The sequence below is a fragment of the Eurytemora carolleeae genome, unplaced genomic scaffold, assembly GCF_000591075.1.
Source record: "Eurytemora carolleeae unplaced genomic scaffold, Eaff_2.0 scaffold282, whole genome shotgun sequence".
Lineage (NCBI taxonomy): Eukaryota > Metazoa > Arthropoda > Copepoda > Calanoida > Temoridae > Eurytemora > Eurytemora carolleeae.
Window position 1 is genome coordinate 303,855 of NW_019396282.1, and position 72,089 is coordinate 375,943.

Here is a 72,089-nt window from a genome sequence, read left to right on the forward strand (position 1 = left end):
AAAGAAACATCAGTTTGATAGCTGTCTAAAAGTGCAGAGCTTAGATCTAACGTCTATCCTATTCAAGGTTCCCGGTTGCACTGATCAATCTCCAGGTTCTATATGCTGCCATAACTTAGAGAAAGGGTTGAAGAGTTTAGTAGGAGTAACCATACCTTAAATACTACAACATCATCAAATACAATTGAGCATTGTTAAAATATCGTCTTCATATTCCATTGTTTTCTGGTTCTCACTGTATCAAGATTGACCGATGACAATTCAAGCTATGATATTGGCTAACATTGATATCTCCTCATTGACCGGATATATTACTTCTTCTTTCTGATTGGGTTAAATTGGAAAAATTTGATTTCAAAAATGTTTTACAAAATTTGAGAAGAGTTAAAAATTTCAAAATTGATTCTTAACATTTGCTTACATTAAACACTAATAACGGTTGGGGGAGGGAGGAGGGTTCTACCCCCTCCCCTGTAGTTTTTCTCCATAACTTTAAAAAACGATATAAAATTTACGCTAGAAAGCTAAAATTGCTTGAACAATTTTAGCCAAAAATAGAATCATCCCTCTCTCATCTGCATAAGAAAAAAATCGCCCAATCGAAACAAAGTTAAAAGTATAAAAAGCTCATATTTGGCTCAAAATGTGTTCTTTAAGGGTTTCCCATTTTAAGTTTTTTTTAATGTATTTTTATTTTGATTCAGTGAGAACCAGAAATATATGGAATGAATGCTGGCTTTGTTCTTTCTTTTACTTTTCTCTAATAATTTTCTAAATTGTATTTTGTAAATGTTGCCACTGATTTAAGTATGTTCTGTGAATTTAATCAAAATTAGTCCAGCTGCAAATAACAAAGTTGTCAGATAAATTTCCTAGTTAAAAGGAAAAACGTGGAGAATTTCTCTTTTTTCTAGTTCAGCTAAATTTTTAGCAATTTAAAAATTAAATTAAAAATTAAAATATTTCTAGGGGGCATCATTTTTTTCAGTGAAAATGAAATATTATATTCTATTATTTTTTGCTGTTCCAGTTCTATCACAAGTAAGAATTTTAAAAAAAACTTTTTTTACTTAAAAATATTGTTTGATATTTCTTTTTTTTAAATGTTAGATTTTCAGTCTTAATCTGTCATAACATTGGAAATATATCATCGAAAAGAAATTGAAAATTTATATTACCTTTATATTTATAGTTTTTGTTTATAGTTTTAAAAAGCGACAATATTTGGAGACCCTGTCATTTACCGTTCAAACATTCTGTTTATTTAATATACTAGAATTAACATATGCAATAATCAAGGTGACTGGTTCCAAAATTAACAGAATTCTGTTAAATCATAGAGTATTAATATTAATTTTAATGTTTGAACAGGAGCCAGGGCGGAAAAGTATCAATTTCAGGGTTTTGAGGGTGTCCAGGGCCAAAAATAAGCAACTTTATGTTATTTAGGAACCAGGGCCCAAAGACACTGCTCATCAGAAAGATACTTTTATAAGAATAGAACAGTTATATGAGAACAGAAAGGTAAAATTAAATTTTTTTTAAAGTTCTGTTTTAACTTTAAAATACAAAGCTCAAATAAGCATTGCTTGTTTGGGCAAATAAATTACAAAAAAGGTTTAAAAGAATAGTTTAAATATACCACGGCAATTATTTGGTAATTTTAAAAATGAATCCAAACTGGACTTTTCACAAAGAATTTGATTTAATGTAACAGTGAGAACCAAAAAACTGTGGAATAGGAAGACGACATTAATGCAAAAAATAACTGTATTTGATGTTGTTACAAAGCAAACAGTTTTACTGGTAACCTAATAAATTACTTATTAAGCGAAATGGCTCAGTTTGCATTGGACAAATGCTGTGTTTTTGACTTTTTTAAGTCATAACTTGAGTTTAAAAATCGTTTTCCAATTCTTCAGTTACATTTCTTTTAAAAGATTGAACCAAAATATACAAAATGTAAAGAATATGATTGTGTTAGGAACAGAAAGTACTGAATATAGTTGTTAAGAGTGCATTAAATATGATTTTATTATGTACAGAGTGTACTGTTGGGAGATCCTACACATCTTGTACAACTACTACTGGAGCAGGATGGTCGTATTGTGGACTGTACTGCAAGGAAATAACAACACAACATTTACTCACATGCAGTGTCCCAAAAAAAATTTCTTATCTCATTGAACATGTTTTCTTGTAAAAAAAGTAAGTAAGATGTAGACTTTTAGCAAAATTATTTTAAACTCTTAAGTGCATTTTATAAGTATTATAAGGATGGTTTGAAATGATAGTGTTTATTTAGACACACTGTAAACACAGTGAAATATTATATTTCGCTTCTATTCGCGCCCATCTTCTATTTCAGCTTTTAATTGTTGCTCAATCTTTCAGCACTTTCTATACGATAAAAGAATAGACAAAATTGCGGATTTACAACTTTTTTTTCGTGGATTTTCAAAACTTTACAAAAATCTAAATTTGTTGAATTCCATTTTTTGTAATTTTGAGCATACTACATCCTAAAACATTTTCTATTTTTCTTCTTATTAGGGTTTTACTAATTACACTGATCGTTATCAGTTGTTTTCTTCAAATTCTGAACATTTTAAACACATTCTTTCACAGATTTTGTTATACTTTCATATGTATGCATGTTGCTTAATATACAGAAGAAGAAGTAGTTTTGCCATGGGAAATATAGTAGAGGAGGTAAATATTGTACTGTAATGTTCGAAAACAAAATAAATAATTCGAAAGATATCCCGATGTTCTCCAGATTTACAAATTGAGCAATATAACTTTAAGAATGTTTAGTAATGCTTTGCGAAATATTACTGCCACGCCGCGCCAGGTCCCACACAAAAAAACAGCAGTATAAGCCAGAAAAATATGAAAAAAGAATATAAAATTAAGAGTCTTAAAAGTTATCTTTATTTAGGCATCGATCGCCGAAGAGACGTTAACTATGCCACCTGGCGTTGAGTATTTAGGTGATTTAACAATAAAAAACAAACAAAAAGCAGATGTCATTTCTTTTGTGTTGTAAATTGCAGGATCAAATATTGATCTCCACATTATTTAGACTTTCATTGTACAGTGGTGTATTCAGACCTATTTCAAACAATAAGTCTATTTTCAAGCTACTGGGTTTGCTTTAACATTTACTCTAACCTTTCTCTGTTAGTAAAATCAGTTCATGACATTGCTTGAATTGTCGTCTTTTAATTCCACAGGTTTATGCAGGGTTCAATGTATAATTCATCAATAATATCTAGAGATGATTGTTGATGTAAGCTGGTATGCACGGTACTGTAGACGTCATGTCAGAAATACGGTAAAAACAGAAAACTTTTTATCTTGTAAAATTCACCCTGCATTTATAGAGCGGCATGTCAGATTGTCAAGGGCACCCTGTAAACCTTTTTTAGATTATAAAGATATCTTAATTTGATCGTCAAAATTTTAATATTTGTAATTGTGGTTTTTCTATAAAAGTGACTAAAGGATTAATTTATGCTACAGAATTAAGGAAGGAAAATGTCGTAATTAATCCCGTTTTAGGAGGATTTGAACATTGGGCATGTCAGGTCACTTGAATGAAAACTCGAGTTTACCATCTCTTTAATTTTATAATTGAATCTGCACCCGGTGAGGCGTTCAGAAATGACTGTGCGTGAGATAATGCCCGGGTAATGGAGCATTTCTTGATGATTTGGACACTATAAATGGACAATATAAAGTTATGGATGCATTGAAAAACATCTTCTGAACGTAACATGTAGTTAAGTTATGCAGCAATACAAGAAAATATGTTAAAAAACTGTTTTTCATTTTTAACGTCGTCTTCTTTTTAAAGAATTAAAAGACATGATTAAATTACCTGCTATCCCTTGCACATCCAACTGATTCAAATTTCTCACTCACTTAAATATTTTTAATTTCTGTCTAAGATGCGTCAAGGAGAATATGGTGAAATAGCTGCACCAGCAAAACAACTCTATGAAGAGCTTAAAGACAGGAAATGGCTGGACCGAGGTAAATTTTATATTGAAAGGCTTTTATCAAGTATTTCATCAAGTATTTTATCAAGTATTTTATCAGTATGTAATCAAGTATTTCATCAAGTTTTGCACAAGAGTGACAATAAAAATGTCTTAGGCAGAATCATTGCGTTCAATTTTCAATCAAAATTTATAGAACTTTTACAAAATTACAAAAAAATTTCTATTTTTTATATATCAAAAAACTAAAAATATCAGAATTATTAAAAAAGGATAAATTATAACAAAAAACTCTTAATAGACCAAAAATTACTAGGAGTTGAAGGAACAAACTTCTGCAGAACTAGTCCTACAAAGATTAAAACTTCATTGGAGAATTTAGGAACACAGATTTGTATCAGCTGTTCTCAGAACACGTAACTAATCTTCATTTTTATCAGCTTTTCTCAGAACACGTAACTAATCTCCATTTTTATCAGTTGTTAACAAAACACGTAACTAATATCCATTTTTATCAGCTGTTCTCAAAACACGTAACTAATATCCATTTGTATCAGCTGTTATCAGAAAATATTGCGATACTTGTCACCTTTTTTATAAACAGTTCATAGAAATTGTGACTAGCCCATTTTTAACAGCATTTCTCAGAACATTAACATGTGACCTACAGCAGCCAATTTTTATCAACTTTTTTCAAAACGCATAACGCAGCCATTTTCATCCGCTGTTTTTAGAACGCATGAGTCATGACTGGTTGCCTTTATATCCGCTAATTTCAGAACGCATGCCTAACTGCCATTTAAGCAACTTATTTCAGTACAAATGAGTCGATCTTAGCTGCTATTTTAGCAGATGATTTCAGAACGCATGCCTAGCAAGCAGGGGAAAGGCAGGAGGCCATAACCCACAACATTTTCCCCTTCCATGCCACATATTATCTCCCGGCAGCCATGAGCCAAAACGTTTTTAGATGATAAATTTAGGGCATTGAAATTGCAATTTTTAAAAATACTGCCACATTATGCGAAAGATGATACATTAAAGAAAAAATTACATCATTTAACGCATTGTGGGCACCGAGACTAATTGTTTGAGATAGTCTAAAAAATAAGAAAAGTTGATAAAAAGCACAACAATGACTGTCATTACCTGAGCGATACAGATTTCTACAAAAAAATTTATTATGCAATTTTCTCGTTAAATTGTGCAAATTTTTGGTTATAGGCGTCCTTTGAACTTTAAGAGTATGTTATATGGAACATTATTTTTATTGTTCATAATGTTTTCAGAAATAAGATATTTTATAGGAAAGATTGAATTTGTTTTTGAGAAAAATAAGTTTAGCAATTTACATTAAAAGGAATCGTCATTATTTCAATTTAAAACTTAAATGTAATTATTTTTAAAACATCTTTTGCATGTTGTCGCTGGATTTTTTAAATTAAAATTTCAATGCACTAAATTTATCATTTAATAACGTAATAATTGCCGGAAGACTCAAATTCTGTGGCATGGAAGTTGTGGCACATGGCTGCCGGAACACAAAAAAAGCTAATGTGGCATTAAAGATAGAAATGTTGTGGCTTATGGCCGGCTGCCTTCCCCCGCTTGCCTAGCTGCCATTTTAGCAGCTGTTCCTAGAACGCTTGGCTAACTGACATTTGTTCATAACACCTGAATGTATCTCTAAATATTTTTAAATAAAAACTTACGGTTTTCTATTGATTTCCATCAGGTAAATCAAATTCCCAACAATAAATAAGTTTTGCATAATAACAAGTATTTTACAATTATTTACAATTATTCATGTTCTTCAGCAAGTTTTAATTTAGCTATTTATCGAAATTAAAAATAATTCTTTTACAAATAAAAAAAAATGTGTAGGGGATAAAAAAGAATTGGATAAGGTAAGACAAAAAATGAATTATTTTTTAGGAAGCATAAATTTATTTGCTGCCACTTCATTTGATTCATGGTAAGAAATTCAATCATCCATTGTATAAAAGTCCCTAAAATTTGTTAAAAGAACAAAATGCAAAATTTGTTTACTGAAAATCTGCTTTTTTCAATTTGCCCTCGTACTCACTTTATTTAATTTTTCAAATCTTGATCCTATACATGTTAAGTGTTGTTTAACCCTACAGACTTGTGAGGACTCAATAACTCCACTGGATTATCTTAACAATACTCTAAATGCAGGTATTACATTACCAGCGCCCAGATTGGCAAATTGGTTAGAAAGCGTCTAAAGCGCGCTAATATAGGAGAATTTCCGCAGATAAAGTTTCTAGATTTATTTTAGCATAAGTTTGCACTTTTGATGTTTAAACATTTTCTTGTTTATTGAAGTAATTAATTATATTGAAATATACTTATGTTTACTAAGAGAGAACAAACCAAATTAAGTAACAATTTGTAATGTTTCTCTCAATATACAGGGTGTCCCAATAAACATCCATTTTAATATCTGATATTTATGCATTGCAAAGAAAGTTTTTGATATTAGATGTTTAAGCTGGAATACTGCAATAATTGTGTTCATGAAAAAGTGCCACATGGGTCGAAGACGATGTAAAAGTCATCACTAAATTCTCATATTTATTGGGACACCTTATATCTACGTCATAACATCTTAATAAATGTTAAAAATTTTCTTTGCTGCTAGCATAAAACTTTTTAAGAACTAACCTTTTAAAATAATTCAAACGGTGGCAAATACTCTATATTTAATTTGTTTTCTATTATGCTCTTTTTAAATAATTTAATTTTATAAGAGAGATTTGAAAATTATGATTATTTAATGTCGTCTTCTTTATATTTAGATCTGACTACTATATTTTCCTGCGAGTGTACAGTACAATTTAAACAATGTCTGGAATCAACTCCCTCTCTAGTAAGTAAAACTGATTTACATTAACTAGCTAGCTATGCTATTGAAATTGTTTGCTTTACTTAGTACGTTTTAGCTTTCCCTAAAGAAATTTTTAGCAAATTTATATTGATAGCTTTCTAGAACAAGTTCTTACATATTTTTAGAGAAATTGTTCGCTTTCCACAACAGTACTTAGAAGTAGGACTGGGCAAAGTTCCGTAAACAAAATGGAGGTTTTTCGAAAATTAACGAAAAAGACCATTATCGAATGTCAAAAACTGTTAATTTTTAAGTCCTTAATGAAACTGATTAGCCATTTTTGAAGAAAAAAATTAGCAGTTGAAAATGAAAACAAAACGGATGGGTTTTTACACACGGGCAACTTTTGTTCTTTTTTTCTGCATAAAACTTGCAAAATAAAATGTTATGTATTTTGCTTTTTTTTAATGTCGTCTTTTGCAATTTGGTGACACCTTGTGCCGTAAATCCATTTTGATAAACCGTTATCAATTTTTTAATGAAAATTTTGGAATTTTGGCAAACCGTTAACACTGTTAATACTCATGCAAAGTGAATGAATACTAAAGTGGAACAGACGTTGGGCCATACCGAAATATTTGGTTTAGTAAAGTTTTCATATTTTTGTTTCGGTGCCCAAATTCCTATGTAAGGACTAGAAATAGTTTACAACTATTAATATGATATGCAAACTGTTGTTTTTAGCTACGAATATAACCATGTTACTCATTAGACATCTTTTAACTCTCTTCAACAGCTTCCAACTAAAAGAAATCTGTAAAAGTAGAAAAATTACTAAAAGTTAATAGCAATAGTCTGGTAATGTAGAAATTCATTACATAAAATGTTATTTTCTTCTTCTAATTTAGCTCTTATTAAGAAAAATGTTGTTAATGGCCAGTCACAAAAATCACATTTATATCACAGATATAATCATCTAAGCGTTTTTTTTTCTGTACAGCTTTCCTTATTCTTCGATTAACAATTATGCATAATGCATATATACACTATTCTGTATTGGGCACTGTTCATTAAAATTTGTGTAAATTCGTGTTTTAACATTCATTAACTTTGTGTTTTGTAATTTCACGTAAGTGCTAGAATAAAGTTGCTCTCTCCGTTTGGAGACTAGGGTGCTCTACGTGAAAAATTATGATTCCAAGTTCCGAGCAAGAAAAAAACAACACAGGACCCTGAGATTAAAAAAAAATAGAACTGTTAAATACAATACGAACAACTTCAGAGAGAGTATTACTCTAAAATTTGGAATCCATCCTGATTGACCTTGAAAACGTGGTTTTGACCTGAAATTATTTGGTTTGGTAATCCATTCAATATATCGGTTCCCAGACATGTCATCTTCACATTAACTTTTGTTCTCTTCTCCATAACATATATCCGTATCTCCGTCCTCAACTCTTGGAATTACAATATTGTGTAAGCATATGAAGTCCAGTTATTAGTACGGTACACACAATATATTTCTAAAAAACTTGGGACATCAAATGTCGTCGTCCAACTATAAGATTGGCCCTCTTAAGTATCTGTTCACTTTGGTTAACACAACCTCAGAAAGGGCAACAAAACCATTAATATATTGGTTGATCAATAAATATATTTCTGTTTTAAATTTTACTGTTCAGGACTCCGAGCGTATTCTAGGAATTTGGGAGAAAATAACCAGATGCTACATATTAGAAACTAGGAAAATATATTTATATTAGTTTCTGTCATCATATTCATTTTATAAGATTTTTAAAATTGTAATTGTGTTGTATACAGGGTGTCCCAATAAACATGGGAATTCAGTGACAAGTTGGATATCGTCTTTTCAAATAATTCTTTGAATTAATACAGTGATACCTACTGAGAAAGCTGTAATCTGTAAGAGTTTCGTCTGCTATGTTCACATTTTGTTTGTTTATGTTTTGACTGCATAAAGGTGTACTTAGTAAAACGAAAAAATTACAGTATACAAACAGTGTAAACTTGTCCGTCTTCACTGTTCATCTTGCGGATACATTATTGACACATCTTTACAGCCATTTACCGTTTTCATAAATTAAACTCTAGCAGACATAATTATATTATGGCTTTTGAAATTAGGTATTACAATGCTAATTCAAACAAAGACGATATCGAATTCGTCACTGAATTCAATTGGTTTTTTGGAACACCCTGTACAATGATGCTGTTAAAACTTTTTAGAACTCTTCTGGCCCTGATTTAATCATCATGCAAAGTTCGTTTGTAAAAACCCTAGGCTAGCCCAAGTTCTTTTGTCTCATCCTTTTTACAACTTTTTTCAAAATGGCACAATTTGCATAACACTGAAGGAGGAATGACTACTCCATTTGATAACATCTGTTAACAAACATGTTCAGACAACTGTTCAAAATGAATCTTGCATTGACATTTTTGAACAAGTTTGACATTTTTGAACAAGTTTGACATTTTTGAACAAGTTTGACATTTTTACACAAATTTGATATTTTTACACAAATTTTACATTTTAACACAAATTTGACATTTTTACACAAATTTGACATTTTTCAACAAATTTGATATTTTTACACAAATTTGACATTTTTACACAAATTTGACATTTTTACACAAATTTTACATTTTAACACAAATTTGACATTTTTACACAAATTTGACATTTTTCAACAAATTTGATATTTTTACACAAATTTTACATTTTTAAACATTTTGACATTAATAAACAAATTTGACATGCGAAAAATTTAAGTTTCAACACAGTAAATACAAATTAAAGAAAAGAAACGATTCTTGAGACAAATCTTAACTGTAAACTTTAATCAATCATGAAAAAAAATTATATTTTCCAGAAAACAGTGCTTTGAGTACAGTCCTTGGTTTGACACCTGTGTAAATGGAACAACATTTGACAAAGCAGTGGTACAAAATATGCAGTAGTACAGATACCACTACAATTCTAAATAAATTGTGTAATGGCCCTAATAAATTGGCGGTATTTACAACTATAAACGCTTGTTAGAGAGTGTCAAAGAAGATTATAAAAGTATTATTGAGGGAGTTTAAGATTAATTTTGAGTGTATACCATACCCTCCATGCAAAGATGTCAACGTAACCCTTAAAACCTTAGACTCATAAAGGTTGTCTGACTTATCATCATCCATCTACGAAAAGTTTTCGTCTAAAAAGCTTTCAATAGTTAAACTTTGTTTGCAAGCTGCTTTAACTGTTGACTTGATGTTCACTTTCTAGTATTGGCAGAAAATATATACATTAACTGATATTTAAGATATTTAACAAACGAAAAAAAGGTTTAAAGGATACAAATGTAAAAAGGGAATGGCCTCTTTGCATGGAGGTCACTTGAAATTAGAGATGGGCAGCGTTTTTTTTAACGAACAACATTAAAAAGGTCTCATTGAGATAAAAACAAAGGATGGACAATCAAACTGGATCGATCAGAGAAATTAAAATTATTGTTCTTAAAAACTAATGAAAAAAAGAATGATTTAAAATCGTTCAAACTAAATTGAAAAAACGATCGTTATTTTACTGAAAGAAAGATTTTTGGATCAACATTTAAAAAAACGATAGTTTTTCTGAATAAACAATTTTTTCGTACAATTTTTAAAATTGTTTTCGTTTTCTTACTGAACAAACTATTTTATTGAAAGTACGATTTTACTGAATGAACAATTTTACAAAACGAACGATTTAACTGGACCATCGTTCAGTGAGAAAACAAACGATATAGATGGAAAATGAACGATCATTTTAAGAAGGAACGAAATTAATTTTTTTGAACGATTGAAAAAAAGAAAACAAAATTGGTTGTTCACTATGAATGAATGAACAAACTAAATAAAAAAAGCCGAACGTGCCCATCTCTGCTTGAAATTAGAGTCCTTTTAATAAAACAACATAAACATTCTGGTTGCTCTGTTTATGTGGACAGTATTTATCCTGGTAGCCTAGCAACAGGGATAATCCTACAGAGACAAATTAAGAGACTGTAATTACTTTCCAGATAGCAGGACGGCAACATGTATTCTTAGTTAACCAAGTTACAACAAGTACAGGCAAACATTTTGCCAGGTTGACTAATAAAAAGTGCTTATGTTGGGAAAGAAAGAAATACTTTCAACAATACTTTTGAGGAGACATTTATTTTGTTTTCATACCAGAAAGGAAACAGCCCAATTTTCCAAAACATAAATCAGAAAGAGAGCACAATCCACACCAGAATGTTAGCTGGGACGGGTTTGATGTATATATGATCAGACTGAAATAGACAGAAATAAATTCCAAAGATATTCATGGAGAGAAAAACATCAGTAAAATGTCTTTGTACATTTATATACTTCTGCCTTATAGTGTTTGTCCCTGGGATGCCAAGTTACTACACCTTTTGCATCAATGCACTGGCATTTATATTCACATCCCTGGCTTGTGTGTTCTTTTTCAAATTCTTAAACTCCAGACCTTCTCAGCAAAAGAACATACTCAACAGGATACTTGCTCTTATTATGATCATTCTTCTTGTTGGAATCAGTCAAGACTTTGCTATGTCATTTACCGCATGCTTCTTCCGGCCTAAACTGACTTATCTTGTGGACACCTATCCAGGTCTTACTCTGTTCTTACTCTCTTCAAGAAACTTAAACATTGTGGGACTTACTGCATTGCTTTGCCTGTCTGCTGGTCGACTTTTGCTTTTTGCAAAACCAGTTATATTTATAAATCTAAAATCCTACACTGGAGTTATAATGACGGTTTGCATTAGTATAATCTTGGTCATTGTTGACAATGCCTACAGAATAGTAGATTGCAAGCAGGAAGAATACAAATTGAATATGTTGATGAAATTGTTTAGAGCTAAACTTGGAATCTCAAAAAACATACTTGCAAACCACACTGCGAACCAACAAAACCACACTTTAGACATGATTGAAGAAGAAAATGGCAAGTGTTCCAATTTGCCGGTATTAAAAATAGAAGTGGCATGTTTCCTCATCTTGGAAGCAGCTAAGTTTGTGTATTTGCTTGCTAAAGAGATAATCAAAAGCAGAAACAAATCAAAAGTTAGTCCTACCCTAGTACTTTTTTCCACCATTGAGCTGCCAAAAAGGGTTGCACACCCCATTATTCAAAGATCAGAATCACTCCCAATGACTCCTGTTCTTTTTCTTCAGAATCAACGAAGAAGTTCTTTACCCTCTGAATTACAAGATCAAAGAAAACCCAAGACAATCCTGAAAAAGAACTTGACAGCAGTGAATAAGCTCGACATACACAAAACTGATGAAGAAAACTGGAAGAAAAATTTGGGGAAGATAACAAACCAAATATGCTTGAGAACCTCCAGTGTTTTCACCATGTTTGCAATCATTTGTCTTCTTGTGTTGATCAATGATTCGATCACCAATGATGGAACATCAGAGTTAAGTGTAAAAGCACATATTCTGACTGAAAGATTACTCCTCTATCTTGTTGTAATCCTAGTATCAGTTTTTGACAAAGATATAATCTCATATTTTAAAGAGAAGTTCAATCTTCCAAACCTTTGAACTTTTTTAACTCGCAGGGCAGAATGGTTTACTGAAGAAGCGTATAAAAGGAAGACGACAAAAGAAAACATTGAAAATCTGCGAAAATCCGCGTGGAAATTCTGGAAGACGAACACAACCATTTTATTTAAAGAACTATTGCTGAAATTGATATTCTGTTATTTAAAAAACTAGATATATTGTATTGTGTGCTACGAGTATAAAATATATTGTTATATTTCTAAATGAATTTTTTTTTTGAAAAAATTCTTGTTATATACTGAGTGTTTGAATCTAGTCAATCTTTGGTTCTTTTATAATTCAAAAAGCATGGATACACATAAACATGGAAACAAAGAGAAGCTGCCAAATAACATCTTGTCTTTAAAACATGTAATTTGAAAAATCTGATGCTGGTTACAAATCAAAACTTAAATAGAAAAGTGCATTGTATTGATATAAACGACAACTATTGTCTATTTTTAAGGGCTTTTCCAAACTGTAAAGTTTAGGCTCCAAGCTCAATAAAGACCTATAAAGGGCTATATTTTTTTTCTGTCCATATGCTAACATTTTATCAGCCCTTTTACCTTACCTTAAAAACTTTAACTTCTATTGTTTATATTGTTTGTATTTTCTGGGATATGCCAGAAGATATCTATTTGGTAGATTTTCCTTCAGAAAAGACGACTTTTTCAATCATCACGTGTAACAGACAGCCCTTTCTCTCTCTCTCTTTCTTTAAACTTATAACAAATCTTGAAAAGAGTGTATATATATAACTTTAATAAAGCAGAACACGCCCAAGGGTAACCATATTATATAATAATCGAGTCCTAGGGTTATAAAATTATACAATATTCAAGGGCAAGGATAACAATATTTTACAATAATCGAGTCCTAGGGTTATGAAATTATACAATATTCGAGGGCAAGGATAACAATATTTTACAATAATCGAGTCCTAGGGTTATAAAATTATACAATATTCAAGGGCAAGGATAACAATATTATACAATAATCGAGTCCTAGGGTTATAAGATTATACAATATTCGAGGGCAAGGATAACAATATTTTACAATAATCGAGTCCTAGGGTTATAAAATTATACAATATTCAAGGGCAAGGATAACAATATTATACAATAATCGAGTCCTAGGGTTATAAGATTATACAATATTCGAGGGCAAGGATAACATTATTTTACAATAATCGAGTTTAAGTTTGACAAAATATGAGAAGTATGAAATATTACCAAAGGAATTGAGTCTTTGCCAAAAACTTAAATTGTGTCCTCATGGTGTAAACCTTATAATAACAACTTAAAATATTTGATCTCACAGGATTAATTGTTTGAAATATCTAAAGTCTACCACATTGCAATGATAAAGAGACAAAACTTTCTGAACAAATTGAGCAGCGTGCTTACACCTTGAAGAAATGAATTAAACTGGCTAAGATTTGACAAATGAGCGCGCTTTTCAGCGGGCCCTCGTTTTTTATCATCCTTTTTGATTTCATATCGGAAGAAACAGTTTGTCTTTTCATCCTCAAAGTTCTTCAGACGGACTGATAAATTAGTTTTGATCCGCGACGATGGAGTCAAACTCCGACAGCAAACAATTGCGGACTAAAAAAAGACAGCTTTTAATCATCCGATGCCGGAGCTCCACAAAAAGACATTTCAGGATGAAAAAAAGAGTTCCGATCACAGTAGAAAATAAGAAAACGGTGGAAAGAAAAATAATTTTCCAGCTGGGTAGAATCCTAGTTTGATTTTTTATTGGGTTTATTGTAAATCTTTCACTTACATTTCTCAGATGTTCGTGTTTTGCTTCTTAACACTTCAAAGACGACATTTTTATAACAGAGTTAACTTTTCTTTCGATTAATTAAAATTCTGCTTTTATAGTCTAACACCCTGTTAAACCACTCAATCTACATTCTACACACACTATATAAATTTTGTCGAATACATTACCTACAGTTACTTATAAAAATTGATTTAGGTTAAAACTATGAGTCTACTTCGAATTTTTATGGGGGGGGTGGCGTTCCTGCATCTCTCTCTCTCTTCCGAGCCGCAGGACCAAAACTACTTCACTCAGGACTCTCCAGTGATTACAGACAACAAGGCGACAACATTCTCCTTCCCACCCCAAGACCTCTGTACAATATCAATTGATGAAGAAACATTAGTCCAAACTACAACACATTCATCAACACCCAGCTATCCAAATTGCGTAAGCATCGTAAACGCATAATATTTTGGCTTCAATTACGCAATTAAAATGCAAATTTGCGTAAGTCTAGATTTCAAAGTAGTGTAAATATCTAATTTTTCTAAAGTAAATATTTTATAACCCAGCTTTAAGTAAAAATATCATGAATTTGTGGAGATGTGTATCATTTTATTTCAGGTATACAAATTGCGTAAAAATACGCTCAATTTGCGTAATTACCTAAAACTCTAAATCTAAATTATTTGTGAAATATTTAAATTTCCGATACAGCACATATTGCATTTTCCAAAATAAATTGAAAAAATAAACTTTTTAAAAGAATTTAAATGGTCTTTGTTAGCATTAAAATTGCGTAAAAATTGCGCTCTTTTTACGCATATGTTTTGAGTGTTTTAAATATTGAAGAATTGAGTGGCCTAGGTGTGTGTGCACTGCAGTGAAGAGTGCAGCAATATATAATTTTGTATTAAATAGAAAGCCGTGTGATTTGTAGATAAGAGTGGGAAGGGGGGGCCGGGGTAATTGGGCAGAGAATTTAAAGCGCTACATAGCACACTGGTTTTTAGTACCAAATTTTACCGCTAGGTGTCTCTGTTTGTTTTACGTAAAATTTAAAAAAAGTAAAAAGGTACAGATTAAATTTTTTACTAAAAGTATATCATTTAGAAGTCAAGATTTAGGTTTTAAATTATTTTTAGTTAAAAAAAAAAAAATTTTTTAATTAGGAAAATGCACTGAATTTTTTATCAGAAAAATTTATATAACTTTTATAACTCCATACTAATTATAAAGCTAGAAGCAGTAATCTCTATGTTAAATTGTATTCCCTGATGAATGGAATCAGTTTAGAGAGAGATACTTATACTGCATCCATCCATCCAACTGCAGGGATGATGACATAGCTGCATGCATCAAATTTGCATAGATTTAGCATATTTTTTGGTGAAAGAGAGCCGACATGTTTATTGAGAAAATAATAATGCGCATTTTCGATGTAAATTTGTATAATATTATTACGTAAATTTTATGTATACTAAAACCAATAAATTTGCGTAGCTAAGTGTGCGATTTTACGTCTTTCATGACGTAAAAAGAACCAAAATCTCTACGTAAAATTTACGTAAAAATGCAAAAAGTGACGTTTAATTTGCGCTCTTTTTGCGCAATTTGGCTATCTGGGCATCATAGAACAACTCTCCAAGATAGAGATCTTTGAACATGAAGATGACCTGCTCTACCAGGAAGAAGATGTAATATTCCAACAACAACCCACAGCACCTGATACCTGTCAAATATGCATCAAACCACTTAAGCTCACCAACCTAAACTCCAACTCCATCTATCTGAAGTTAAGACTTTACTTCGGGACATTTGGAGGATCTGCTACTGTCTCCATTAAAAGCAAAGACAACAAACCTGTCGGGGAGGATGACCTCCCAATCCTAGCCCTTGGAAAATTTGTCCCAGATAACCCTGGTGTTGTTTTCAGCAAAGACAAGCTCCAATATAAGACACAGAATCAGGAAGTAAAAAACTGCCTGTGTTTAAAGCCCAGAACAACATTGGCCCCCAGCCTACAGAGGTTCCAGGATCAACTCCGAGCCCAAGTACTCAAACTCTCTGCATTTGAACCAGACCTCAAGATTATCATTACCAACCTTATTATATTAGAACCCTTACCAACAAAACGATAACCTATAGTCCCAATGGAGAAGCAACACTAACCGAGAACACTGACAGAGAACCTGGATGTTACGTCATAAAAATAAGAGTTAGCAGCACAATCCAACCAACTCAACTACCCTTCCGAGTAACACCCAACTCTATAGGGGACATTTCAAAAACATTGAGTAAAATTATACACACTGCACACCACTTTGTCAAAACACTTACACATTCTTCCCTTAACGCCAAACCTTCTCTTACAAACTATATTACTGCATCAAATAAAAAATCGTCCATTGGTGATGCAATCCACCGTATTTCGGAGAAGAACCCTTCCAATTCTGTAATCATAATACTCTTGTCCATCCTTACGATAACAGTAGGTCTCTTGATTTTAGCCCCAACGTTATTACTTATTGTCACTAGGCGTGGTATTATAAATATTGTCCGCAATACGCCTTCCCAAAATAACCCAGCGCTGAGGCTAGAACGACAATCTTACCCAACCCTAATTAACAATTATACCCATGCATAAGCGAAAACAATTTTTGGCTTAACATGCGCACATTACAGGGTTGCAAACTCTATTTTTGTACCCCTCTAACCCCAGCTATAACCCTTGCTCAAAGTGGAACATTTTATTTGGTAGAAAACATTTTTTTTTTAAATATATTATAACAATCCGGACCTTCCCGGGACAAAATGTTTTTTGCCAAAGAAATTTAATGCTAATCACAAATTAAAGGAGGGCAACTCTATTCAACAGCCCCCTCATTTCGATTGATAATCATTTCAATGTACTAACATTTAATATAATAAAACTCAGAAATAAATGCTTTGCTAATTTTATTTTTACATTTGCACACAAGGCTTTGTCAACCTTAGGTCTCTACAGGGGGGGGCAACTTTAACCAGCTGCCCCCACAAAATACTTCAGTGAACTTTAAATTTTTTTTACAAAATTTTTTCCAAATTTTTTTTTAACTCAAGCCCGGAACATCCAAAATTTTTTTTGTTGTTTTTTTCGTGGAAGGGATGATTGTTACATAAATCTAAAGCATGGGTTCTCATAAAGTATGAATTCTAAAGCTCCACGCTTAACCTTCAAACAAAATACTTAGCCCTACCTTTCAGCAGACAAAGAACCCTACATCCACGTAAAAAAAAAACAGATATTTCCGGATCAAACAAACATCAAATACTAAAACATAAACTTTAATATATTTTTCACAAAAACTAAAAGATATAAAAAACTGCACCAATTCTATTTCGTTTATTAAAATAACAAATTGTAATTATATGATTAATAATAAAATTTTGTATTTTTATGAAACCCCTGCACTGGCTCCCTGGCTATACAAAGAACGCAGACCTTGAACAAAACAGGCAACCTCAATCCTGCAAGACAAACCGACAAGCAGTTCAAATCAGGATATGAGCTAGAGAGGTTCCTCCAAGTCTCCACAACAACCTGTTTGACTCCGTTAGAAATACATTATTCTAAACGTTCTTTATTGGCTCCTTTATTGGTTCAACTATTAACTAAAAATGACACTTTAATTCAATTCAAACTTAAAACTTGATTGGCAACTCTTAAATGATAGGTGTTCTAAAGTGGGAAATGGCTCAAATTTGGTCATGTGGCTGGGTACTTGACTGGGTAAAAACGAGAAAATTTTTATATCTAACCAGGACACAGAGAGGACTTGAAACTTCAGTTCACAACTGGAGTCTTAGGCAATCCCTGCAACTTTTGATTTGATTTGATTTGATCTGATTTGACATAATAAATAATGATGGTATCAAAGAAGAGAAAGATGAGCACTGAGCAGGTCTTCTCTGTTTCCATAATCCGACACTACTGACTTGCGTATTAATCCATTCTTGTTGGTGGATTTATTCCTTGGCAAGGAAGATGATATTGGATCCACTACAATTGATTCATTTCCATTCATTTATTTATTTCAGATTTGTGGAGCTTCACTTCCAGATGTTAGGTTTCAGTCCCAGGCCATTGAAGCCCTACAGGTTGGACAATTATTTGTTTTTTCAGGTGTTTATATTTTCTAGAAAATTTGTTTATCTTCCAACCATTTTTACCATACACGATTAAGATTGGGTCAGAAACCCGGAGTATGGGATGGACTTGAGCCTCTGCTCTGACCCTTACAAAGAATGTCTAAAGCAATCCATCCTTGCAAAGTATTATTTGATTTATTTGTATCATGTTAGAAGGGCATCCCCAAAATTCTGATTTGATTTGATATTAGGAGGCCACTGAGATGTACCTGGTTCATCTATTGGAGGACTGTAACCTGTCAGCTAGGGCTGGGCACGTTCCGACTTTTTTGAAATCGTTCCGTTCCGTTCTAGAACGAGGGCCTTCAGCTAAAGAACGGTTCCATCCCTCTCATTCCGTTCTTAGTCAAAGAACGTTTCCATCCCCCCCATTCCGTTCTTAATATAGAACGATTACTAAAACCGGGTTACCTTACAAAAGGGGGTGTACAATTTTTGAAAAATATTTAATTTTCATAATCAATATTTCAATAATATCAAAAAGATATAGAAATAAATTATAGAGAATAATTTCTTTCAACCTAAACCCCCCCTCTCCTTATTCCCCTTCCAGCTCCCATTCTTTTTCTCCCCCCCTTCCTGACCTTTNTTACGCATAATTATATTCTTACGCTTTTATAACCGTATTTTTCCCCTTTCCCCCCCCCCCTCCTTACTTTCCTATGTTATTGTGTCTTGTGTCTAATGTCATTTACAATCATTCTATCTTTCAATTTCAGTTTATTATACATACAGAGAAAATCTGAAATGGAAACACATTTTCCTGATTTAAAATGCGTTCCCAACTTAACGATTTTAATCGTTCTTTTTATGCAATTCCCGTTCCGTTCCGTTCGGTTTTTTTACTAATCGTTCCAATATTTTTAAGAACGCATTCTAAGCGTTCGTTATTTTTTCAGAACGATGGGATCATTCTTGATCGTTCCGTTCGTTCTCGGGAAAGAACGATTGTTCCACCATTATGCGCCCAGCCCTAAACGCAGCTATTCACTCTAAACGTGTAACTATCATGGTGAAAGATTTGAGGCTTGCCCATAGGATTAGAGGAGAGACCTGGGATTTGTAAGATTCTCATCAAACTTCCACGTTTCATCTTTCAAGCAAAATAAGTAAAATATGAAACTGTACAGTATAGCATATTAATCTCAGGTGTTCAATGTTTAAACAAATTTAGAATTGTTAAAATTATATCAAACCTATGTACCTTGAAAATACGCTTAGATGAACAAGAATATTTAACAGTCAAATCTTTGTAAATACCATAGACCAAACTTATCTTTCATGGAGTCCCCTGATGTATGTACTCATGAACCATGTTTTTTTGTCTCTTGTTATGAAAATATAGCGACAAATATTAACAATGATTATTCAGGATTATGGATTATTATAACTTTTCAGAACTAGAGAATGTCTGTGGAAGGAGTGAGGGTCGGGTGAGCCTTGTGCATGGCAGGGACAGGAAGAAGGTTTATCTCTGAGTATGGACGGAGAGATCAGAGTCCGTCCTGTCCTGTCCGTCCTGGGTTGTAAGGCATATAACATATTACCAAGAAAGGAGTTGATAGAGAAATTCTGCATAGTTCTCTACCACAGGCTCAGTAAAGAATTCTTGTCACTTCTAAGTCCGCGGAGTAAAGGTGAGAGGGAGAGAAGGGATAAGGGCCAGAGGAGATTTCTTAAAATACTCATGGAGTTAAAAACAATAAGAAATATTGGTACAAAAAGTATCTAATATGTTGACGTGTTTTAAAGAAAATCCATTTTAACATTGTATGCACAATTCACAACTATTTCTATAAATTTGGCTTGCGGATTTACGGACGTTTTACGGAATTGAGACAATTTTCTGGATAGAAAAATGGCTATTTCTTGTACCATTGTAAATCAAGCATGCGACTTGAAATTAAGAGTCATCTGAAATTACTTTCATAGATTATAAATGATCAGTTATATTACTACATTTTCCACAAATTTTTCTAAAAACCTCTCTAAACTTCTGTATTTTGCTAAAAATTTCTTTTTATGCTTTTTCCTTCTTATCCAATAGTTAACTATGATTCAACTACTTAAATATCATACCTAAGTTTTGATATTTTAAAAAGTTAACATAATTTATTGTTCAGATTCTTGCACAAGTTCTTGATTGACTAGGATGGTGAACAGTTCTTTGATGAGATTCTTGGTTTGATCAAGGTCTGTCAGATAATTGAATTCAAGGAGATATATGATACTATTCTCTCACAAGTTGAGCAACACTTTCACGTATACACGCTTATAGATAAAGTAATATTTGTTAAACAAGGTAGGGGACTATTTAGCTGTTCCTCTATCATAAAAAGCAGTGCCCAGGATTCAATTCATTTGAACGTGGACCCAGATCCTGGATCCACTCTGAAAATAAATCTGGATCCAGGTCATAATCATTTCTTCTAGATTTTCTGAATTTTTAATAAATGAAAAATTTTCAATTCGTTTATTTATATGCTGAAACTTAATGGACCTTTTTGAGATTAGGAAGGTTAACCGTCAAGATTTGGGATATAAGCACAAAATGTTCTTAAAAGAACATGACGCTCTACAAACAGAGGGGTCACTTTATGTATTAAACAGTCACTTAAAGTTGTTCTTATAAGTTTTGTTCCAGTTGCTAGTGTTGGACGTGTACTTCGAGTTGTTAAAGTTCTGGTCCGCCGTAGAGTACAAGAGATTAATAGAGATGAAGGATGGTCTCTTCCTAGACTCCAGTACTAACTGTGAGAACCCACTCTTGTCAATCATAGATATCTCCGCACACATCGGAGAACTAGCGGAGACTGCTCTCGCCTCTGCCCGCTCGGAGCATTCTCCGGACCAGAGCTTTTTCTCTCATTTCATCACGGAGAAGTATATCGTCGCCCAGGAGGTTATGCTGAGGTTTGAGGTAGCTGTGAGGTTGATTCTACCCCAACCATTCTATCACTAGGCACTCTTCTCCTTCTCCTACCTCTCTATTTCCCAGGTAATTTGATGAATTTGAATTCAAAATATAACACTATTGTTTTGATCTCATTTACTTGGTTTATAATCTGACATATTTTAGGTGGCAAAGTATGTTTTAACCCAGAAGAAGCGAGTTATTCCTCTTTTGAAAGAGAGAGGTGCGTATCTAGAAACCATGGGAGATTCTAAATCTGCGAAGATCATCAGAAATCAGCTCAGTTTGGATCAGCTGATCCGAGGATTTGATTCTATATTGGGGGTATGTTGCTAGTTCTTAGTCCTACCTCGGTCTACCAGAGATCAGATTTATTGCTCAGGATGGGTTGGACAGTTGACGAGGATTATATTCTTGACAGACTTTTCATCTCTAAACATCCAGCATTTCTTTCCCTTACCATCAAATATTTCTCAGAGCTAGGGTTGAACAAATCTGATGTTCAGGATATTTGGAAAGGACTCACAGTGGATAGAATTGTTTAATCAGAGTAAGGCACCTAATACATTCTACAAAAGCAAGGCTTCAAACATGGTTGCAGTATCTGATCTTCAATATTTTCTAAAGCATACAATAAAATCACAAATACAAGGATTTCACAAAAACTACCTTGTTTTGTAAATTGCCGCTGATATTGTTTGATTCTTATACGAGACCCCTTTAAAATAATATAAAATTTTTCTATCTTTATACAAAACTGCAATAGTTCTTCACAATTTAAGGCCTTTGTGAAATTTAGAAAAACAAAATACAAGCCTTTAATCTCAATTAAAATTCACTTTTTAATACAAAATGTTAATGTATCATTCTAAACTATTTCATCGTGTTGAGAATTTTTTAAATAAAGGTTCTTGGTGGAAATAAAAGCCAAATGTTTTTTTATTGGAGCCAAAATGCGGGGCGTGGAGACAGAATGGCAGGAGGCTTGATGACGTCACGGAGGCTGGGAGACCAGTTTTGCAGGGCCTGGAGGTAATTCTGAAAATCCAGAGGCTCGGAGGTCATTTTTGCGGGGATCGTGGCGCCTCTGCACCCCCTCCCTCATGCAAATTTTGTTTTGAAATCCATTTTAAGATTAATATAAAGAATGATAATTTTTTGTCTAATGACTAACCGTAAAGTACAAACATTGAAAATCACAATTCTCAATCTAAAGTTAGTGAACTTTATCGAGTAGAAGCCTTTTTTAAAGTATGTCCCCATACTGATATGAATATTTTATCCCCAACAGTTTGTGGTTTGGGGTAACAACCTCATTTATCTAGATACCCCCCCCCCCTCTATTTAACATTTGCTTTTATTCAAACCTAATCAATATTTTTTTATGAATCATATTTTTTATTTTTAACGAAATTTAAATAAATGTAACTTATAAATACTTCGTGTTAAATGTATGGTCAAGTTAAGTTCTGCTTAGAAGTTCGGGACATAAAGAAAATCACAGATTATATTGTTGAAAAGGATATTTTTGATGTTTTTAAACGTTTTATACTTTGCATTTTACGCCTTGAATTATGTTTAAATTGTAAGTAGTATTCTTAAACTCTTTGGGGGGAGGGGATTTCATATTTTGATTAATTTTGGGAGGGGGGGGGGGGTCAAAAATATTACAATTTGTAATATTTTGTTATATACCCTCAAAACATATTTTTTCTTTTTATGGGATATACAAATTCTGTTTGGTAGCAGCGGAGTAAACTGTATAGTTGTACTGTTTGACTCTGGCCTATTGTACAGGTTTTGTAATTTTCTATGCTAATGCTTGTTTCCTATATATAATTATATATATAAACACATTAGAAAAGATATATTTAATTCTTCTTCTATATCACAAAAATTTCTTGTTTCAGGAAACAAAATGTAGTTTCAAGCTTTATTTGTACTTTTCTTCACTGTACTTCGATCAGCATCAGGTTTTTATACTTTTATTCAACTTATCACGCCTCTAATATTTCCCTAATATTAAAATTTCAAATTTCATACCTAATTTTTCTCATTGTAGGGTAATAAAGTTACTTAATCACCCTACATCAGGGTGATCATCATATCCTTCCGACGTAGTAAATTCCTTCAGGTGCGTTGTACAAAGCATATGTATTTTTCTTGTGAAGGCGTCAGTGGAAACAGAAGTCTAGGGGCTTAACATTAGGAATTCATTTCGCAAAACTTTTGTGCAGTTTTTTCGGAACGAAACGCAAAATTTTCCTTTCTTTGCGCCTCAGCTTTGCGCGATAATACAACAATTTGCGCAATCATTCGCAAAAGTAATTTCGCGCAAAATTGCCCTATTCCGCTTTTGCGAAACTCAAGTTTTGCGCATTCCACAATTTCCTAAAAATAAAATGGTTGGTGACGGTGTGTGTTTCTTAGAATTCAATTCTGGAAAAATCTTGTTTTGTCACTTTTAAATAATTGACCAATGACAGTTAAGAAGAGTTCAAATCTCACAATTTTCTCGACAAGTTTAGTTTTGGACATGCATATTTCCTAAAAGTGGATTCTTCAGGCATTGGTTACTTTCTTGCATTATCTTATATGAGGTTAAAAAGATTTCAGAAATTTGATTAAACAAATTAAAGAATATAATTCATACTTGATTAGGCAACGCTTTTAAGGGTCACTTGAAATTATTTAATAGGATTAAAATATTGCCAAGTTTCACACTCTCTAATTTCTATTTTATTAATTTTGGTCCCTTAATTTAAACTTTTTGTAACTGGAAGTAACCAATTGAGTGTAGTATAATCGTTATCATACTCGTAAGTTAATATTTTTTTATGTATGGAATAAATCTTCAGTTGATTAATTCTAAGCTTAGAATATCAATTTTAGACAATTTGCCTAAAAAATTACATTTTGCGAAAAACTTGCGGTTTTGCGCAAATTGCGCAAAAAAATTGCGCAAAACTAAAATTTCGTTTCTTGCGCAACTTTCGCAAAAATTATTTCCAGTTTTGCGCAAATTGCGCAAAAAAATAGCGCAAAATTGCGCAAAACTCATTGCGTTTCATGCTCAAAAATAGCGCAAAAGTTCGCAAATTTTGCGCAAAAGATTTAGCCATTTCGTGGAAACCCTACTTAACATCGAGTTTCTTTCATATTTTATTCTTATGTTATAATTAGGTTTAAAAAATCAGCAAAAATAAGAAAAATTGGAGTTTCTGACAAAAATGTCAAAACTGTCGGATTTTACTGGCCTTCAGGAAACATTTGAGCGGTAAAATTTGGCTCTGTTCTTTAATTCCATTACTTGGTTTATTGTGGGTGTTTTCAAATAAGTGAACATATAATAATGTTTAAAATACAAAAAAGTTAATAAGTTTTATCATTTACAGAGATGATAATCTGGACCTGGAGTTAGAAAATATATCTGATGAATATCTTGAAGCTCTGCTGTCTGAGGATATCATGTTTTGTGGACCTGTTAAAGGTTAGTTTATTAAAATATATTTTGTAATTGTTAAACAAGTATTTATCCCTTGAATTTCAGCTGTTGCCGGAAAGAAGAAGAAAAAAGAGTGAGTCTCAACCCGTCTCAGTGTTCGTAGATCCGCTAGATTTCTCAGGGATGCAAGCCCATCTGAAGCTGGTTCTGTTTTCTCTCTCATGGATCTACCAGTTAAACCTGTCAAAACTAATCAAATACCTCCTAGAGACGAATCATCCAACCAAACCTGTGACGAGAATACGAAGGTTTGCGAAGGAACCGAATTTCAAGTTTTAAAAGAGATAAATTTTTTGTCAAAGGACAATGTATCTACACAAGAAATAGCAATAAAACAAAGACATAAACATAAACGAATAAACCCCGCAGAGAAGGAGAATTGTGAAAGGAGTAAAGCTAAACCTGAACAGAAGAAAAGGAAAAGAAACCCGGTTTCCTTGATGTTTGAGGAAGACGAGTAAGGATTTTTGATCAAGGATTCTTCGGATAATATCAATAATACATGTTGGAAGCGAGTTACACCTGAACCTCGTTCTAGTCCTAATACCTCCCCGGAGAAGTTCATCCAAATCAAACCTAATTTAGTTTGACTCATCTTTGTAAAATTGACTTATATATGAAATCCAGTGTTTTAAAATAGTTTCACAGAAAAATGGCCGCCAGTTCTAACTTAAGGCTATTATGGGGGGGGGGGGATGAACTACTCATACGTTGTGTATCATAAATCTTGAAAGTCAGCGGAAATCCCTAGAGTTTAACTCTCGAACCGCCCCCCCCCCCCGGGGGATTTGTAGTATTATCTGTTGCAATGATTAGTACGATCTTTATTATCCATGTTTACTAATATATCTTATCTATGTTAATGTTGACCCTGACCGGCCATTCCAGTCAGTTCTGTTTACCTGTATAAATTAATTAGTTGTAGATGAAATGTTGTATCACAGAGACGTGTATAGAGCCTTGAGTTTTGGCTAGAGATTTAGAGCCTAGAGTTTTGGCTAGAGATAGAGTCCGTGAGACAATAATTAGACTCTGAGTAGAGTAATCTCGGGACCTAGATTTATTACATAAATAGCTCAAACGGCACCCTGCACTGCACGCACCAGTGAAATCTTTTGATATCAAAGTGAATTGTAATTCCCCTGGAAAAAAGGAAATTCCTGAATACGCCCCTGAAAGAGGTTTAAGACATGTGTTCTTGGAACCTCCTAATAACCCCCCTCCCCTTCCCTCCATTCTTCCTTCTCATGTATAATGTATCTAAACTTTAACTTTTGTTCCCGCCTTTTTTACACGAAAATGTATCTTAATTAAAATAAAATTTATTCATTTACAATTTATACTTTCCTTAAAATTTTTTTTTGTCAAAATAAAATAACACACACTTCTCGTAATTTATAATAACAAACACTTAGGAAATACATAGAGACTAGAAGAACAGAATTTACTGCTTTGCGCACGTATTCATGTAAATCATTTATAAATCTAAAGTTTAAAAAAAACACAAGAACATTGAACAGTCACTAGTATATGAGAAATCGATATATACTGAGTACAAAAAATGTGCCCCTGTATAAATTGCATAATTTTACTGTGGTTTCCCTAGAAAACAACGAATGTGAAACTGGTATCCCCTCTTTAAATCCACGGTTACTTAAAATTAAAAAATAGTCACTTTCATTGATATGCACTAATATAAATGTTTAAGATAATATCAAAATAATGCAATGAAACTTCTTTATAACGTATCCGAGCTGCACTGTGAAAACAACTACTGTGTAATATTGAACTCGGTAATATCTGGTCTCAAGAATGTAAGGCAAGGAAAGTCAATTGCGGTTGTGTATACTCTGTGTACATATTGAAACCAGTTCTCTCTGGGCGGAATTTGTAAACAATAATAGATGCATCAGTGTCCGTTTAGTATCCGAGGAGGTTAAAAGCATTAAATTTTGATAATTTTGATAATTCACATAATAATTTCCTATGACCAGAATATTTCATTGATTTTTTTATGTGAAAGATGGATCCCATGTCAGGCTTCGACAACCGTCTTGTGTTTACATTACCGCCCAGAGACAGTACACTACAGTACTAAAGATGTGTACACTTCTGAAATGACTTTCCTTGCCTTACATCCTTGGATGAAACTGAAATTCAAATGGGGGGGGGTTGCAAGGGCGAGAAGGGTGAATTTCATCTTTGAGAATATTCTAGACTTTTTCATATTTACTATTATATGCAAAATGTCTTGTAAATTTCAAATATATTATTGAATAACTAATGAAATCTTGTGTTAAACTACATATATCGAGCATTTACAATTAAAACAAATTAGCAGACCCTTGTCCTTTTCCAAGTACAAAATATGTATTTTTTCCATTAGAAAATTTGATTTGATGAGATAAAGGAAACTACAAGGGGTGACAGTATTTGGCATTTTTTTTTTGATGAAAATACTCAAATCCACCTTGCGATCGGTTTAAAAGCTTTCTTTAAGGTACATTTTTAAAAAAGATTTGAAATTTTTTTCATAATTTTCAAACTTATTCAGATTTTTTCTTTTTTTTGTGTAAATCAAATCACTAAAATGTAAGTCAGAAAAAAAATTTCGTCAAAATAAATCATGGGGGTATCAAAATATTCGTCTTGAAAAACTGAGTTTAAAAAAGAGTTTTTTAGCCTTTAACAAAACCGATTTTTTTAAATATCGAAAAACGGAGAAATGGACGTTAATCAAGGCGCATCTTTTGATACCCATATCAACGTGTTTTAAATAAATTAAAAAATATGGTCTCTGTTTTTTAAATCGTTAATTACTAAATTTTAACATTTTTTTTATAAATGTTACCTATTATTTACAACTGAAGTATTTTTGCTGGTGCACAATGGATTTGACATTTTCAATAACATAGTTTCAGCCTAAACTAAACTAAAAATTGACAATTTTTACATTTTCTACATTTGGTTAAAAAATCGCATTTTTAGGTTGGGACCTATAATGGTTGCACTAAAATCTAAAATCTCCCAGCGAACAAAATTCGACTTAAACTCGACTGAAACTTGACTTTTTACTCCCAGAAGTTGACTTTAACTCGACTTTTAAGTTGACTTTAACTCGTAAATAGTCGTTCCAGAACTTGACTGTAAGCCGAGATTTTATACCACTTTTGGACGAGTTTTTGTATACTACTGCACTGTCGGACGGATTTTTATAAAACTTGTGGACAAGATTTTTTAAGTCGGTAAAAAGTCGACTTGTCATGCCTAGAAAAGGTCGTGATTAGACACGGTACTGGAACCAATGTAAATTGAATATTGCCATGAGCCTACAGTCCATTAAATAGGAATCAAGTTTATGAATTTGAAATCTTCCAGGTAAAATTTGATTATGTTGAAAAGGTATTAAAGGTACTTAGGTACGTACTGCAGAGAGTTTAGACGCTCATTCAACTAAACAAGTTTCTTTCCAGATTCGCATGGAAATACCCTTTATACCTTTATCTGATTAAAGAGGAGGAAGATATCGTCGTTTCTGTCTTTAAAGAGTTCCCTTGTGAATCAGACATATAACTTTTAAAATGAAAGGATACGCAATATTTTATACACGTCCACAACCTTACCTCTACTAAAAAAAAGGAAAATGTACCTAATCATTTTTTAAACCTGTATGTATTGTACAACACTTAGAGTAACTTAATATTTTTGATTAAATTTTTCTAGTGTTTATTCATTTCATTAAAAATTGATTTTTCAAGAAAAACTTTTAACTGTTAAAAAATAATCAATAAACTACAATTTCTGGATTACCTTTTCAGCGCCAAAATTATGTAGCGAAATAGTTTTGATAATTTGGATTACATTTAATATTTTCGTTGCAGAAATTGCAATTTTTTCTTGCGAAGAAAATTTGGAATTATTTGAGACAATGCAAACTACCGTCTGTTTTTAGAGTGACCCCACCCTCAACCTTGAAGCTGAATCTGAATGGCAACTACCCTTACTACCCCAACTACCGTCTGTTTTTAGAGAGACCCCACCCCCACCCTTGAAGCTGAATCTGAATGGCAACTACCCTTACTACCCCAACTACCTTCAGTTTTTAAAGAGACCCCACCCCCACTCTGTAATTATTCTTTGCGCATGGTATACAATATGGGTATCGATTCTCATTAAATCAATTGTTTTAAGCTTGTTTCTGGCATTCATAACACTCTCCGACCTTTACTATCCTCACCACCCACCTTCTCAAGGGTGCACAATCCGTAGTCAAAAAAAGGGATTTTATACGTTCACCCCTCTACCCACCCCTGGTCTGAATTAAAAAAAATTGGAAATCCCCACCCTTGAAGCTGAATCTGAATGGCAACTACCCTTACTACCCCAACTACCTCCAGTTTTTAAATAGACCCCATCACCACTTTGTGATTATTCTTTGCGCATGGTATACAATATGGGTATTGATTCTCATTAAATCAATTGTTTTAAGCTTTTTTCTGGCATTCATAACACTCTCCGACCTTTACTATCCTCACCATCCACCTTCTGAAGGGTGCACATTTCGTAGTCGAAAAAAAGCATTTTATACATACAGAAGATCGACTGGTACTAGATTCAAACAAAAAAATTCATTTAGAAATATAACAATATATTTGATACTAGTAGCAGACAATACAATATATCTAGTTTTTTAAATAACAGAATATCAATTTCAGCAATAGTTCTTTAAATAAAATGGTTGTTTTCGTCATCCAGAATTTCCACACGAATTTTCGCAGATTTTCAATGTTTTCTTTTGTCGTCTTCCTTTTATATGCTTCCTTAGTAAACCATTCCTTTCTTAGCCGCAATTGGAAGCTGAAAAAAATAATTTATTAAAAAAATACATTAATTTTTTAATTTTTTCTCGAGTGTAAATATTTAAAAAATTAATGATTTTGATTTCAATTAAAATGGATATTTTTTAACATTTATTTTTAATTTATATTTTTTATAACAATTTTTTTTACGCAGTGAATTTTTCTCAGGCTGATGTTGTATCTTCTGTTTAGCTGATCATACATCAATATTCTGTTTCTCTCTTGAAGATCCACTCATTTTAATTCCTTGTAGATAAGGTAAAAATGCATTTTGACGCATATTTCTGCTTTTCTTTCTGCCGAATATTACGCATATTGCCCAAAGCTGCAGTTCTCTGTTTTTGCAATTTTCTTTTTCATAATATTCTTCAATTTGATATCTTGGGCCATAAATTTCAAATCAAGTTACTATTTGTGTTCCACAGAGTTTTCACATATCTCCGACAAGTTATGATTGATAATGCATTATTTCGATTCAGATATTGTTCATATTATTATGTATATTCTTACAGGTCGGAAAAATAAAAGTCACTGCTAAGTGGGGTTTTAAAATTCTGAGGATCCAGTGTCGGAATTCCGTATTGATAATTCTGAGGATCCAGTGTCAGAATTCCACTTTTATAATAACAAATGGGATAAGGAATGTTAGGCAAGGAGTGGATATTTTTGACAAAAGAATTCTTTTAAGTTCATATCGGCATCTTGATGCTCACACATAGAGACATATTCAATTGAAAGAATTAACATCTTTCCAATGGGTTTCGATACTTAATAACATCTAACCAGGCTTGTTATTAAGGATTATATTTAAAGCTGTCAGTAGTAAAATCTGGACCCAGGCTAGGTAAAAACCTCTATTCTCCAGGGTAGTACAACGTTAAAAGATTAATACAGGCCTTTTATGTTGCTTGCAGTTCCGTTTTTTTCTTTTCCATTTATGTGCAGGGGTGTATACTAGAGATGTCAACGATAGTGTAACGTAACGTAAAATGTACGTTTTTGAACGTTACGTTACAATAATATGAAACGTTTGGATATATTCTATATAACGTGAACGTTAAACGTTAACGTTATAGGAGCTCATACCTAACGTTAACGTTAAACATTAACGTTAGATGAACATACCCCCAAAGTTAGCGTTTTGTGGTAATGTAACGTTATTTTTCTAATATCTACAACTTGTTTGACCATAACGTTAAGAAATGTTTTGTTTCCATGTGGAGCTGGAAAGTCTAACGTTTGAAACATTAATTGTGATTTTATTGCATATCGTAAGGAAAGGATTTCTATTTCAAAGTTCAACTTAAAAAAAAGTGTAACGTTGTATAACTGAAAAATGCCTTACTTTTTATGAAAACGTTTTGAAACGTTTTCCCTTATAGTATAATGAAAAGTTCAACGTTTTAAAATGGGTTATTATTTTAATAATAAGGAAACGAAAGTTTTTTAACCAGCGTATAAATTTTGATAATGTAACTTATAACATTTAACAGATGTAATTCTGTAAATCATAAGTTTCATAAGTTTTCTCTGAATACTAAATTGATTAGTCTAACGTTAGATATTTGTCTTATGAAAATGTTGTTCATAAAACGTTAGGCTATGAGGGCTGAGTTTTAATTTCAAAAGTGTAACAATAATTCAGCCAATCAAAACATTTCAAAACGTCTCTAGTCTATCAATGTAAGAGATTAAAATGATAATTAACGGTTTCTTATTTCAAGTTTAAAGGAAGTGTTCGCGAAAAATGAAAGGGGGTATAGGCTTAATGCGATAAAAAAAGCGCTTTTGATCGCTACTAATCTTACTTCTATCTGTTGCGTCTATAAGGAGAAAATTGTTAAAGACGTCTCATACCGAATAACATGGCGTCCATACAAGTTGAGAAAATTGCAACATACGACTTAGACCGTAAAAAATCAATTTAATTTTAAACAAAACATTCAGATATTACAACATAAAGTCATCGATTATCTTTCGCCACATTTATATATAGTTGATTTTTCATAATATGTTTTAATTGTTAACAACTAACTTTATTTGATATTTTTTAACCCCAAACATGAACACTGAAAACATTTTTTTCGTGGTTTGTAAAGCTAATGCCGCTTTTTTACTCACTTTGTAAGTAACATAAAAAAAACACAAAAATGAACTAAAAATTCGCCACAAATTATAATTTTCTAATCTCTACATTTTTGCAAAAGTGGTTTAACTTGCCAAATTTTAATTCATTTTATGAAGTGTCCCAAAAATGTCTATTTTTTAAGCTCGCCAAATACACGATGATAATTTCAAGTGATCCTCCATTTAAAGAGGGCCATGCTCGATTCCCAATGGTAATGTGCATACCTTATTGATGGTTTGAAAATACCAGCGTTTTCCTATTATCTAAATGTATGCTGGACATGCCACTCCATAAATGGAAGGTGACTTGAAACATAATTTTTTTTGCATGGTTCATGATTTAGGATGAAAAATACTAAAGTAGGAATGTAATTATCACGGAAAAAATCTTGTAATGCTTTCATTTAGAAACAATATTATTTTTAATGAAGTGTAACGTAAGAAACGTTAAGGCCTGAACATTTTAATACAACGCAACGTGTAGAGCATTTTTTCAAATCTTTCTTAGAAACGAAACGAATAAACAGTTTTGATTGTCAGTTGTAAAAAAGTGAAACAAAAAAGTTTTCACAATAACGTTTCGATAAATTGTAACGTAAGAAAAGTTTTAGTAAATTTTCTAAACGTAATTAAAAGAGTTTATATTGGAAAAGTTAAGATAAAACGTAACGTTAACAAAAAATATTCTTTGCACTGAAATGCATTGCAATGTACAAAGTTATGCCCAAATGAAGTTTTATGAAAGCAAAACGTTTGTCACCTATTAGTTTTCAAATCTAGTGAAAGTGTAACGCTTTAACGCAACGCGACGTTGGGAAAGTTTTTTAAAACAGGAAATGCAAAAGTGTAACGGAGCTTACTTTTTTTTTGCTAACATTTACTAAAGCTTAACGTTGTATAAGGTATTCAAGTGCAGAAAATTCATTACGTAACGTTACTCTATACCATAAAATTTCATAATGGGAAACTAACGTTTCAAACGTTTATACTTTTGATTAACACTATCGTAACGAAAGCTAAAATCTAGAAAAATCAAAACGTTGACATCTCTAGTGTATACTGTAACTATATATTTAGATACGTATTACATTTTATTCGTAACTGTACAGAGTTCGCCAAAAGGTATGAGACTTCATTTTTCAAATCGTCTCTGAAATCTCATGCTTTTTTACTTACCCTGTGACTACCCTTTTCCAGAGACGGGGGAGTTCAGGGTTTGAAGTTTTTTTATACCTTAGGTCCTGTTAGGAATGGGTTAAGGGACTCCTCCTCCTCCTCGAAGGGGTTCTTTGGTAGATCAATACCATCGCTCTGAAATAGTATTTTTTCTCCAAATTTCAAGAAAAGTCTTATGGTCCAAAAATAAAATTACAAAAAAATTATTTTTATTGCTTTCAAATGTTCTGAAACATTACAGAAAAGTAGTTTTTGGCAAATTCACAGAAAATTGTTTATGTTCTGATCAACCTATCTAGTTTGTGTACAGAAGTAACAAAAAGTTTCTTTGTTTGCAACCGTTATTAATGTTATTTTTGTTTTTCAACAATAAGACCCATAAAACTGCGGAATAAAAGACGACATTTAAACAATTGTGTGCGTATTTATGTTATTACAAAGCATTTAGTTTTACATGTAGATATTTACAATCACTTTTTAATCATCTGAAGTCTAAAAGTCGTCTTCCTTTTCCACATTTTTATGCGTCCCACTGTACACCTGTCGTTTGCTCATCCCGTAGAGATCCATTTCTTGTTGAGGACAGGAAAACATGTGCTCAGAGTCACACATACAGGTCTGAGAGGCCTAGATATACAGATATACAGTCTGAGGGGCCTAGATATACAGATATACAGGTCTGAGAGGCCTTGATATACAGATATACAGGTCTGAGAGGCCTAGATATACAGATATACAGGTCTGAGAGGCCTAGAAATACAGATATACAGGTCTGAGAGGCCTAGATATACAGATATACAGGTCTGAGAGACCTAGATATACAGATATACAGGTCTGAGAGGCCTAGATATACAGATATACAGGTCTGAGAGGCCTAGATATATAGATATATAGGTCTGAGACGCCTTGATAGATTGATATACAGGTATGAGATGCTTAGAAAGATAGATTTACTTTACCGGCCTGAGAGGCCTAGATAGATAGATATATAGTTTTGAGAGGCCTAGATAAATAGATATGTACGGGTCTGATATGCCCAGATAGAAAAATATACAGGTCCGAGATGCCTAGATGTGTACATATACAGGTCTGAGAGGCATAGATATACAGATATACAGGTCTGAGATGCCTATAAAGATAAATATATAGTTCTGAGAGGCCTAGATAAATAGATATACAGGTCTGAGATGCCTAGAAAGATAAATATATAGGTCTGAGAGGCCTAGATTGATGGATATACAGGTCTGAGAGGCCTAAAAAGATGGATTTTGGTATGAGAGGCCTGGATAGCTATACTTGTCTGAAAGGCAACGTAGATTAATAGATATACAGGTCTGAGAGGCCTAGATATGAGAGATATACAGATCTGAGAGGCCTAGATAGATAGATATAGGTCTGAGAGGCCTGGATAGATAGATATATATGTCTGAGAGGCGGCGTAGATCGTTAGATATACTGGTCTGAGAGGCCTAGATAAATGAATATATATATATATATACGTGTAAGAGTCCTAGATAAATTGGTATACTTAGGGTTGAGAGGCCTGATGGATAGACTATAAGAATAACGCCCAGTTCTGTTTGGTTGGGCGTGCTTGTTCTTTTATTTTTAATAGTTTGTTCCTTTCTGTTTCATTCCGTTCGTTCCGTGAAAGAACGATCGTTCCCCAAAACGACACCCAGCCCTAGGAATCGAATTTGGTTAAGAACTGGTCATTAACAGTATAAACTTTTTTAAGTAATCAGGAAAGAACTAAAAGAAAAGATGTTGAAGGATTGTTATAAAATCAAGTATTTATTCCCTCACCTGGTAGTGTCGACTGAATTCAGCTTTATTTTCAAACTCCTCAATGCAACCATCCTGAAATGGATTCATTTCATTATTCATTATTCAGGTTATTCAATACATCATTCATGATTCTTCGTGTATAAGCTATTGTTCATAAAATCTATAAGTTGAGTATGTAATGTATATAGTATACAATATCGGGTACAGTCCTATAACGTGAGGATTCCCTTTTAACATTAAACTTAGTTTAAGATAAAGGATACAATCCCATTATTTTAGTTTAGAATAAAGTATACTTTTACTTTAGTTTAAGATTAAGGATGCAATCCCATTATTTTAGTTTAGAATAAAGTATACTTTTACTTTAGTTTAAGATTAAGGATGCAATCCCATTATTTTAGTTTAGAATAAAGTATACTTTTACTTTAGTTTAAGATTAAGGATGCAATCCCATTATTTTAGTTTAGAATAAAGTATACTTTTACTTTAGTTTAAGATAAAGAATGCAATTCCTTTTTCTTTTGAAAAACAAATACAATCACTTTTAATTGTATTTGTAATTAGATGAATACAGTTTCTTAATATAGTGATTTTTAAAATTGTGAACAATTCACCGGAAGGCTGTAAAAACGTTTGAAATCTTATAGAAAATGTTTTTTTTAAAGTATACAATCCGATGAATATTAATTCAAAAACGCATACAGTCCCTTTATTTATGCTAAATGTGACCTGTGCAGTGTAACCTAGAGGGCAGGGGTTAGGTGGGTCACAGTAGGCTGGTAGAAGGGAACTCTTTCGTCGGGTCTCTAAACAAAATTATTTATTAAATATAAAGAATACTTTATCTAAACTCTAATTTGAAATTAGTATATCTAATGTTGGAGACCTTTGATTTCTGCAAGATCAATAGTCATCGTTTTGAATACATCAAAGTCTCCATCAGGTTGCCAAAAATGTAAAGCAGGTTAGCACTCAATCTCCTTATTGTTTAACCCTATCCCTGCTGGGGTATATTTGAAAACCAGGATACACTAGGGGGGTCAATTTGACCCCCCCCCCCCTAAATCCCATGTTTAATGACCAAATATGACAGAATATACAAATGAAAAGCTCTTGCTCTACTTTTAGAATCTTCAAAAGAATTTGCAAATTTGAAATTTTTTTTAACTTTTTTGCAAAATCCAGTTAAAAAGTAAAATGTTGGCAAACAAATTTGTTTTGAAAAATTTTAAATAACCTGATGTGTAATTCATGTGCAAATTTCTTTTGATAGGATGTATGCAAATAATTTGAAAAATTTATGCAATCCGTTTCCTTATGTCAAAGGTTTTCCAAAAAGCTAAAAATTATCAAAATTTGACAACTGAAAGTGGGTCAAAACAAAGATTTAGTTTGTTACAGGAAAAAAGTTTTCATTCAGGCAGTGTGCCTGAGGACTCAGACAGTAAGTAAAAAGTATTTAGGAAAAGTCAGAAAATTTCAACAGTCTCGGACCAATACTTTTTGAGTTATGTAAAAAAAATGTTTAATTCAGAATTGCAAATTTTAAAAATTTACTTTCTTACTTAGGTTCTACTTTATTAGTGATTGTATGTCCGTACACTTTAAGGTTATTAATGTACGGTTAATACTGTCCGGTTCATACTGTACCTGGCTTAGGTTCTAATTTATTAATAACTTATGTCCTGACACTGTACAGTTAATACTGTACCTGGCTTAAGTTCTTATTTATTGGTACACTGTATGGTATACTGTACCCGGCTTTTTATACTGTACCTGGATTAAGTTCTATTTTATTAGTAACTGTATTTCCGTACATTGTACGGTTAATACCGTACCTGGCTTAGGTTCTATTTTATCAGTAACTGTATTTCCGAACACCGTACGGTTAATACCGTACCTGGCTAAAGTTCTATTTTATTGGTAACTGTATCTCCGTACACTGTACGGTTTATTTCTATTTCCGTACACTGTACGGTTTATGCTTTACCTTGCTTAGGTTCTATTTTATTAGTAAATCTATTTCCGTACACTGTACGGTTTATGCTTTACCTTGCTTAGGTTCTATTTTATTAGTAAATGTATTTCCGTACACTGTACGGTTTATGCTGTACCTGGCTTAGGTTCTATTTTATTAGTAACTGTATGTCCGTACACTGGTCCCATTTCATCTACAGTATTACCTTCAACATCACTGAACAAAAGTGATTTTCTTTTTGAGGTATTGAATGAAAACAAACAAGCTTTAAGAGGTTCCTGTTTCCAAAAAAAGATGTTAACAAAGTTATGTTTTTACGATCATAAAGGTAGGTCTTAAAAGATCGCTAACGACCGCAATGCCCCACATAATAATCTTTTTGAAATTAACCAACAATCTTTGTCGATGAAAATTAAAAATGTTTTGTGTTTACCACTAATTATTGTCGTTAATTACTAGTAATCATTGTCTCTAATAATATATTAACTTACTAGTAATCATTGTCGTTAATAATATTTAACTTAATTACTAGCAATCATTGTCGTTAATAATATTTTAACTTACTAGTAATCATTGTCGTTAAGCATGTCGTTGATCAGGTTTCCTGAGAGCCCCTAAGAAAAAATAATGTTCAACAATTTAAAATACAAGGGCCGAGCGCTGCAGCTAAGGCAATATGATTTTATTAAAGTGGTCGATCTCTGCGGCTAGTGCAGGCTGATTTAAATAAATGGGACTGAGCTCTGTTGTTAGGGCAGGCTGTTTAAATGAAGGGGGTCAGCTCTGATGCTTTGATCAGGCTTGGTTTTTTATAAAATAGGCGTCGATTGCTGAGGCTAGGGCAGTCTGATCTATATAAAGGGGCCGAGATATGCGGCTAGGGCGAGCTGATTTGTATAAAGTGGTCAAGCGCTGCGGCTACTGAAATCTGATCTATTTAAAGGGGTCACGCGCTGCGTCTATGGCAGGCTGATTTATAAAAAATGCCGAGTGCTGCAGCTACGACAGTTCATTTCTATAAAAAGGGCCGAGCGCTGCAGCTATGGAAGTCTTATTTGTATAAAAAGGGGCGAGCGCTGCAGCTATGAAAGTCTTATTTGTATAAAAAGGGCCGAGCGCTGCAGCTATGGAAGTCTGATTTCTATAAAAAGGGCCGAGCGCTGCAGCTATGGAAGTCTGATTTCTATAAAAAGGGCCGAGCGCTGCAGCTATGGAAGTCTGATTTCTATAAAAAGGGCCGAGCGCTGCAGCTATGGAAGTCTTATTTGTATAAAAAGGGCCGAGCGCTGCAGCTATGGAAGTCTGATTTCTATAAAAAAAAAGGGCCGAGCGCTGCAGCTATATCTTTACCTGGTTGTAGTCGGCAAAGCTACCACTAACTAATGGTATAAGGCAGAAGATCAGCATCTGAAACAAAATAAAATAAAATTTAAATTCTTTAAAAGTTTTTTTTTAAACCCTCCCGCAGACCTTTAGAGTTCGTCAGATTTAGATTAATTCCGTGGTCGAAAATAAAATTGAGTAACCAAGAACTTAGTTATTTCTTAAATCTTAAAGTTACCATAGTAGATATGGAGATTAAGTGTTGAAGATTAAATCACAAAAATCACCTCATGATGATCTCATTATATGGGTTTTGGATTATTTCCATTCTTGAAATTATTCGTTATATTCGTTATTTAATAATCATTATTTAATATTCATTATTTAATATTCATTATTTAATAATCATTATGGTTTAATTCTTACTTATATAAACTTCCAGCAGTTTACTTTTTTTAAAGTTTTCTTACAATAATTTATATTTTTTTTGAGGACGTTAATCTTTATATTGTGAGATATTATTTTGTAAAATGAAGACATCAAATGAAGAAACAGATGGAAGTTTTGTACATCACATATGTACAGAAAATTAATATAACTTTGAAATATACATTTTTATAAAAAATGTACTACGGATACAGATGAATAAATTACAAAAAAAATATAGAAAAGAAAAAATATAAAATATTGAATTATGTTGGTACATATGTTTTGATAATCAACCATTGTTTAACGACGAAGATTCTTTAACCATGTGAGTTAAACAAATGTTGAAAATATAAAATATATAAAATCAGATTGGAAAGCTTAACGTGTCATTTAACCACGATTTTCCCCCAAATTTTTCCCAAATTCAGAAACCAAACTTTTTTAAAGATTTTCAATATGTTTAAAAATCAAATCCTCATAATTTTTTTTTGTAAATATTGCAGACATAAATTGTTAAATATTAGTAGATTTATCACAAATTCTTGTCAAATTTGCAATGTTAAAAATACTACCTTCTGCTGAGAATGAATCCGACTATTGATTGATACTCTGCAATCTACAGGTGATAGAAAGCTAGATAGATAGATAGAGGAGAATAAAGAGAAACCAAGAGAAAGCCTCGAAGTAAACCAGGAGAAAGCTAGAGGAACCAAAAGAAAGCTTAAATCTCCAAAAAGTTTTTTTTTCAAAAATTTGTTTTTTTGATTAACGGCAAGAGAAATGAATTTGCATACACAAATATAATGCACCCCAACCTCGCCACTTAATATTGATACGACTTTGTAATCTCGTAGCTCCTGTAGATTGAACTAAAGTCTACCCCTACAGGGGTAAAGTTACAGGAAACATTAATGTACACTTGTATTTCTAGTTTTAGAAATATCTTACTGTGATTTAAAGGTATAAATGAACAATCGATGAGAATTTTGTCAATTACTTTTTAAAAACCAAAGCTAACAAGTAAAGAGTTTGTAAAGCATAAGTGAGTGAGAGCGGTAAAATCAAAGCCCGAGGCGTTGCAACACTTCAAAGTCGACCCTGTCTTGAATATTGATGAGACTTTGAATAAGCAGGCGGATTCTATGAAATCTAGGAACAAAAGATCGCTTAAGTCTCTCGAGTCTCTCTAGGAAGAATTTTGGGATAAGTAATGTTTGAAAATAGATCATTAATAATCTCTTAACAGATAAAACGTAGAAAACTTCTATTAAGATTAGTAAGATTATTAGCGATCAAAAGCGCTTTTTATCGCATTAAGCCTACACTCCCTTTAAAAAAATTTAATCATTATAACGTTCCTATTATGCAAAAATTCACAAGTATATACAAAACCCCGAAATCCCCTGAACAGTGTACATTTATTGTACAATGTACATAAACTGTACAGTGTGAAGTGTACAGTTTGTCCCATACTTTCCCTGTGATTTCCATGGCGACAGTTTGTCTGGCAAAATCTTTGGCGGATTTCCAAATTTGCTGGAAATTCCCTCACACATTGGCCTCAGATCCCCCCCTCACTCACGTTCCCTTCCTGGAAATTCAGCGGGGGGTCTCCTCTTGTCAAATTTACTTTTTTTCTCCTCCTCCCCCATGTCTTTGGACAGTGCCCCCCTCCCCTCTCCTCGGCCTTCCCCCCCTCGGCCTGTGCCCTAATAAATGCACCATTGACAACGCATGTGTGCATTGTCTTAGTTTAAAATGCAGAGCGTAAACATGAACACACTTAGCTTGCAAATTCAAGGCTGAATATGCGAATTTTTGCAAATTTTCGTAAAAATCTGGATCACTACTTCTGTCGCCAAATAAAAATAATCTAGTTTTTGGCAATAAATTATGTGACCTGATTTGACCGTACTAAAAGAACAAAATGTAACAAACTTATTACTTTTTATTTTTGCAAATCAGATTTGCAGAAATTAGAGCGTGACAGAGAGTTTTTGCAAAAGGCATCCTAGGAATAATTTAAGGAGTTTTGCAATTTCCCCCGGCCTCTTCCGGTCACCAATTTCTGTTTGTTTTTGTCTCCATTTGTCTTTCCTCCATGTTGTTTTGTTTCCAATTGTCTTCCCTCCATGTTGTTTTGTTTCCAATTGTCTTCCCTCCATGTTGTTTTATTTCCAATTGTCTTCCCTCCATGTTGTTTTGTTTCCAATTGTCTTCCCTCCATGTTGTTTTGTTTCCAATTGTCTTCCCTCCATGTTGTTTTGTTTCCAATTGTCTTCCCTCCATGTTGTTTTGTTTCCAATTGTCTTCCCTCCATGTTGTTTTGTTTCCAATTGTCTTCCCTCCATGTTGTTTTGTTTCCAATTGTCTTCCCTCCATGTTGTTTTGTTTCCAATTTGTCTTCCTCAATGTTGTTCCAATTGTCTTCCCTCCTTGTTCTTTTGTTTCTAATTGTCTTCCCTCCATGTTGTTTTGTTTCCAATTGTCTTCGCTCCATGTTGTTTTGTCTCCAATTGTTTCCCTCCATGTTGTTTTGTTTCAAGTTGTCTTCCCTCCATGTTGTTTTTGTTTCAAGTTGTTTTCCTCCATGTTGTTTTGTTTCAAGTTGTCTTCCCTCCATATTGTTTTGTTTCAAGTTATCTTCCCTCCATGTTGTTTTGTTTCCAGTTGTCTTCCCTCCATGTTGTTTTGTTTCCAGTTGTCTTCCCACCATGTTGTTTTGTTGTCCTTTTACTCCGTTGTTGTCCTACAGTTAAACCCCAAATAAGCCATACATTGAAATAATTCAGCAAATGTCGTCTTCTTCACTTTCTGACGGAATGTTGCAGATATTTAGTTTTTACCTATAAATGATTATATGGATGGAGCTCTTTGAAACTGTTCCTGGAGTTCCCACATATTTATGGCTATTTATCTATTTTCGCAAATACTGAAATTTACGTAAAATAGTATAAAACCCATTAAAAAATTGACAAGACGACATTTGAGAAATTCTTTCGATGTATGGCTCATTTAGGGTTTAACTGTATTAATATATATATATATGTGCGTGCATCCATCTTTCCTGGAGTTCTTATTTATAGCTTGGCTTCTAAATTGTTCTGCTGCAGTCCACCTTCCGTCAGTAAATTAAATTCTGGACTTATATCATTTATACGTTATATTATAAGTGTAACATACAGTTTAGATTACATGAAAAGTACAAAGAATGAAGTACAATATAAAAGGAAAAGTACAAGGAATGAAGTACAATATAAAAGGAAAAGTACAAATAATTAAGTATAGTATAAAAGGAAAAGTACAGAGTACGGTATTAAGTAAATTAAAGGGAAAATTATAGTTTAGAATGTTAATCAGAAAGTAATAAAATTTAGCACATAGTACAGTACACGATTCAAAATAAAGTAAAGTAAAAAACTACAAAGTATTGCACAAAAAGTAAAGCAATAAGTACAGTTAAAAGGAAAGTAAAATATTGAAATTAAACACCACCTAAATTATTTAGATTAAAGCTTAAAGTATAGAATATAGTGTTAGATAAAAAGTACAGTATAAAGTAAAGTACAAAGTACAGTAAAAAGAGTAGAGTTTAAGTTACACTATAAAGTACAGTACATAATAGTGTATAAAGCAAAGAACAAGGTTACATTATAAAGTACAGTATAAAGTAAAGTACAAGGTACAGTATAAAGTAAAGTATAAAAAAATGCAAGGTACAGTATAAAGTAAAGTACGAGTAAAGTGCAAGGTTCAGTATAAAGAGTAGATAGAGTACAAGGTACAGTATAAAGAGTACAAGGTATAAAATCAATCAATTTTGTTTAAAGATTCCTACAGCTAACAGTTTACCCTGGATTTCCTTGTATATACAAACATGAAACGTACTTTTACGTACTTTTATCATTTTATGTAATCAATTGTCAAGGCAAAAATGCGCTTTTATCGTTGTCTGAAAATAATCATTTTATATTGTATTTAAAGCCATAAGATTTATAATCATTACCGAACATAAAAACTAAGTTTTAATGATTTTATTTGATAATTATATTAATCTTTTACTTTTATGCCATTTTTTTATTTACGACATCTTATTTATTTACTATTTATATATATATTATATTATTTTTAAACTTTATTCAAAAATGACTTGCTAATTATGATTGAAATGAACGAGAATAACGATTTAAGTTTGATTCCCAGAAATTAAACATTTAAGGAGTTTGCATGGAGAACTTAAAGCATCGAGTTTTGTAATCAAAGTGTTATATTGTTTATTAATCAAATGTAGCATTTTTTAAATTTAATTTGCAAAATTGCATATATTTAAACTTCCACATGGATATAAGATAAGGTTGGCAAAATGTGTTTGATAGCTGATACTCATATTCTAGGACTGGAGTTAAGGACAGTGATACAAATATTGCAAGCTTTTATTCAAAACCTATAATGAAAAGGAATTGAGTTTTTGCTACAAACTCAAATTTACTTATCCTTATATTTTTGCAATCTGAGAGTGGAAACCTTTGATGTTTCAAACTTATACTATATATTTGATCTGACAGAATTAATAGTTTGAAATATCATAGGTCTATAGATAACGGGTTGCATTGGAAGGAATTAACGAATTGGATTTTCTAAAATGAGCTATAATATACTGCTTGAAACATCATACAGTACTTAAAGTATTTTACAAAACTTTACTTTACAATTAATTTTCATTCGCAAAATATACTTTTCACTGATTTGTATTATGCCAGACTTAAAGATTTAAAGGGACTGTAAAGGAAAAATGAAAAGGGGTATAGGCTGAAAGCTAATCACTTTTGCTCTTGATCGCGACCCATGAAAGTTTTGTAAAATACTTTAAGTACTGTATGATGTTTCAAGCAGTATATTATAGCTCATTTTAGAAGAAAACACACTTGTAGTACTTCAATTATATTCATGAAAGAGTTTTTAATGATGTATCCAGAATTTGAGGTTTCTTGCTAACTCCATCATTAGGGGGGCATGTACTATTGAAAACGGTGCCTTAAAAGGTTTGCTAGATAAAGAATGCATGTAAATCCATCTTCTTTTCGTTGAAAGTTGATTTTTTTCAATTGTGGTTTCTCTATAAAATGACTTAGGTATTTCTGCTTCAGAATTAAACATTTTTTACTTGATTATATAAAGGTACTAGCTCAAGAGCCCGGCGTTGCGCGTGAAATAAAAAATTTCAAATTTTGAAAAAATAAATTCATTTTGAAACAAAATTAAATTTTGAAAGAAAAATAGAATTTTGAAAAAAATCTGTCAACGGCATAGTGAGTTATGATCAGACATACTAACATAATAGTTATATAAATTGATATCAAATAGTTCACTTCCCCTCCTCTAAACTCCGTCTTACTTGCCTCATTGTATAAGATTGATGCTTGAAATTTAAAAATGTAAATTACAATTTGAAGAATTCAAAAACCGGTTCTCAAGTCTTGACGCACTCGTTATTTCGTCAGGAAACAGGTACTTTGCAATCCACAGTAATGGGTGGCAAAAATAAATTTCATCATATTTATGCAACACAAGCGAAAAAAAAACGCTCCCCCTTCCCCTATCATTAATTATATTTCGAAACTATTTTTTTTATCTTATTGAATAATGTTAATGTGAACATTGCAGATCTTAAATTTTATGTTTTGTTTGTCAATATTTTGTAGAATTAATTTTTATGCTGATTTACATTTTCATAAAAATCAGTTCGGACTGAAATCTGTAAATTCCAAAAACTAAAAGTTAATAAAATTAACCAGCCAACAACTGGTATTTCCAAAACACTGATGGCAAAGAAAAAAAGGAAAAAATTGGTCAACAAAATTATTTTTTGAACACAAATGAAATTAAAATCAATAGACAAAAAAAAACAGATTTTGTTTAATTTGCGTTATCAAAAAAATAGACTATGCTTATGATTAGATATTAGCTGATAAAGCACTAAATAAGTAACACTGCATGGTGATAAAAACGCACAATGAGGACGATTTTGAGAACGTATTCGAGGACACATATTGAGGACGAATTTTGAGGACGCATAGTGAGGACACATATTGAGGAGGAATTTTGAGGACGCATATTGAGGACATATTTGAGGACGCATATTGAAGACTCATATTGAAAACTCATATTGAGGACGCATACTGAGGACGCATATTGAGGACGCATATTGAAGACTCATATTGAGGACGCATACTGAGGACGCATATTGAGGGTGTGCTCATATAATCGGACGCATAAAAGGAACCGTTGTTGTAACTGAACATGAAGCGTGTAAAATGCACATTGATACCCTTGAAATCAGAATCCGATCTACAATGTTGGAGATAATGTTGTTTTTCAGACTTGAAAAGTATTTAATTCTGATATTTCTTCACTGTTTTTGACGCAAGAAGTGTGTACCTTACTCTTGTAGGGAAACTGTACGGTTAAATAAAAGTAATAAGGTTTCAAAACAAAAAACATGGATATATCATAAAAGTAACATACTTACATATACATACATCGTACCCTCTTAGAAATGGAATATGTCTTAATACAGTATAATTACATCGAAAATTAATATTTCTACATCCCTTTTTTATGCACTTTTAGTCAAATGTAAGAGTTATAAAATTATTAATCATAAAATCATCTATTGTATTTAATTTTATCAATTTTTTTACATTTTTTTAGGATTACGTTCTTGATTAAAAATAAGAAATAACTAAATAATGTTCATATAATATGTTCGTTTTGAAAAATAATATGATTAAATCACTTTTTGATTAAATAATATTGTGTTTCTTGTTTTTGCTTCAAGAAGAAGCCTTTCAACAACTTATCTTATTACAGAACGAGATTAAGTATTTTGTCTTATGTAATCTTTTTATACTTTATTCTATAGTATAATACTTGGAACTTGTGTACATTGTGGCCTTGATTTTTTTACATTGGTTTATTATACAATTGAGGCAGTTTCGCGCCCCATTTTCTAAACTGCAAACTAAGAATCACTTCTATATTTTTACGAAAAAAATATACTTTCGTCTTTTAAAAACAGATATTACATCGGAAAAAGTTCTAAATCATAATTATACATTTAAGTAATTGTTTAACAATCAATTTCTGCTAAGCAACTTTGCTCCGCACTGTTTTACAAAAAGCACATGATTTTTTAGGAAACGCAAATCTACGTGATATATTTCTCGACCGGCGTAGATTTTTCAGGAACCGTCTCGACTTTTCATAGGGAAATCAAGAAAATCCTCCAACGAGACACTCGCTGAAAATTAACAGACATTGGACAGGCCGGGTCGACTTGTGTACGGGCCCGGATTGGGCCAAAGAGGCGAGATCATGGGATTTACCCGGTCCGGTACATTGGGAAATTTCTGACGTGTCGTAGAGAGTGTTTCATCAGTTTCTTTTAGCTACTTTAACCGGTGTTGCAGTTTACAAGTTTCAGTTCTGTAAACCTGCTCCAGGGATAAGGAACACCTCTCCTGAACCTGAATATATACATTTTAAAATTTTAAAATGGCAATCAATACAGAAATAGTTACAACATCTCAATTACTTTCTGTGGAAGTAAGACAAGTTGAAGCAAAAAGAAGGAGAAAGAAAAAGAAGAGCAACACTTTGGTTGCAACAACATTCCAGGATTTATATACTCTAACGGGAGAAACCCTGGGCGAGGGTAGCTATGGAAAAGTGGAAACTTGTAAAAATGTTTACACAAACATAGAATATGCGGTTAAGATCATCGAGAAAAGGCCCGGGCTGTATAACCGAGCAAAGGTGTTGAAAGAAATTGAAATCTATCATCTATGCCGCGGACACCAAAATATTATTCAATTAATTGAATATTTTGAAGAGGATAATCATTTTTATCTTATTTTTGAGAAAATAAACGGCGGACCACTGTTAACCCATATCCAAGAACGAGTCTGCTTCACCGAATCTGAGGCGAGTGCAATTATCAAAAATCTAGCTGACGCCCTTAGACACCTTCATAAACAAGGGATAGCCCACAGAGATATCAAACCAGACAACATCCTCTGTGTAAACTTTAACTCACCCTGCCCTGTTAAACTTTGTGATTTTGACCTATGCAGTAAGGCAAATATTGATATCAGCACTCCTCAACTCCTTACCCCTGTTGGTAGTGTCGAGTACATGGCACCGGAGGTGGTCGATACCTTCCTCATGGACGACTACTATGATGATGAAGAGGAAGCAACTTACAACAAGAAGTGTGACCTCTGGTCGCTAGGTATCATCATGTATATACTGCTGTGTGGATATGTACCATTCTCTGGTAAATGTGGAACAAACTGTGGCTGGGAGAAGGGCGAGAATTGTCCTGAATGCCAAGAGCTTCTCTTTGATTCCATCAAGGAAGGTCATGTTGAGTTCCACCCGGCATATTGGACAGATATATCAGCTGATGCTAAAGATCTTATCAGCCGACTGCTAGTTAAAGATGCTAGTGTCAGACTTGATTCAGATCAGGTTCTAAACCATCCCTGGGTCCTCAATGGAGGTCCAAACACAAACCTCCAAACTCCACTTAACCTTCAGCGTCAGACCTCCATTAAAGACCTTGAAGACTTTGCCAGCAGAGCAATGGAGGTTAACAGAGTCTTTGAAGAGTCCACAGAGTCCCATTTTATTGGACAAGAGTCCCGGACTTTGCCCATCCAAGTCCCATTGAGGAGGGACACTTGGTCCTTTGACCTGAGCCCGCCCTCTGACTCCTCCTGCACCCTGCTACAGAGAAGGAGGAGGAGCAAACATCTACTAGACAAGAATAGATTCTGTTCCATTGATGAATTAGTCCTTCATGACTCGGATACATATATGAAAGCAATTTAGTTGATTATCTTTTGTTGTTTTATTTAAGTATTATTATTTAATAAAATGTGAATTATTTTTTTATTTTTCATTTTAGAGAATTTTGTAAAAGAAACGTGTTAATGGAAATGGCAAGGACAATTTTTCTATAAAAAAATCCCAAATTGTTTAACCTTTTTATGGATTTGATAATTAAAACTATTAATTATTCCGCATCTAATAACAATAGTTAAATATATTTAATTATCAGGTTGCAACGAAATAGGGATTAGGGATTATGATTTGATTTTAATTATGAAAAGAGTGAGTTCTTTTGAGGTTTTTTCTTTTTCATTGTGTTGAATTTTTTTCATTAATTTTATTTTCTTAGATGTAGAAAGGGGGGGGGGGCATAAAATTAAATTTGATCAACCTTGTTTAAGTTTTAGGATGGGAAATGTAGAGAAAGCCGCATGTGCATTTGCTGGTTGGCTTTGCAATGACATGTTAAATTTAGCTAGAAATTCCCAATCTTTCGCTAAATATTGGCTAAAATGATTAAGAATGTAAACAATATTTAGCAAAGAGGGGGAGGTATGGGGTGGGGATGATCCATCTCCTTCCATTCGAATTTTTAAATGTAAATACTATTTTTTTGTATTGAACATAGTTTTAAGTTAACTAATGACTATTCGTTCATTTTAAAATACTATTACTGGAAAGTTTCTTAGATTGTTTTGATTCAATAGGCGGATTTTCAAACGTTTTCAATTTCGATCAACCTTACTTGGGGTTATTAGTGAGTTACCACAAACAATGTAGGCCCAGACAGTTTAGCAGTTTTGACGTTCTTTGGATACATTATATATATCTATATATAAATTTGGCTTGTCTGTCTTGGTGTTTGTCTGTTTGTTTGTATCCAATAAACGTCAAAACGGCTGAACCGATCGGGCCCAAATTTTTTGTGGGACCTCACGGAGCCCCAGGGAAGGTTTATGAATGATCAAAATTTCAAATATTTGTCTCCATCAAAATTCGATCTTCATTAAATTTTTGAAAATTTTAAAAAATCCACGAAATTTTTTGTGAAAATCCGCGAATTATTTTTGTTTTATTTTACGATGTACACAAAGAGAACATGTTCACAATTAATTTATTATTATATAAATTTACTTTACTTTATTAAACAGTGTCACGTGAACGAATAAAATGAAAATGTCTGACATAATCAACTTTGTAGGGTTTCTTCATATAAACTTAGTCCCTTTAACTAGATTCTTTAATGTTCAGAAAACATCTTAATGTTGACTACTACCATAGAGAATGGAATATATAGAGAGGAATTAAAAGAATCTCTCGGTATGAATTTGTTCAGTCCCTTTCAGCCTGAAAGGGAGTTCAAAGTGCACAAATCATGTAAATGTTCACAAATTATATGCAGTAGAGTACATTAATACAGTATGTTCCCTAGACTATCCATTTCAATTTTGAATTTTTTAAACTGTTAAATAAACTTTATAATGAATTAGGTGAATAAAAAACATCATTTGATTATAGTTATAACGGAAAATCATCGTTTGTAAAGTGGAAGGCATAGAGTCTATGTGAAATGATCATTGGTCAATTATGAAACTAGCCTATTTCATAATTTGGTTTTCTTTTAACAATAATTTTAGATTTTCTATAAAATGATATTCCAGGGCCCAACAGGTTATATAGCGTAAATATGTTAAGTACACCTGCAGTATGGAAACAGTACAACAAAATGGCCGTTTTACACTTTTTTCTAGTTAATTCCTCTCTATATATTCTATTCTCTATGACTAGTACTTAAATATTTAACCACTGCGCAATTAGTTTTGTATTTATTATTTATCAGATAATATTTGTTTTATCAAATATCACAAACTAATATCATGTTATTTATTTTTATTTGTTTACAAAAATAGAATTTTACATTTGATATTAATATTATTTGCTCGAACTAAATATTCGAATTATTAGTTTAGCCAAAATAAAACAAGGGGGGTTATTCTCTCCCCTCTATTATATTCTTAATAGTATAACAAGGCGAAAAAAGTATCTTTAGGGGTAAATTTAAATTGGACTATAATCAATTTAAAACTACATTTTTATGTATTATGCAATTTAAACGACGATTAGATGGCCGCCAGGTGTCTCTGCTTTCGATTCTTCTGTGGTTCCACGTGTGAGAGACACCTAACGGACAAAAAATCGTCGTTTTTAAGTGCATTTTATATAAAACAAATAATCTATATTAATAAATATCAACTCTATACAAATGCAATAAAAAAAGATGATTATAGGTTGCAATATCTGAATGATTTGTTCGGAATTAAACTGGTTTTTTTACGATCCATGAGTTTAATATTGCAACTTTCTGAATTTGTACATACATTCTTCGGTTAATTAGTCGATTTTTAACTATTTTCTCCTCATAGACGCAACAGATAGAAGTAAGATTAGAAGCGATCACCATCGAATATTTTTCGTCATTTTTCAGCGAACACTTCCTTTAAGATGATTCTTCAGAGATGACCGTACTATAGAAGAATAAGATATGAAACTGATTAAACTAAAGTCCTAAACTGTTATTGTTATGATAAGCAACATCATTGTACATAAATATTTTATTGATTAAAAATAGAGTAAACAAACTTTAAGAAATGAGAGTAGTTAGGATCAAGACAAGTAATCTGGAGAACTCTCCGCCTCGGATGGCGGACGTATTTCCTATTTGACTTCTCTGATAAACTTATTCGTCTAGTGTGCCCGTGTATCCGGCTCAACCTGGCAAGTTCTTCTATCTCCACGTTGCAGGAAAAAAACCATTGGCTTAGAAGCAGCCTTGAATCTGTGTCAGACTTGGCTTGGATCTATGCCACGCTATTAATGCGTGGTTTATATTTGTCTTCAACGGACAAATTTTGCTTGAGATAGAAAATGCGGCAGCTGTATTATCCGCCCTACGTTTAATACGAACTATGGCTTATAGTATATACAAATGAGCTTCTATGCAAACAGTACGAAGTTCATTTTGCATTTATTTACATGTATGGCTTCCAGCATTGCAGATCTAAAAAAATTAAGTCTTGTCTGACTCAAGTTTTCTAATCTCTACTTTGCTAACAATAAATATCTAGCTTTGCTACCTGGACATTTTAATTATATTTTATATTTTAAACATTAAATATATTTCTAACTCGAATTCACAGTTTGAAATATCTAGGCATAGAATTTATAAAATTAAAGTTTGTAGCGCGCGGCCAAGACTTGATTTTTTTTTCTTCAAAGCATTCAATAATAATTAGTATGCCATTGAATAAATGTATTTAACTAAGAAGATTAGATTCAACCTCGAATTAAGATTACGTTTTTAACGGCGACCTGAAAATTTTTAAATTGGCAATCTAAATATTGCCAATATACTGAGGGGGGCGTCCCCTAAAAAAAGGCCTTTGAGAATAGGTATCTAGGGTTGAAATGCATGTTCATAGCCCAAATTTGTCGAGGCCAGCTCATTGAAAAAAAATTAGATCGATAACTTTTATAGTTTTGGTGCTAGGAAGGGTTGAAAAATGTTTCTACATCCATTTTTAAAGGGCTTTTCAAAATTATAGTTTTTAGATCTGTAGCTTCATCCAAAAAAATGTATGGGCTATTTTCCTTTTTCTTTTTATTAAAAGTATACAAATTTCGCGGTGATAGTTTCAAAACTGAGAGTGCTATTAGGGCAAAAAAAAAATTAGAGTTGGGGGCGCCAAACGCCCTTCTCCCCAGCCTCTCTAGGGTTAAAGTAATATTGAATGATTTTCAAAAGGAAATTAACAAATATAAAGGATCTAACAATTTTAGAAATTAAGGTAAATAAATCTCCAAAGTTTCACCTTGTGTGGGTAACTCTGTAAAGAGTTTTGGGTCGCCATTAATATCTGATCCTTTCATAACAACCCTGTATTTTACATTCTGTAATACAGATAATGCATTACAATACAAAATATAAAAAAGTAATTTTTTCCTTTAATTTTTATCATATTTATTTTATTTATTTTGTTCCTGGCGCCAGAACTCTGTACATAACTATTGCAAAAATTCCAGATTCAAAATGATGACGCTGCACAATTTCAAACATTTATGATTTGAAAATAAAAAATTAAAGCATTAACAGTTTTCTTTTAATCAATTGGAAATATTGACTCGACATGCATAGTACTTTTATTTTTAGCAGTAAATATGTTAGCTAGTAGATGTGTGTAGACTATTGAAGCAAGTTCTAAGCTTTGCATAAGATTTCTTTCTAATTTATGCAAAAATGACCCAAACACAGTTCTCACAGTTTTCACAGAAATCTATTTTCCATTGATAATGATTGTTCTGTAAATCTTTCTGATCTTAGTAAAATGTTAGTTAAGAAACAAATGAAATATTTTGATTCCCAATGAACCATGCATGGAAAGTTCCGGTTTTACAAGAACTTCTTAATACAAGAACAAATAATTTAATTTATTAGTTGAAGGATTCGATGATTACGTAATAACTGAAATGATAAATATGTTATGTAATGACTAATGATCAATGTCGCCTATTTGTGTATAATTTTCCATTTTTTTTTTCTTTTTTAAAACTATATATTCAAATTATTTAAACAAATTTAAACTACACCATTTATATATGTATTGATATCTATGTGTGTGAATAAATCTATATAATAATAATTAATTTTGGGGTTCGAGAAATAAAGTCAGCATAAGATTTATATATAAGAGAAGCCAATAAAACTATAAATGCAAAAAATTCAAATAAAAAAGTACCAAAACTGTTCTTGAAATTTTATTTTAAATAAAGGCACAATTTTCTTTTTAATTGATAATACTTGCTCCATATAATTTAAATTTTTACTTCAAATTTTAAATTACAAAGATGTAGGCCAGGATTAAAATCTAATCTTTGAGTTTCCTTTAGGCCTTCATTTCTTTACAAATAATAAAGATAAATGTCATCTTTCAAAAGCTTTCAGAAGAAAAAAGAAAAGTGTAAAAAATAACATCGATAGTTGCAAAGTACAAAATATGTTTATTTTTAAAAAATACCTGTCTTGACTTATAGTTTTTAATCCTGCGATATATATTGAATATTGATGATGACTCATGTAGCGTGGCAACGTCAAGAAAAAAAAACTATAAAGAAAATTAATATTAAATATTTTCCACTATTTTGCAAAAAAAGATTTGACAATCTTGTTGAAATATACTTATATCAATTTAGTTTGTATACCCTGAAGTATAAATTGAATATTTATGACTATTGATTAAAAGTCTATGAAAAAATGTAAACATTACTACACAAAATGCTTACAAACAAAGCAAATGAGATTTTACAATTTCCACCTTTAAAAAAACGAAACTATACAAAAAGTAAAGCGTAATGTAGATGTAAATGTAAGTTTCAGGCTGGTTGCTCAATTATTTTTTGGATTCAATAGCTTTTTATCCTATATATATGCGCCAACTAAATGATGTAAAATATGAAATATGTGTATTTAAAAAAATAGCTAGTTATCTATTTTAACCATGCAATATATATATTGGACTTTGATGAAAACGCATGAAATAACGTATTTGAAAAAATGTCAACATTACTGCATAAAAGGTAAAGCAAATTATAATTTAATGTGTTACACTATTTAAAAAAAAGGTAAAAATGCTTCTAAACATTTTTCCGTAACACCCACCGACCTTTACGAGCTACCAATGGCCTGCATGGATATATGAAATGAATATTTATGACTTATGAGTCATTAAGCAAAGTACACTAGCCATACTCCATGATTCACTTTCTTTGTGTGTTTTTTCTAAAAATGATTCATAACTTTTAATACTTTACGGGGTTACATGGGAGGGATAAGAGGCGCAACTGGGATATTTTAACAGGGGGGGGGGGGGTGCATTTTTACATATTTACTCTGGTTTAATTTACTTTATAGCTAATTGTATTTTTTTCAGAGAGGGGCATAAATCTAGTTTTTTTTCTCTTGATAGCTAAGACAAAAAATTGTTTTCTAAAATATTTTTTTTAAATTAAAAAATATGACAATTTTCAACAATTCCAAAAATCTTCTTTCATTTTCAAAAAGTATCTGTAGCCTATGAAAAATGAATATACAGTACGACACCATAGACTGACCCTAAAGAGGGAGGGAAGGCACACCACACCATTTTTTTGTCTGACAACAAATGACGTCAAAATTTACCATTATTTCGTCCGACCACACCTGTTTTTGTCGGGTATTGTTAAAATTCTTTTTACAGTACAAACATTTTTATTTCACAAAAACTCAAGCAAATCAAAACAAATTGCTATGTACAAAATATATCACGTTTCTGTTACATGTACTTACCGTTAAAAATTTAAACGGGTAGATTCAGAGACTGTAGATTAGAGGTATTTAATATTTCTACAAGTGTTACACACATAAATATTAAACTGCCACATAGTTTAGAGTAGTAGGGTTTCCTATCGGAATTCCGTTGCTCGGAATTGTGCGCACATGGTTGCTTCCGCTTGCGCCATTTCATTGCGCGCAATTGCGCTATCTATTTATCTATATACATATATTTATATCTCTCTATGTATCTTCCTATCTACATATCTAACTTTCTATCTATCTTAATCTATCTATCTATCTATCTATCTATCTATCTATCTATATATCTATCTATCTATCTATCTACCTATCTATCTTTCTATCTATCTATCTATCTTTCTATTTATATCTATCTATCTAACTAACTTAAAAAAGATGATATTTTGAGACATCTAATTAGAAATAAATTTTCTACAATTTTACAATTAGCCTTAAAATTAGCACCATTTTTATTATTTAGGTCAAAAATTGTCTCATCATGGAAATTTTAAGATAACAATTTTTATCTTCTTCAGTTACGTAATAAAAGATTTAAATATTAATCTTCTTTAGTCGCGTAATAAAATACGCTGTTGACAAATTTTTACGAAGGTCATGTATATTCTTATATACATACATAAGTACGTTTTTAATATATACATGTATAGATCATTAGATGACCTTTTTAATGCATTTAATGTTTTGACTACAGATGCCTAGATTACGAATACAATGGAATATAATTTTTGAACACAATTAAAAAAAAAGTTTATAATTGCAAAAAAATAAAACATCGAAGAGTGTCTAAGCTTCTAAATAAAAATTGATCACAACTTGTCTCAATTATTTCTTAAACACTCAAGATAAAAGCAAGCACTTTATATCTAAAATGTACATGTCCATGGCTTCAAAAGAGTAGAAGTGAGTCAGGGAGGTAAAATCAAAAGCTAAGACCCATCATTGACAATTGATGCAAATTTTCAAGATGTGAATTACAACTTCTAATGGTTAGAATAATGACTAAATAAAAATTTATAAGTTTGTTACATAATTCAATATTTTTTTTTTGATGCTGACGTATATTTTCATATTTAAACAAGTTGATCGTGCTCTATATTTTATTCACTTGTGTATTCATATACGTACATTGACCGGCCATAATTAAATACGATAGTATTATACTATACAAGTTCCATATGCTATAAAACTATTAAACAATCGCTATGCTAGATAGATACATGAAATTTTTAAAGTAATATACAAATTTTGATGAGTAGACTAAAGACGTAATTTCGAGTAACGCTTCATGTAGAGAGTGACATGTCTGATTCACAACGGTACCTTTAAAAGATTTGTCTGTTCACAGGGAGGAATAAGATATCACTTTTATCTCTTTGAAAATTTATTGTTTTTACTTTTGATTTCTCTACAAAAGTGACTTTCACATTTCTCCGGCGGAAATTTTCAGAATTTAAAACTAAAAACTACAAGATCTTTCACATGTTTGATAAAATAAACTTTTGAAGGGTTCTGTTGTGAATTGTACATGCCCCTCGTTTTTGAATGGGAGGTATTTTGAAATCACAACGACAGCCACTTGAAGTGAAAAAATTACTTTTGCGAAATTTTCGATAACAGTAAAATCTTTGGAAAATTGATAAATGTTGAATGACGTGCTCTATAGAATGGCGCTACGACATCTGCTCTATTTCCATTTGCTCTATGGTCATTTGCTCTATGGCCATTTGCTCTATTAACTATTAAATAAAAAACAAAAGTTCTTACAATCAATAACAGACAAATTTTTTCATATAAAAGGGGTTTCCATCCGACTGTTAAGTCCGGTTCATTTCAAGAACTGGGCCGACATCTAACCAGCTAGAGTGAGCAGTACAGTACACGTACAGATTATACCAGGCAGAACGGGACGGTACACAAAATCAAGAATGTAATTCAAGGAAAGTTAATTGCAGTCGCGTACACTCTGCGTACATATTGAAACCAGTTCTCTCTGGGCGGAATTTGTAAACAAGAATAGATGCATCAGTGTTCGTCTAGTATCCGAGGAGGTTAAAAGCATTAAATTTTGATAATTTTGATAATTCACATAATAGTTTCCTATGACCAAAATATTTCATTGATTATTTACGTGAAAGATGGATCCCATGTTAGGCCCAGAGACAGTACACTACAGTACAAAAGATGCGTACACCTCTGAAATAACTTTCCTTGCATAAAATCCTTGCACAGAATGAACGAAGTCCCTTCTAATTCTCGTGATATCCGTTCACGGATATTTCGGTTTCTTTTAATAAACTTCCGTTCTTTAGCACTTTGCTTTGTCCCAGCTAGCAAGCTAGATGTACTTTTAATACTGTGCTCTGTATAAATAGTCTACGACTAGAGTACAAATTGTAGAATTAAACCTGAGTTTATTTATTTACACTTTTAACGATAACGTAGAACTGGGCACAGTTCTTTAAAATCAACAGAAATTTAGATTTAGATTTAGAATAGATGCCAGAAAACGAAATGTTTTCTTTTTTATCTTATTTTCAAAACAAAAATTTAACATGTGACAAAACATGATCATTCAACATCATACAGGGTTTTAATAATAGAAAGCCTTTTATTCTCCTACTTTTTTTATTTTATTTTTCTTTGTTTGATCTTTGCACAAATTTGTATTATCTCTTGTTCATTTCTTGTGAAATATTGTGCCACTGCACACCAAACTAAAGTGAAGTAAATGTGTTTCAAATTATTTTAGATAAGAGGTCATATTTAAATGTGAGTGAGACCATTTCCACCAGTTAAATAAACTTTTTAGTATTTTCTATTTAATATAAAATATATAAAATAGGAAATTGGGCTTTGAATTTGAATACTAAAGCCATTTTCGACGGAATTTGATTGATAGATTAAAATATGATTAAAAATATCCAGAACTTACAGAATGAATGCCCAACCCTAGTGTTAACGCTTTTATTTCTAGGCTAGACATTTCATGGCTTTAATGAATTTAAACCCTCTGATCTATTCAAGGAAAAGTATCTTCAAATCACAGCTTGACATTATCATAAATAAGTAATATTCTTTAATTACTATAAAATAAATTAGTACCATACTTAAAAATGTGTTGGGTAAAACAAAAAAAGCCCGACTTTTCCAAATTAACAAGAACTTAAAAATATTTGTGCAGTACATTTTTTTTTAAATTGTCAAATCGTAACTTTTTCCACAATTGATCTTGTGTAAAGAAATAGTATTTTTAGATTACAGCTAGACAATAAAGAAATAGAAGATCTTTTTAAATCAAAAACAGATAACAGCTTGATAAATCCAAGAAAACGAAATATTGAAACTAAAACTATTTTTGAAACCGAGCTGAAAACTTTAGAATGGGATATCCTTAATCCGGATCTGTTGACTTATCTGGAGATTAAATTCATGAGGAAAACAAGCCATATTTAATCTGGAGATTAAGAAAAAGAGTGGATTAAGCATTAATCCCGATATCCACCATTCTAAAGTTTTCAGCTCAGAAATGATTGATTTTTTTCTTTTTCAAAATAATTTCCAGCAACTTTAAAGTTATTATGTATAAGAATAATAAACGGACAAAAAAGAAAACAAAAATTGAAAAAGGTAAAAAAAAGTAGGAAAAGAAAGCTTTATAATAACAGAGGTTATATAGTACACAACACATGATTGGAGAAGACAAAACGTACTTTTTCAACGGAACTATACCGGCCGGACCAGACGTCGGCGGAAAGTTAAAAATGTAGAACAGAATGTTTGCCAAAAAATGCAAAAATGCAAAATCAGATTATGCGAACACGTGGGGGTTTGTGAATATTAATGCAATTCAACTGTCTTTGTTTAATTTTGCATAGATAATCTAGTTTTGTATCATTTTTTACAATTTTTACATTCTTATTCTATACTTGTAGCTTGGGATCCCAGTGCTGTAAAGACTCCCTACGTTCACTACATTTCGCTATAAAAGTCGACCCACTAAACTTAGACTCTCAAAACCAAGCTAAGAACATTCCCTTTGGTATCCCGACTTCCCCAATTAAAATTTGAGGCAAATCGTTCCAGGGGTTCCTGAGTTATGATCGGACAAACAGACAGACAGACAAACAGAGATTGCAACTTTATATTTATAGAAATAAATTCATATCAAGGATTTTGCTTCTTTGTTTGTATCCAATAAACGTACGTCAAAAAAACTAAACCGATCGGGTAAAATTTTTGTTGGCAACTCACATTACCCTTAGGAAGGTTTATGGTTGGTCAAAATCTGTGTAAAAAAATTAATTTAGCAATAACAGAGAACTAGTAGTGGATTGAAAAGCAACATTAATGCCTTATTTTATCAAATTCTATTGATATGAATTTAACAAAGCAAATCTCGCGGCTTAAAAATATTTAGTTCGCGGACTGCATGTATCCAGAAAATCCACATAATTTATATAAAATCAATTTTTTCTTGCATAAAAAGCACAAAATATAAAAAAATAGATGATTAAAGAAAGCAATAATTAACTATTATCCCAAATTACAATCCACATTATACACTATTTTTGCTTCTGATTTTATGATATTTTAATTCCTATCAGTCTCTACTCTCTACGCTCTAATAACTAAGAAAATAAGTTTTTAAATTTGGCGAGAATCCAGAAAACGATTGATCTAATTTCTCAAGCACTCTGCACTGTATAGAAATGTATTAGAATATGTGGCATGCATGATTCAAAAAGGTACCCATGAAACCCTCGTCTGAGAAAAAAAAGTTATTTTTACTGTGATATGTGACTTACAGATTTATAAATGCAATAGAAACAAGGATGGAATTGAATTTTTGTCCAAAATTCTTCTTTTCGTATCCCTATAACTTTGAAACCCAACCTCGTAGACCTTGGATATTTGAACTATGAATTCTGTCAGATCAAATATTCTAAGAATTTGATTTATCAGGTATCAAAGAAAAAAGGATTTATATAAAATTTGAGTTTGTGACAAAGACTTAATTCCTTTATCTCTTTTTTGTTATGGAAAAACAACGATAGCTTTAAGGGTATTGTTGGAAATCGGTCATGCTACGGTGGTAGGCGATAATATCGATATAATAAAGACGACTTTTTTATTTAAGCTTTAATTGTTTAAGTAATTAAAGAGAAGATTTTTTAATTGTTTAAGTAATTAAAGAGAAGATTATTTAATTTACAGCTTCTCTTTGGTTCTATATTTTGTTTATTCATGCTGTTTAAGGCTGGATATATATCTTTATTATATTGATATAATCGCCTACCACCGTACTCTTTCATTGTGGGGGGGGGGAGGTTGAAACTTCTGGGACAGTCCCTTTAAATCAGAGAAACTTTGCATGTTTGGCAGGGTTGAATGGCCTTTTACACACTAGGCAGATGTATATCAGGATTCACGAATAAAGGTACTTATTATATACACGTACAGGGTGTACAAAAAAACATGTGAAGTATTTATCGTCTTTGTAAAAAAATTGAAGTAGTATTTCTGTTAGAACAATATATAACAAACCCCAATTATTAATCTTAGGATTTACAAAATGTGGTCCGCCATTTAATAAAAAAAAGTTTTGCGGTTTTTTTCAGACAGTGCAGTGTTAGGTACAAAAAATAAAAAAAATTCTTAAACATAAAAGATATCATCGATGAAAATTTCACGGGAAAATTTTTTTCAGGATCACATTTTTTACTTAATCTTTGGATGGATACCGAATTTTCCTTTGTCGGAGGATTGAAAAGTTCAGTATCAAAACATCAAAACATGTGTCAAAGATTTCATAAACAAAATTATCATGTTTAATTTAAAGTTTCGACTTAATTTTTCACAAAAGAATATAAAATCAATTTCCTAAAAACCAAATCCTACATCAGAATACAAAACTAGATTCGTTAAACGTCAATGCTGTGATCCCTGAAATGTTAAAAACTCTTGATTCTTTAAATCCTTCAAATCCTTTAAATTATAATTATTAATTAAAGAATGCATCCTAAACAAACGGTAAATCTTTAATTTAAAAACTGACGAAATATATTTTTGAGCAAAAATTTTGAATGACGAACGTTGTACGTTGAACGAATGATACATGGCTAAGGACCTCGTTAACGGTTTAAAATCAAATCAAAAGCATGTCGTTAACAAGCATGGAACGGCCAGAGCCAAGCCCTATGTGGAAATACCAAGTTCTAAAATGCAAAATTGCAATTTAATATTATTTACTACAAGTCTTAAAAATCCACATTTATATTTACTGGAAATAACCAGAAAAATCATATAAAATTCTTTAAATTTAGATGTTTTCATTATTGTTAATACATCTCCTACTCCTACTCCTTCTCCTACTCCTAGTCCTACTCCTACTCCTAATCCTACTTCTACTCCTAGTCCTACTCCTACTCCTACTCCTACTCCTACTCCTACCCCTACTCCTACTCCTACTCCTACTCCTAATCCTACTCCTACTCCTACTCCTACTCCTACTCCTACTCCTACTCCTACTCCTACTCCTACTCCTACTCCTACTCCTAATCCTACTCCTACTCCTACTCATACTCCTAATCCTACTCCTATCACCTTTGTGCCTCTAAACTACGCCGCGAGGCCTAAAAAATTATGCAAGCTAAGTTGGGTAAATAAAGTCAGGCCTAATGTATGAACTAGGCAGGCAGGCCCAGTATATTCTGTGTTTCTAGGTCGACTTCATAAAGGATTAGATTTCCTGCGGAAATATTACATAATAAGATTAAAAACTAGGTCTCAATTAGATTTTCTGCGGAAATATTACATAATAAGATTAAAAACTAGGTCTCAATCATTACAATTGTTTAAGTTATGAAATCATCCAAAAATAAACTAAATAAATAGTTACAAGATTCTCAATCATGAACAGCAAGACAACTGGATAACCCTCGAATCAAAATCGATAATGCAGAGAAACTCTTTATTTCATAAAAAAATGAAATGGATAATAATGCATGAATTTGTTACAAAGTTTTATAATTTTACAATGAAAAGATTCTTACGATCTATTTTGGGATGAGAAGGTTAAACTGTCGGGGAGTCCTAAGACGTTTTTATATATTAAAACTTCTGAAAAGAATGACAATTAATTGTTAACGAAATTCACTAATTCTTTATATGAAAATATTTTGTTCACAATAATAAAAGTGTTTAGACTCCGTTACCGGAGAACAAAGAGAATGGTGCGAAAATTATTTGGTTTGGTGTCTCCGAGAGGAGATTTTAAGTTAAAGACGACATTACACGGATGGGCGGGGGGGGGAGGTCTTGTAGTTAATGGTTGACAAAACTATTTTACAAATTAAACTATTTCTAAAATTCATAATTCGCCGTATTAACCTTACACTGAATTTAGCTTAGGGAGACAAAAACTATGGGAAAAGTGTTGTTTTGGGTTCGTTTTATTTTTCTATATTTATTCTCATAAGGTCAAAATTTGGCATAGTGGAAGAAAAGCAAATGTTTAAAGAAGCAATTTAAAAACGATCACCAAATACAATCGGGTTTAACGGTCGTGTTTGGTGTCTTTTTCCTTCTGTTAGGATAAAAAATATGGCACAGTTTAAATAAAGCAAACTTTGCAGTTTTATTTAAAGTTTTAAAAAATCAACCCAAACATATTAACAACACTACTTGTGAGACGGGGTCACATGGATACGGGTTGCGACACATTTTACTGTGGCGCGAATATGACCTATAATTTTATCTAAACAATATAGCAAAGTTTTTAACAATTATCGGAGTGTTCAAGGGTAGTATGCATAGGGTAAAATCAATTCGAGTATTTGTAGTTTTTATCTACAATAAAATCAATTTTTATCCTCATAGGTCATGGTAGATATAACCAAACCTTTCTTCTTGAACCTGTATTTAAAACTCCCAATTATTCTTTTTTGCCGTAAAACGCTTTCAAGAGTTTTACGACAAAAACAACATGTGTATGTTTGGCAAAGTTACCGTTGGGTCAGTAATCTCTGAGTCTGACATTAAAAAAAACTTTTTTGTCTTTGTCGGTAGATTGAAAAAAAAACCAGATCGGTTATAATAGTAGCTTTTTTTCGATTCTCAACTTATATATATACTTTCCTTCTTTTTTCCATCCAATAAACGTCAAATTCCGCCAGACCCTACCCCTGGTTCATTATAGATAAAGTGTCAAAATTCTTTGAAGATGTCAAGATGTCCCAATCTAATGAACTCATCTTTCGCGCAATTCTAAAAATTTCTTTACTGATTTGTACTTTGTTACATTTCCATAGATTATACTGTTATACAGAGGAAAAATGTGTCAAATGATAAGCGCGCATTGAACAAATAGAATTAGAACTAAATATTGATAAAAAGATAAAGCAAAAATAACATTTTATTTGTTTACCCCAAAATACATTTAAAGAGAGCGTTCTTGAAAAATAATAAAATTTCAAAACTGATCATTTTTTTATTATAACATTTTTTTTTCTGTAAAGCAGAAATCGGAAAACAGAATGCGAAGATTTTAAAAAATGTTGAATAATAGGTATTTATAGTGTGTCCCACAAAACATGATGATTGAGAAACGGTTTAAAGATCGTCTTTGATCATTGAAACAATTTGCGGCAGTCTTTTCCACACTAATTTGAAAAATATATGATTCTTGATCCAGTTATCAACCATATTTCCTCGGTCAAGATATTTCTTTTTTTGTGCTTTCAATATATTACCAATCAATTTGAGCGTACAAAAAGGCCACATTATGAAAATGCCAGGACTACGGTTTTTTGTGATTAATTTTCCTTCTAAAATCGTGTTATCGAAAGAATGCTGCAAATCATATCAAATATAAAAGACGATTGTAAAGCCGTCTCACAACTATTATTTATTTTTAGGACACCCTGCACATTCAGAATTCACTGAATTATTTAAGAAGGGGGGGGGGGGTCATTTAAATCCCCCCCTCCCCCGTGGCACACGAGGGGTTAGAAAAGTAGGATCAAGAAACGATACGATCCATGCAACATGTTTGATAACGAAAATAGATAAGGTGGTGATACAAAGAAGCCTTTGTTTATATAATTAACGCACTATACTACACAAAAGAAATTTTTTTACATTTTGAAGATACATATCGATAATCATTTAAAAAAAAAAAGATTTATTTAACGGGCACAAAAACGACATAAAAAAGATAAACAGCTAGATTTTTTTTTGAGCCGTACAATTTCACGCAAAAAGCATTCGACTTAAGTCAAGAACTGAATGGTCAATTGTTAAACGTTATTTAAAATATGTGTTCTCTATCCCTTCAGCAAACTTGTATTTTGCTTTAATATAAATATGTTTTCTTATTTAAAATAAAATGTGTGTTGATTTAAAAAAGCACGGGCTTTATTTGCTGATAAGACAGTTCTTATAAAAACAGGAGCGTTTACAGAAATTTGGTCAGGGCGAGGGGCTTAACATATACCCCCCCCCCCCAAGAACCATAGTTTTTACTTAATTAGGGGGGCGTAGCCCCCATATGTCCCCCTTTCCTGTATACGCCCTGCCTGAAAGTGTCAGCTGACTCTCTACTGTTACCAAGCGAAAATGCTCCGTTAATATTACATATTAAAAAGGAATAAATATACGGGGGGAAAATATCCCCCTAGCTTGTATCTAGGCAGAATATACGCGGAGAAAATATCCCTCTAGCTTTGTATATAGGCAGAATATACGCAGGGAAAATATCCCTCTAGTTTTGTATATAGGCAGAATATACGGGGGGAAAATATCCCCCTAGTTTTGTATATAGGCAGAATATACGGGGGGAAAATATCCCCCTAGCTTGTCTCTAGGCAGAATATACTCAGGGAAAATATCCTCCTAGCTTGTATCTAGGCAGAATATACGCAGGGAAAATATCCTCCTAGCTTGTATCTAGGCAGAATATACGCAGGGAAAATATCCTTCTAGCTTGTATCTAGGCAGAATATAAGCGGGGAAAATATCCTCCTAGCTTGTATCTAGGCAGAATATACGCAGGGAAAATATCCTCCTAGCTTGTATCTAGGCAGAATATAAGCGGGGAAAATGTCCTCATAGCTTGTATCTAGGCAGAATATATGCAGGGAAAATATCCCCCTAGCTTGTATCCAGGCATGGAATAAACGCGGGGAAAATATCCCTCTAGGTTTGTATCTATGCAGAAGGAAACCAAAAAATATGATTGACACTAAAATCAAGATATGTTAAAAAATGTTACTTTATAAAATTTCGAAAACGAAGACTGCACCGCACTCTTTCAACCGTTTTTTTACAATTGTAAGTGCTACTTTTTGAATGTTTGAAGAATTCCCATTTGATCCTTTTTGCAAGATAAACAATTACGGAGAAAGTCTATTTTCAAAATATTCATTTTGTGATTTATTATACAGTGAGTGCCATAAAATTCTGTAATAGAAAGACGATCTTTAAACTCAATTTATGACTTTAAATATAGAAGTTATTTGATAAGTCATTAGTATATATATTTGCTTTTTAACAATATTAAATACACTTAATTATAGATTTAATGTCGTCATCCGATTCCACAGTTTTCTGGTTCTTACTGTAAGTTCTATTTGTTTAGAATAATCTCAATAGTTCTATATTTCAACATGAGTGTAAATTTGCTCTGTTTGCATATTTATTGATTCAAACATGTGGCTTGAGGACCTTGATATTTTGTACGCACTTTAATTTTCCTGTCTGACGCTTGACTGTTTGCCTATTCACTGCTTTAAAGTCATGTGGCCTTGTACCTGAAAAATCTCTAAAGACTTCGGTCAAAGTGAAAGGTAAGATAACTTGCGTCATCTATTTAAATCCCCCTAAAATAATTACCATTTGTAGTTTACAAATATTATGATAAATTGATATTATATCTTCTTACTAGGTTTTTAGAGCGCTTTGCGCCCATCTTCTATTTCAACTTCACTTTGTATACATTGTAAAACAAAAACGAAAAACATTTGCAGGGGACATTAGTTCCAAAACTAACTCTTGGCCCATTTCTAACAACACTGTGCACAAATTGAAAGACTGGGTTTTTGGGATCCCGTCTCATATCCAGAGTAAAAGTCGATAATAAAAACTATAACCAACATTTTATTAAACATGACGAGGGCAACAATTCTAAATTTTAAACTTTTTTTAAAACAAAATTATAATAGGAGTTCTTTTTATGTTAAAGCTCTTCAAGACAATGTTAGATTTTCCATTTTCGAACATATCCTGAATTTGAAAAATTGTCTCGTTTCTACATTTTATCTGTTAAATTAGAGAATAGGGATGATTTATTTTCAAGCATTTTAAACAAACAGTTAATTTCCCGCATTTCTAGTTAAATCTATATTGTAAGATTGATTTCTAAATGCTGTAATGATTTTTAAATTTTAAAAGAACAGTTTTTACCTCGTCAAAAAATCGTGTTTGGTTTCTTAAGTGCGTTAATACTTGAAAATAGAGATTGATATGAATTCTGATAATTGTCTCAAAACCAGGATATGTTCCGAAAACGCGACATGCGCTAAAATACGATAATTGTTTCAAAATAAGGATATAAGGAAAATGAAATCAAGAACCACCAAAAAATAATTCTCACACTTATTATTAGTTTAAAACTGACATTTATTTTTTCAATATAAAGTTTTAGCCATTGTCTTGGATTTAAAGATATATATATATACTCTTGAAAAAGATAACTTTGCAGATTTGGACCATTTCAAAGACTCAATGTTAGAAATGGGCCAAGTTTAAAATTTTGGGTATCTATAAACCTTCTCTGGGGACTTGTGAGGTAGCACACAAAATGTGGGCCCGATCGGTTCAGCCGTTTTGATGTTTATTGTATACAAACAAACAAACAAACATTAAATGTGCATAAAGGGACTGCAAACTGTAAAACAAAAGGGGGTTTAGGCAAAAACTTTCAGGCAATGATCGCAACCAATCTAATAGTTCTATTTGATTTCCCTGTATCGAGAAATTAAATAAAACCATGTCCGAGTATATACAAAAATGCTAATATATGTAATTTGGTATTTGAATCAAAGTTTATACAGATCAAATAAAGCAAATAGAGAACGAATCTGAACGAAACAGTACAAAAAAATTATTAATTAGATAAAGGTTTTAAATCTGGCATGCAACTCTTTAAATTAAGGGTTTCTAGAAGTTAAATGGTGAAATGTAAGATTATTTTGAACAAAAGGTGTGCTAAAATCCAGGTTGCATTCTTCTATCTTTAACTTCAGTTGGGTGTGACCGTGATGCGTTCTTTTATATCTGCGTTGTAACCTAAATTGTTTTTGCGTATCTTGTTTTACTCTCTTGACGATGCAAAGAAAGATACGTATTATTTTTATTAAAACTACAACTACGCATTAAACAGTCTAAACTGGAATTAGAATTTAGGCTGCACTTTGATACATTCTTTTTTTTTGGGGGGGGGGGGACATGAAAATTTTTTAATGAAAAATACATAGTACAAATTTTGCATTTAAAGTCTGTGTTAACAGCGGTTGAAGACAGAAAGATGTATAAAAAATGAGAAATTTTTACGGTGAAAGGTAAAAAAAGTAGATTAAAACTTTCATTTCCAGCGGTTGAAGGCAAAGAGTTTTACAAACATTTGTAATTCCAGTGTAACCACTATAATATAAAATATTTGTATTTTTACAAGTTGAAGACATAAAATATTTGTACTATTATTGTGTATTTATTATTATTCTAAACTGCAAAGAGTCTATAAGATATGTATCAACTCTCAACCGCTCGTTCATCCGCTTCCGCTGTTTTTCTCTAAATAATAGATCTATAAAAAATGTAACCAGAAACATCTTCTGTTCTTATACTTGTGAATAAAATCAAAACAAGAAGAGCTATGAGATACCAGTATTGTTGCATAAATATAGACGTTCATCTTCTGAATTGTCTGCTGTAATTCAATGAATGTGACACTGACAATTGGTGTTTATATAGGTCAAGACTCAAGGAAAACATTTATTGTTTGCATCGTCAAAGTAAATTTAAAGTGTTCGTGCAAGCTCTAATTCAAAAATCTGTCAGCATTTTTTCAAAACTTATTTTGATCTAAAAGTCCTTAAAAGAATTGACTCTTTGCAAGAAACTCTGATTTTCTAATCCCTATATCTTTGGATTCCAACGTCGTAAACCTTTGAAATTTCAAACTATGACTTTTGTTAGATCAAAAAATATAAGTTTGAAATATCAAAGGTTTAGGTTAATGGGTTCTAAAGATATTGGGATTAGAAAATCAGAGTTTGTGGTAAAGAGTCAATTTCTTTTTAAAATTTACATGTGTAGGATTACAAAAAAGGATAAGTGTAACTAAGAGTTAAAACCAAAGGCTGAGGGAACGCAACCCACTCCTTATGCTGAGTATAGTAGTGCCTGATCCATCAGGGTTCAGTCATGTGTTTGTTGTCTATTCTGCACAATAGAAATAGTATGGCGGTAACATCAGAGTTATGAATCCTTCAATCGGCGCTATCAGTAAATGGAATTATTCACTTCTACTTAAACTATAGTGAACACTATAAAATTTGAAATTAATGCATAATTTTCGTATCTCTCTGGATTACAGTGTTGGGCAAAAATGTTTAAATTTATTTCCTTTGTGTTGATATCTTCCTGAAAGAAAACCTTGAAATAAAAGTTTTGTCTTTAAAAAATCATCAACTTATTTATGAAGTATACACTTGCCGCAAAATCTAATTGTACATCTTTTTATTTCTTTTTGACCAAATACCGTCGACCTTAATTTAAATAAATATTAATTCAAACTCTGGATTCTGTTAGATGAAATAGTTTGCAAATATATAAGTCTTTTTGGAACCTTTGATCACCTACTTTATATTGAAAACATCAAATAATCAATAAGAGCAATTATTAGACCTGGAATGATGTTTGTATAGATAATGATGTGTTTACAAATTTTTTTCTCCCCCCCCCCCCCCTAGATGTCACTTTTTATCAAGCCAATACACATTTTTGTTTATAAAAACAAAATTTATGTTTTGCAAATGTAGCCTCCAACTATTTTTAAACATTTAACCTTTCGCACTTCCTACTTAGATAAACAAAAACATGCGGTCAATCTTTTCCTGGTATACTTTTCCTTGTCTTGGTATACTTTTTCTTGTCCTGGTAACCTTTACTTGTACTGGTATTCTTTTCCTTTTCCTGGTATACCTTTCCTTGTCCTGGTATACCTTTCCTTGTCCTGGTATACTTTTCCTTGTCCTGGTAAACCTTTTCTTGTCCTAGTATACTTTTCCTTGTCCTGGTATACTTTTCCTAGTCCTGGTATACCTTTCCTAGTCCTGGTATACTTTTCCTTGTCCTGGTATACTTTTTATTGTCCTTGTATACTTGTTCTTGTCCTGGTATACTTTTCCTTGTCCTGGTATACTTTTCATTGTCCTGGTATAAGTTTCCTTGTCTTGGTATACTTTCCCTTGTCCTGGCATACTTTTTCTTGTCCTGGTATACTTCTTATCCTGGTATACTTTTTCTTGTCCTGGTATAATTTCTCTTGTCCTGGTATACTTTTCTTGTCCTGGTATACGTTTCCTTGTCCTGGTATACTTTTCCTTGTCCTGGTATACTCTTCCTTGTCCTGGTATACTTTTATATGACTTGGTATACTTTTCTTTGTCCTGGCATACTTTTCCCTGTCCTGGTATACTTTTCCTTTTCCTAGTATACTTTTTTATGACCTGGTATACTTTTCCTTGTCCTGGTATACATTTCTTTGTCCTGACTACCTTTTCCTAGAATACTTTTTCAATGTCCTGACTACCTTTACCCGGCATACAGTATCCTAGCTTGAGTACCCAGCGTTACCGAGGGTACTCCCGCCGTTTACCCGCGCTGGGATGTAAATTACGATTTTAGCGATTTTCCCCATAAAAGCTGATCGATAAAAGTTAGAATCTCACAACTAAACAAAGAACATTCCCGTCCCGTGGTTCTCGCTAGTTCCTGTCAAAATTTGAGGCAAATCGTTTTAGGACATGAGTTATGATCGGGCAGACAAACATAGATTACAATTTTAAAGATATAAAATTTGATACACCTTTTTCCGTAATACTTTTTCTTATCCTAGATGTATAACGTTTTCCTAGTTTTTCCATCTACAATTTTATTATTCCTGTTTTTCCATCTACAATTTTATTATTCCTGTTTTTCCATCTACAATTTTATTATTCCTGTTTTTCCATCTACAGATTTATTATTCCTGTTCTTCCATCTAAAAATTTATTATTCCTGTTTTTCCATCTACAATTTTATTATTCCTGATTTTCCATCTACAAATTTATTATTCCTGTTTTTCCATCTACAAATTTATTATTCCTGTTTTTCCATCTAAAAATTTATTATTCCTGCTTAAAATTAAATTATCATTCATTTTTTCTATTTATTCTAGTTTTGAGTTTATCAGTCTTTGTTAGTTTGAAATTATTCGGCCTTGTAGACAGAAAAAAACGGAGGTCACGGGCTAGCTTTTGCTTAATTATGTTTTATAAAACATTATGGTTATATATCTAACAATTATATAACTGTACCTTCTTAGGATTTTTTTCTATTACTTACTTAATTTGAACTTGTTTGCCTTTTTATAATTCTTATTTTAATTTGATAACCCATTCATAAATACCCAAACACAATTGATTTTAAGTGCTATTATCATGATTGCTTTCTATAAATGTGTCAGTAATAAAATTGTTATGAAAGTTTTTATATATATAATGTTAAGTGTGTTCCCGTGCAATTTATGGGAAAACCCGCACGGAAGTAGGGCTTGGAAATCTTCCAAGTTTTTCACGTATTTTTACCTAGATCGAACGTCATCAAATCCTCGTGATTTTAACAACAAAGACAATATGTAAAATCTTTCTCAGCTGATGTAATTAATTATCAAAATAACAATAATAACACTTGATTCGAGAAATCAGACAGGGATAACCAGAAAACAGTGGAATGAAGTCTATATAACTATTTTTAATTGGAAAGAATCTTTAACAATTACAACTTAATTACGAGTTTAAAAATACTTTGGGAAATTTTATGATTTCAAGATTGCAAGAAGATGAGATAATTTCACTGTTTTCCAGTCATCACTATACACTGGTAGTTCATTTAGATTTGTTTAATCCTTAATGTTTAAAAAGTTAATTAAAACATAAAAATGTGATGTTGAAGACATATTAAAAACTAAATGAAGGGTCCGGTGTTTCCCGAGGAAGAAAAGTTATTTGAAGAAATTTTTCTTTTTAGCCTATGACACCCCCAGGGTATTGTTGTATTGTTTTATTACAAGGTAGTTTTTTTTTATATATAGATAGAGAATTCGTCACAGTAAACTTGAAAATTGTGGATAGTTTTAAAATGCAAAATTTTTAAGCTGTGTTGTATCTAAGATAAAATTAAATATGTTCAATTTCCGCTTAAATGCGCGTTTGTCCAAAGAATTGAAAAACATTTGCTCTTTTTGTTTTAGTCTTGTATATAAATCAGTATGAAAAGTAAAAAATGTAAATAAGGTATAAGTGAGAAAAGAAAAGAGAGAAAAAAAAATAAAAAATAAAAAGTCTAGAACTGAATCACAAATTTTTTTTTTAAACATTGATCCCTATATCTTTGTAACATTGTGCGTTGAACCTTTGGTATTTTGATATTAAGATTTCGACAATTTTGGCTTTGTTTGGCAAAGTTTAAATCTGAACAAAATTCTTCATACTAAAAGCATAAGAAAGTCAGACCACATTTTGGAAATGCCAGGACTAGACGAATATTTTGCGGTCATTTTTCAAGTAGGTTGACGTCTCTGAATGGCACAAATAAATTCAAAGATCTAAGCCGACTTTCAAGTCGTCTTAGTCGTCTTGCTACTTTCGTGGGACACCCTGTGCATTGCTGCATTGGATTTAAAGATAGATAGATAGTAATTAGGAAGTCGAACATGTTCAATAAAATCTTCATGATTATAGGATTAAGATTGTTCAGCTTATTTTAATTATAGTTTAAGGTTTGCATGAGTGACTTTCCTTCATAGTTTCGGTAATTATAAAGCAATTATGATAATTTTACAGCTCTTAGAGAAAACTATTCATGTTTTAACAATTAGTGCTTACATGAAGAGAAACGAGGATACAATTTTGAACGAAAAAAAAAGATTTTTCAGGATTCATTTGAGAAAATGCAAGATTAATTACTGAGACATTTTTACGGTGTAATTTGTTCAACAAGAGCGCAAATAATCTTTGAAATCCTCCTGGATTGTTCGTTCGGAAGGGATTCTTTTGAGAATAATTTTTAATAATTTTTTAATGAAAAATGTTCAAAAAATTCTACAAAAAACTAATTAGTTGTTTAGGAAGAGGTTGAGAAAACAAAAATTAGCTCTTATTCTCTAAAATAAGTAATCTTATAATCTTATTCGCGCGGTTTCTTTTAGTTTTAATGTTTTACAAACGTTTTGCGTAGATTTCTTGTAATTTTTACTCAAAAGACGACATTTCAAGAATTTAAAGAAATCTACGAACAAATTTTCAAAGGAGAAGAAATTCAATATACTGATGATAAAGATTCTACATTCTATTTTTTTAACATGCAAATTAAACTAAAGGTGTATACAAGCAATCAAAGAAAATTTGTAAATTGACAGCAACTCTCTTTGTTTCCATTTGATGTATGTTAAACTGTTTCAAAGCTTAGTAGAAGTAAAAATTGTTCTACTTTCTTACTTCACTGCGTTGATATATACGACGACGACTGTAAATTACATCACTTTTAGTCCTAAGGGTGTCCCAATAAACATGGGAATTCAGTGACGAATTCGATATCGTCTTTTAAAATAATTCTTTGATTTAGTATATAGTGATGCCTACTGAGGAAGCTGTAATCTGTAACAGTTTCGTCTGCTATGTTTACAATTTGTTTGCTTATGTCTTCACTGCATAAGGTTGTACTTAGTAAAGCAAAAAAATTACAGTATACAAACAGAGTAAATCTTGTCCGTCTGCACGTTCATCTTGCGGAGACATTATAGACACATCTTTACAGCCATTTACTGTTTTCATAAAATGAACTCTAGCAGACATTATAATATTATGGCTTTTGAAATAAAGTATTACAATGCCAATTCATAACAAAGACGATATCTAATTCGTCACTGAATTCCCATGTTT

General features: G+C 32.0%; 2 protein-coding genes, 2 long non-coding RNA genes and 1 pseudogene across 5 annotated transcripts; 4 read left to right on the forward strand and 1 right to left on the reverse strand.

Annotated features, from left to right (window-relative positions):
• Window positions 1-956: 956 nt before the first annotated feature.
• LOC111700127 (uncharacterized) lies at window positions 957-9,906 on the forward strand. 2 transcript variants are annotated; one of them, XM_023470945.1, is made up of 13 exons: window positions 957-1,041; window positions 1,450-1,524; window positions 2,046-2,125; window positions 2,673-2,712; window positions 2,942-2,993; window positions 3,279-3,337; window positions 3,954-4,038; window positions 4,321-4,386; window positions 5,889-5,911; window positions 6,131-6,203; window positions 6,827-6,897; window positions 8,538-8,599; window positions 9,747-9,906. In XM_023470945.1, exons 1-13 carry the CDS (start codon window positions 994-996, stop codon window positions 9,832-9,834), a joined length of 822 nt encoding a protein of 273 aa, XP_023326713.1. In that variant the 5' UTR covers window positions 957-993; the 3' UTR covers window positions 9,835-9,906. The 2 variants fall into 2 exon arrangements, with proteins under 2 accessions (XP_023326713.1, XP_023326714.1); XM_023470946.1 differs by having other exon boundaries at window positions 6,149-6,203.
• Window positions 9,907-19,865: 9,959 nt separating this feature from the next.
• LOC111700120 (uncharacterized) lies at window positions 19,866-22,051 on the forward strand. Its single transcript, XR_002764920.1, has 3 exons — window positions 19,866-20,066; window positions 20,553-21,427; window positions 21,509-22,051. It is a non-coding gene; the product is annotated as an uncharacterized LOC111700120 (long non-coding RNA).
• Window positions 22,052-23,243: 1,192 nt separating this feature from the next.
• On the forward strand, window positions 23,244-25,772 carry LOC111700119 (uncharacterized). The gene is made up of 4 exons (XR_002764919.1): window positions 23,244-23,316; window positions 23,406-23,477; window positions 24,739-24,833; window positions 24,894-25,772. It is a non-coding gene; the product is annotated as an uncharacterized LOC111700119 (long non-coding RNA).
• Window positions 25,773-29,475: 3,703 nt separating this feature from the next.
• On the reverse strand, window positions 29,476-39,196 carry LOC111700125 (neuroendocrine protein 7B2). The gene is made up of 9 exons (XM_023470942.1): window positions 39,101-39,196; window positions 38,127-38,183; window positions 37,341-37,390; window positions 36,913-36,992; window positions 35,528-35,604; window positions 34,817-34,870; window positions 33,551-33,637; window positions 33,068-33,145; window positions 29,476-29,705 (listed from the first exon to the last, which is right to left on the reverse strand). The coding sequence occupies exons 2-9, from the start codon at window positions 38,181-38,183 to the stop codon at window positions 29,670-29,672; spliced, it is 519 nt and encodes a 172-aa protein (XP_023326710.1). The 5' UTR covers window positions 39,101-39,196; the 3' UTR covers window positions 29,476-29,669.
• A 6,788-nt stretch (window positions 39,197-45,984) lies between these two features.
• On the forward strand, window positions 45,985-47,481 carry LOC111700121 (MAP kinase-interacting serine/threonine-protein kinase 2 pseudogene; annotated as a pseudogene).
• Window positions 47,482-72,089: the final 24,608 nt, after the last annotated feature.

Excerpts from the sequence above, each read along its gene's own strand:
- LOC111700125 (XM_023470942.1), bottom strand. The coding sequence starts at position 38,183 with ATGCTGATCTTCTGCCTTATACCATTAGTTAGTGGTAGCTTTGCCGAC. Across the intron at positions 37,391-38,126 it reads GCTTTGCCGACTACAACCAG|GGGCTCTCAGGAAACCTGAT; the intron begins GTAAAGATATAG and ends ATTTTTTCTTAG. Across the intron at positions 35,605-36,912 it reads TAAAATAGAACCTAAGCCAG|AGACCCGACGAAAGAGTTCC; the intron begins GTACAGCATAAA and ends AATTTTGTTTAG.
- LOC111700127 (XM_023470945.1), top strand. The coding sequence starts at position 994 with ATGAAATATTATATTCTATTATTTTTTGCTGTTCCAGTTCTATCACAA. Across the intron at positions 2,713-2,941 it reads TGGGAAATATAGTAGAGGAG|GCATCGATCGCCGAAGAGAC; the intron begins GTAAATATTGTA and ends ATCTTTATTTAG. Across the intron at positions 4,039-4,320 it reads CAGGAAATGGCTGGACCGAG|GAGTTGAAGGAACAAACTTC; the intron begins GTAAATTTTATA and ends AAAAATTACTAG.